The sequence below is a fragment of the Amphiura filiformis genome, chromosome 18 (genome assembly GCF_039555335.1).
Source record: "Amphiura filiformis chromosome 18, Afil_fr2py, whole genome shotgun sequence".
Lineage (NCBI taxonomy): Eukaryota > Metazoa > Echinodermata > Ophiuroidea > Amphilepidida > Amphiuridae > Amphiura > Amphiura filiformis.
The window spans coordinates 39,100,968-39,173,056 of NC_092645.1; the positions used below are offsets into that span (position 1 = coordinate 39,100,968).

Genomic DNA, 72,089 nt, shown 5'->3' on the forward strand with positions numbered 1-72,089 from the left:
CTTGAGATTAAATCAAGCAAATTGAACAGAATAAACGGCATTTAAAAACTAACACGGCGCTCTTGATGTTGATGTAAGCATCATGTTACAACAGTATTTTCTAATTGCCAAAGAGGGCGCTTTTCACTTTTTTTTTTGATACAGGCTGTATTACGTGATGAAAACACGATATGCAGTTTTTGGGTTCGAATTAATATTTTCCTTTATTTGCAGCTCATCTGTGTGTAGTGCAGAGCCACCTTTGCGTTCTGGAAAAAAGACCGGATCCATCAGGAGGCGGTGCCTTGAGATGGTCTCTACCATTTGCAGAAATATGTTATTGTCAAGGCGTGGTTGCACCGGTATATGGCAAAACATGTCAAAGAAAGAATGTCCGGTATAAAGAAGGTGATCTGTGGTTTACTGATGACCCACGTCCACTCACCATGCGTCATAACTGGGAAAAATATATACTTGATGACCTCTTGTATCGCACTACATATTGTAGTAAGAAACTTCGTATACTATATAATTCAAAAATAAAATTTCAGTAAAGCGGCAAAAATAATAGATGAAAATAAGGTTTGATAAGCAAATATATACCCATTTTATTCCATCTTACTGTTATCATGTTTATTATCCACTGGCAAAATATAACGATTTTTAAATTTATCACAATAGCATCCGCATAGACTATCCTCATCATCGTCGTGATGAAGGATGATGATGATGTGGGCTAATCTATAGTCTAAGCTTCTTGAATGTATACATACATTTATTTCGTCGCGGTTGGTGGTTTTTTGTTGCTCTGCGGGGAAATCTAGTTGGATAACCCTATTTAGCGGTTAGTAGGTTTTTGTTGGCTATCCCTAGTAAGCAGTTAGTGCGGTATTTGGGTGTAGGGTATGTTATGTATGTTTGTAAAATCATCAGTCAGTTTTAATCCGAATATCGCCAAATTCGTATGTTAGATCATTTGGTTGGTCGGAGGTCAAATTGTAAACTTTGTTCGATTAGGCTTAGACTTGGTGAGTGGAATCCTTGCTATGGGGATGCTGAGGTCAAAGGTCGAATTTGAAACTTTGTCAGTTTTTATCCGAATATCGTCAAATCCAAACGGGAGATCAAGAAAAATACAAGGAATGTTATAAAATTCATTTGATTGGATTTGGAGTTCAAAGGTCAAATTTTAAATTTTGTCCGATTGGGCTTAACGCGGCTGTGTACTCAAGACGTTGTTTCTTTCGCAAAATTGAGCTTTTTGATATTTGTTACTTTGTTATGTTTTTATAAATACAAGGAAAGAAAATCCAGATTTATAAACTCCAACTGCGCTATTTTATGGATTTTATTTCACTATTTCATTCGTGTTTGCAAGTATAAAAGAGAGAAAATCTTTGTTGTATCAGCGGGGTGACACGCGCGCAACAACGCATCGCGCTGCGTATCGCGCAATTTGTTAACGCACAGATACGCTACGCATACGCGACGCTTATCTGCATGCGTGGCGCATCCTTTGGAAACACTAATTTCAAGTGGTCAAATGGCTCCGTTTTAGCTGATAAAATGTGGGTTTTTTCAAGTTCTTTTCCTCGATTTGAATATCAAGTTATGAATGGATTTCGCTCAAACTTTTCAACGGGCTGTGGATTTACCCGATGTTCACATAATATAAGGTAGAAAAACGAAAACTGCCGCATTCTCCTGTGAGATTCGATGAAAGGGCAAAATGTGACCACTTTAAACTTTAACGGCCATTATTTCAATGTTCATTTTCTCGGTAAAATGACGATTTAGGTACACGATAACTCAATAAATACAGCATCTATAGGTAAGCAATTATGATCATCGTAAAAAGCATGATCGACTCAAGAAACGGTTTTCTCATTTTTTATATTTTGGTCTATTTCCGATTTTAGGCATCATTTTGTGCAAATAGGCGTTTGTGAATTTTAAAAGTTCAATTTGATGCCTTATATGGTCAATATCTCAAAAACTAAGGCCAATATCAAAAAAATAAAAAAATAAAATTTTTGGAATGGAGCCTCAAGATTGAGCTAAAACAAAATAAAATATTTTGGAAAGAGTGTTTTTTGTTATGATGTACCTAACAAATATTGCCAAAAACTCACTTTTTTGTGATTTTCTTCATAATTGTTGTTTTTACCCCAAATCTGTATTTATATTAAGATTTATTGATGTCTTGCCTTTATAAAAATGTATACTTTTATATGTCTTGCGCGAATAATTACAAAGTTATTGCACTTTTACTACATGTATGTCTGAGAGTACACAGCCACCTTAAACTTGAGTGGAATCATTTGAGGTCAAAGGTCATACTGGGCAAAAGCAAAAAAAAAAAAAGCAAATATGAATTTAAATTAATACCAAATGTTCAATGAATGCGTGCTGTCATGCCTGCGGGCATAGTGCTAGTCATTATAATACGCATTACTGACAATGTTACCAAAATCGTATCACTATTACTATCATTATTTTGTTTTATATATAGCATAATGCATCACTTGTCATACACCAACAAGTGATAGTATTTTCCCAAAATAGACTTTTAATTAATGGTTCATTTCGAAAATGTTCTTACTTCATACAGAATGTAATGTGGGCACTGATAACTGTGACGCAAATGCTGTTTGCACCAATATCCCCATTGGTTCCTTCACATGTGTATGTTATGCCGGCTACAGTGGAGATGGAGTAACTTGCACAGGTTAGTCTATTATGTGCCATCTCATAACACTATTTATTTCAAAACATCATCATCATCATCATCAGTCGGCTGCGGAGCAGGCGACTACAAGCTTTCTCCAACTGTTGCGATCTTGGGCAAGCGAAACAATTTTGTTTGGCTGCAGCATCCCTTCAGTATCTCCCAGGAGGTGCTGTACATACTGTAAGTACAGTGTCCGCGGCCGTTCCGGTTTCCTCTTCCCATGTGGAATATGTTTGCTAATCACAGGCTCGTCATCTTCAAGACGCAGTATATGGCCGAGAAATTTGAGTTGATGAATCTTGACTCTGGCAACCAGCGGAGTGGTGTTGGTCAGATTGTAGATGGTTTCATTTGGGATCCGATCCACACGCTTGATGTTTAACATGACTCTGTAGCAAGATGTTGCGAAGGCATTGATCTTGTTGTCCATGTCCTTGGTGATTACCCATGACTCGCACCTGTACAGAAGGATAGTGACACAAGTTGTCTCAAACAGCTTGATTTGTGTTCCGATTGGCAGGGATGGGCTTCTCCAAAGGCGTTCCAGTTTCCAGAAAGCGGCACAGGCTAGTGCTTTTCTTCTTTTTAGGTCTCCAACACTAGAGTCCATCTTGGAACCCAAGTACTTGAAGTATGTGACATGGTTAATGGTACTACCATAGACTTCAAGTGCTGGCTGGGCATTACAGTTTGCAGTCATATATTCTGTCTTAGGTGCGCTGATGACAAGGCCTAGATCTGCTGCTGCTGTTGCAGTCCTAGTAAGCTGTGACTGGGCCCGGGCTATAGAAGATTCCAACAGGGCAATATCATCAGCAAAATCCAGGTCATTCAGCATCTTAGCAGGATGCCTGCTTGACCGACGTGGGTAGGTAACAATTCCAGCGTCAATTCCTTCCAGAAGTTGATTTGTTTAGGAGGTAGTCTACCAGGATAATGAACAGGAATGGTGCCAAGACATCACCCTGAAGCACTCCAGTTGTTACTTAGAAAGGCTTTGAGATACTTCCATCTACCATAACGGCACTATCGGAGCCCTTGTAGAGCACCTGGATGGCATTGACCACAACCTTTGGTATTCTATATTGCCGCAGCACTGAGAACATGACGGACATGTTGATGGAGTCAAAGCCTTTTTTGAAGTCCACAAAAGTGACTGTCAAGGGAAGTTGGTACCCCTTGAAGCCTTCCATGATCCTCCTCAAAATGTGTATTATTTTGCTGAGCACAGCTTCAACCTGATCTAAAGCCAGCCTGGTTGCTTCTCAGTAAAGGATCAATGTGAGGTCGGATTCTGTTCAGAAGGATCTTGTTGTACACTTTTGCGGCAATGGACATAAGTGAAATACCACGGTAGTTTGTCATGAGAGAGAGGTCGCCTTTCTTTGGTAGAGGAATGATGACATTTCGTCGTCCGTATTCCATAGTGGCGTATAGTGGGGCGCCGCGAATAAACAACTTTTCGAGAAAATCGGGTTTGAAGAAATGCCAATTTAAAATCGAGTTGTGTAAATCAGACATTCATTATATTTTGTAAATGATGTGAAATTTCTGTAGTAAACTAAATATATTTTATTGTTATATATTTTAAGAAATAAATACATACTATTGCTGGCAAACTGACAATAAAACTATACGTCACTATGGAAAACGAACAAAACGCAATACCCTAACCTTACGTTAACCGTACGCCACCTCGGTCGCCGTGTAATCCCTATGGCGTTACTTTTCGTCGTTCGTATTCCATAGTGGCGTATAGGTCCGATACGCGTACGCCACTATGACATACGATGTTTTTCATTTTTGCCGATATTTCATAATATTATAAAATGTGTTTAAAAAGTGGCGTATGGTCGATACGCCACTATGGAATACAAAAAATGTCACTTTGTAACTATACGCCACATTTAATTAATTAATTACTAATTAATTAGCTAATTATGACTGATGAGACTTAGAAAAAATGAAAGAGAACATTATTAAAAACATGTGTGCCAATTTTCAAAAAAATGACCAAAAATCACTATACGCCACTATGGAATACAGCCGACGATTTGTGACCCACTGACGTGGCGGTGTCAGCGTTGAGAATACTTCCATACAGAATTTGAGAATCATATCAATCATGCTATCCCTCCTCCCTGAAGTACTTCAGCAGTTATAGCACAGTCCAATGCTGCTGCCTTGTTGGTCTTCATGGCTGCTATTGCTTCAACTACTTCTTCATGGGTTGGGGGCTCAATGATAATTATGAAGATCTTCAACAGCTGGTGCAGGAAGTTCTGAAGCTGCTGTGCCACTGTCATTGTTAAGGAGTGAGCTGAAATATTCCTTCCATTCCTCAAGCAGTTCATGGTCACTGGTTGGGGCTGATCCATCTCTCTTTTTGACTTTTACCCCTTTCCTTGAGTTCTTCCCAGAAAGCAAGTGTATGATTTTCCAGGTGGTGGTGTAATTCCCCATTGTATCGGCCAGCTTCAGGTCTTCCATCTGATTATTGAGTGTAGCAAGCTCATCAGATTTATAGGAGTTGTTAAGGCTGGTGTTCAAGTTCCTCCATATTTCTCTAGATTGACAAGACTTTGAAATGGAGTACCGTTTTTGGCTTCATCCCTTTCAAGTTTAAGTCCGATGGTTGCATCTGATACCCAACTTGGCAGTCCGCATGGCTTTTGCTTTTCAACAACTTCCTCAGCAACTTCACGAACTGCTGTCTCAAAGGTCTCATACCTATCAGAGATGCGTGTGGCATCATCCATGCTCAAGACCTGGAATATGTTTGTTAGTTCCAGCTGAAATCCCTCTTTTGTACCAGGATCTTGCAACTTCTTCCAATTGAATTTTGGTCTCTTGCAAGGTTTTCCTTTGCTTGTTCGCAAACTGGCAGCTAGACGGACGCTCACAATACGATGATCGGAGTCCACTTCTACTGAATTGTATGCTCGACAGTTGCGGAGAGAATTTACCCAATTGCTGTTTATTAGAATGTGGTCTAACTGTGATGGGTTGATCCAGCCAAGTCCAGAGACGATTCCTGGGTTGGGGGAATCTCATTTGGGCCGGTCTGAGGTTGTACTCCTGGGAAATGTTGACCAGACGCTCACCATCGTCATTGGTTGAATCATGGTAGCAGTATGGATCAATCACCCAAGGATGGGAAAGATGACTACCTGTTCCAATTCTGGCATTAAAATCACCAAGGATGAGATGGATGTCGTGCCTTTTTATACCATCCAAGTGGTCAGATAGAGATGAATAGAAATCCTCCTTGTCAGAAGATGTTGAGCACTCAGTGGGTGCATATACAACAGTGATGCTAAGCTGAGGGTTACCATGGAATGGTACAAATAGTATCCTCTCGGAAACAGCTTCACCACTCTTAAGACATCTATGAACATGCTTGGACAAGACCAGACCCTCCATGCCTTTGCTTGGTAGCAGAACTGTATACTATAACCCAGTTCCTATCGTCTGACCAAAGTTCATCAGTTGGGCTTGATGTAATGAGACGATGTTCTTGAATTCCGGCAATGTCAATACCTGCATCAGCACAGCCCATGAATAGCTGATGGATTTTCACTTGTTGATTAATAGTACGGACATTACAAGCCCGGTGGGTTCAGTTTGTATTTAAAGGTAGGACGTATGACCGTTCCAGGATTTGAAAATGACCCCTATTTCACGGGGAATCGAGGACATTTGCAGCAATTTTACCCCCTATTTTGCGCAAAATCAAGGAAAATTTGCCGCCAAATACCTCCCCTATTTTTATCATTTGTAGGACGCATTTTCATTTCACCCCCTTATCACGAGGAATCAAGGACATTTTTTCGAAATAAATACCCCTATTTTTACCATTTAAGGACGCTTTTGAATTGTTACCCCTATTTCACGGGCAAATGAGGACAATAACGAAAACTGTAGCGGTAAAACACGGACGAAAGTCCTAGAAATATACCCTATTTTTCATTTCAAGGACAATTTTGCTCCAAAACACCCCTAAATTGGACAATCGCGAACAATTTTGTCCTCGAAAATTCCGCGGATATTTTTTGAAAAGTACCCCTAATTGGAACCATCATGCGTACACATTGTCAGTGAAGACTGAACCCACCGGGATTACAAGTAGATATTACAAGAGGTTTGAAGGTAGACAGGCGACAATAATCAGGGCCAACAGTTCGTGATGGTGTGCCGAGTTCCTGCTGGTCCGTCATGGAGTCAACAGTAGACTGCCGCTCATCTACCCTCGGTATTTTTGGATATTTGCTTGTAGTTTTCGTAATCATTGAGTTGCAGGGAATTATTTTAGTCCAGTCCCAGCAGCTTTACGATTTACAATTTCAAAAGATTGTTACCTATACGCAAGTCAATTTACTTTTTTTAAATGGTGCATTCCTATCGATATGATCAACTATGGTTGCTTTAAGTACTCAAAACGAATTAGTTCCAGTACTGATAGTTGTGATGTTACAAATCAAACATGATAAATTATGTTGAGAAGCAAAGTCAATTTATTCAAGCATTATTGAGTTTTAAGTGTGTCATGTGTCAAATTACAAGAAACATTTTTACTTTTCTTTTGATCATTACTCAAAATATGTGTTTTACCTAATACATTTTGACTTTTGTACAGATCATAATGAATGTACTTCGAGTACTGATAATTGTAACGCAAATACTGTTTGTGCCAATACCGTTGGTTCTTTCACATGTACATGTAATGCCGGTTACAGTGGAGATGGAGTAACATGCGCAGGTTAGTCTATTTTGTACCATATCACCATTCTATTCATTTCAAATAATTTTCACTTATAAACGAGTCAAACTACTTTTTTTTGGAAATAGCGTATTTGTATCGAAATATTGCACTATGGTTGCCCTGACTTCATGGTTGCCATGACTTCATAAATTCATTTCAGAACCAAAATATGTGATGTGATCAATCAAACTTGATACATTATGTTGACAAGGAAAGCCAATTTAAATGTATTCAAGTATTATTGAGTTTTAATTGCATCATGTTGCATGATCACATCTTGAAATCTGTGTCTTACCTAATAATTTTTGACTTATTTCATACATTTTTTGTACAGATGTTGATGAATGTGCTTTAAGTCCTGATAACTGTGCCGCAAATGCTGTTTGCACCAATACGGTTGGTTCATTCACATGTGCATGTTATGATGGTTACAATGGAGATGGAGTAACATGCACAGGTAAGTCCATTTTGTGTCATATCACCATGATTCTATTTATTTCAAATAATAGTGTCTCCTTTATGCGAACCAAACTACGTTTAGGAAATGGTGCATTCTAGTCGCTAATATCCACTTTTTTAACCTAATACATTGTGGTTTATCTAATAAATTTTTATTCAGATCATAATGAATGTACTTCGAGTACTGATAACTGTGACACAAATGCTGCTTGCACTAATACCGCTGGCTCCTTCACATGTGCATGTAATGCCGGTTACAGTGGAGATGGAGTAACATGCACAGGTAAGTCTATTTTGTGTAATATCACCATTCTATTCATTTTAAATAATTGTCAACTTTTTTTTGGAAATAGCGCATTTCTGTCGAAATATTTCACTATGGTTGCCCTAACTTTTCAAAATAAATTCATTTCAGTACAAGTTTATGTGATGTGATGAATCAAACTTTGTAATTTTGATTTCTTGAAACAAATGTGACAAACTAATTAGCTGATTGAGTAAGAATGTTGTGTAAGATTTGACAACTATTATATGAACACCCAATAAAGGTAGTACCACGACGTAAGGAATACAGTCAATATGACTCGGTCCTTGTCCAATTACAAACATATTTGAATGTGTTAACCAAGGCCAGGGCAACATGTGCGTTTTCCTCCTATTTGAAGTTGCCAATTATTTTATGAAGTTAACTTGAAATCGTATTACAATTATGTGATCACAATATGTCTCCACTGTATGCTCCTAATGAAAATCATCTTTTATATATAGCGAAACCTATTCTAGATTATATTGATAACTCACTACTCAGGTTGTATTTAATCCATATTCGGCAAGTTGTCCTGGACTTTTTTTTATGTAATTTTGATTAGTTAAATCCGTCTGCACTTGACTAATATAACCATGTTATCTTTCTTCTCTTCAGCAATATGTATCCAAGATTGCCGTAATGATGGGGCCTGTACTGCACCTGATACCTGTACATGCTCACCATGTTACACAGGTGCAACATGTGAATCAGGTATGAATACGGCAATACTAAAAGTAATTGAATACACAATATAAAGGAAAGAAGAGATTTACGCTGGATTTGTAGTAGAAGATATGTTAATATAAAGGCAGAAAAATTATTTTACTGAACAGATGGATCAAAATTACTGTCTTCATTCAAGTACCCTCATGGAATAGCAAATACAACTTATAACATCAGTAGCATAGAGTACAGTGCTACCGCAGCACATAGATAAGGCCGCATCCACAAGAGAGTCTTCCGAAAAAGCCCACAAAGGTCCACTTCTGAGTAACAAACAGGGTAAAAATATTCAATAATGTACACTTTTTGCACACAACGTTGCTTTTAAGGGGAGCTTGGAAGGTACGCATAATCATTCTTCTATCCGTTTCTGGCTCTGTTTTTCCAATATAGGTTTCCAATTTCAGATTGCTTATTTGTGATGCAATCAAGCAAAATCAGTCGGAACTCGGAAATAATAAATTTTCAGTTTCTTATAGGATAGTAAAAAGCATTTACAAAGCAGCATCTTGCACAAAACCCCATTGAAATTGAACAACCAGTTCCAAAGATATGAGCAACTAAAGAGTTTCCAAAACAAAAGGAAACTAAAAGAAATATCTCCTTTGTTTGGCTATATCTCTAAATCAATATCTCCGAGTTCCGACTGATGTTGCTTGATCGCATTACATTTGATGACATGGCAACTGATAAAGGTGCCATTAGCCGTACGCCCCGTGGAGCAATTCATCAAAACACACAGTTGTCCCTTACAAATTATTCAACCTTCAAGAAAGCTGAAACCCAGAGCGAACAAATTGAATACATGAATACAAAAGCCACCCAAGTCCATGGGAAGTGATTTTGAGAGAAAAACCTGTGTATCATTTTAATTCCTTCAGTTAGATTTACCTGGTCAATATGGTAAGTTTTACGTGCAAATGAGTGGATTAACCTGTATTAGGTATGACGATTAGCATTTCAGGGACTTCGTGGGGTTCATTTTTAATTTTGGACTTGGGTGGTTTTTTGAATCATATACAAAGACAACAATGTTAGAATGAGATTACCACTAGTAAGATAATGCAAAATAAAGCACACAGGTATGTATAAGGTTGATAAGCATTCTGCCATGTAATATAAACCACACACTTTCCTTTATTAAACCCATTTTGTTTTCAAAAGTCACTCTCTAGCAAGGAATGTGTTATAAGTGGACTTCAAAACATACTGGATTTCAATCAATGTGTTACAAGACTCAAATCATGGAATTGGGTTATTCTTTCATACATGCTATTTTTCACATGCTCAATAGACACAGAGGATGAATTTGAGTTGTTCTTTCATATATATGACAGGCCTATGTATAGCAACAATTTCCAATGCTTAACTCAGTTTGGCCAAAGTATGGACTTGGGTGGCTTTTGTATTCATATATTCAATTGCTTCTTTGATGTATGACGATTTCGTGTGCCCTCCCTATGGTACAACTGCGTAGTCGCCATCAACACAAAGTTTTTTGTTAATGTTAGCTTGCTTAGGCCTACATTTTTCACATAATAATCTTATAACATATCAATGCAATTTTAACAGTTCTCTCTGGAATTCATGGACCACTTGGCCTAGAGGATGGTTCTGTTACTGACAATCAATTCACTGCATCTAGCACCTATGGAGATTTGTCACCTTACAAGGGAAGACTTAACAATGTTGATTTCTGGGCTGCCTCATCGGCCTTACTGCCTTGCTGGCTACAAGTTGACCTCCTATCCCCTGTTGTCATTACTGGCATTAAGACTCAAGGTGCTACCAGAGTTGCTCAATGGATAAAAACATTTCAGGTCAAATTTGGGATAGATGTCAATGCCTTGGAATATTACACATTGTCAAATATTGTTGCGGTAAGAACATTTTTAATTTTCGATTAAATGCCAATTTTAGGCCTGGGCGCTGCTTAAAAATACGACGAGTATCTACTTGTTTGTGTGCTATCTGAAAATGCTGCTTTATATCACTGAATTTGACCAAGTTATAAAGCAAACAAAGTACATTTTGGGGTTTGATGCCGGGAAATAATATATTTTCTGTCATTATAATCATGACATATTTCATGAAATAAAGGGTGGCCGAAAAATCTTGATTCCATTTTGAATCGTCATATCTTTCACAAGTATTAGGCGAGGGGAAATCAAAAATACATATTTGGAAAGAGTAAATTCATGCAATTATTTATATACCAAATATTACGTTTTTCTTCCCTATTACAACATACACGACAAATCAAGGGTACACCTCTAATGTAACATATCATTATTAGAAAGACAACATTGTATGGTTCTCATTGATTATTGTGAAATTGAATTTTCCAACTTCTCTCTTCACCTTTTTTCCTTGTGAAATGTCGACAAAAATATTATCTTAAACTGTTATGTTATAGTTGATGATGATAGATCGAAATAATTTCTAAATAGAATACCCAATCTAACAATGGGAGCATATGCAAATAGCGCTTTTACCCTGGCCCGGTTATACTAATGACGAAGCACCAACTGAAGATCAAGTTTTAATTTCAATGTATGCTTAGACTTTGGAACATTTATAATGGAAACAACCGATTGTTTTCCTTGGACTTGCAGTTACAATACGAAAAAAGACACTCGTTTTCAATGTAAGCCTCCCAGTCTTTCCAATTGGAATTATTGAGAATTATGTCCAGTTGAAGGAGTCTTGTGACAGATAAATGAAGGATGGAATATCACACAATTTAAGAAGATAGCTGATTTACCGGCGTGTTTCCTGCACTATATCAAAGCACAAGTGCACATTTATTGGTGTTGTATGTCATCTTGATAATCTTATTGTAACAGTAATATAACTTTTTAAAATTGCAATTTAATTGAATGGAAAGATATTGGTATAGATGTTGAGAGAAGGTAGTGGATACTTGGGATCCAGAAATGTGTTGTAAACATATTGCATTGCTTTTGATGTATTATGCCCAAATGTTCAACCGTAGTTTATTTATTATATCTGTATGTTTGTAATGTAAAATTTGGTGCCAAAGTAACTTTTCTGTTCAAAGATAACTTTATGCTTGCTGTCGGTTGCAGAATACTAGTACTAGAGTTATAAACGTTCTGTATGCATTGAGACTTTTATGACACCCTGTATAACAACATTTCATCAGCACGGCATCGATTCTTAAGCGCTCTACCTTATTGTAACTTTCAGCTTCGAGAGCGCTCTGCCATTTTAAGGTATTTGCGGTTCAGTGCGTTAAAACAAGAAAAAGTTACATGTCAGTTTATCATTTGGCATCTAAATCATACAGGGTGTCTCAAAAAAATAGGCCCTGTGGATTGAATGACGTAACTTAATATGTCGGCAGTAAAATCAAAACTTTTTTAAAGATTCAAAAAACATGACATTTCTTCTATAAATGGTGCACAAAACATCAAAATCCATTCACGCATCTCAGAGATAATTGGGATTTCACAAATAGACCCATTTTTGGACCGTTCCAATGGGGCAATACACATTAAACACTAATGTGCTGCATTGTAGTTTATAATGGACAAAAAGAAATGAAGTTGCTGGATAAGAATGTTTTCGCACCTATCTGTTTGGATTAACAATATTGTTTAATCATTGCTCAAGCAACAATAAAGGGCCAAGCGGTCACTTAAATTTTATAGCATACACATAGGCCCCTACATAACCAGAAATTCACGAAAAAGGGTTCTTTCCTATAAACATGATAAATGAATCTCACGAATAGCGTTAAGTGGCCCAAAAAAACGCTAGTTGACCGCGCGACTAAAAATATAGGCTAAACAGGATTTACCCTTTTGAGCAAAAACATCTCTATACAGGGATTCGGCGCATTATAACATCAAATAAGTATGATTTGTTTTATCTGAAAGGTAGCATATATCAAAGCATTATATATTATGATTTACAGCAGCTGGGATTGACATGTTTATATTTATTTGCAGACTTTCAATGCCAACACGGATCGGACAACGGTGGTAGAAAATGTCATAAATCAAGCCATCGCCCGATATTTCCGAGTCATGATTCTTACATTCGAGTGGCACCCGGCTATGCGTATGGAAGTTATCGGATACAGATGCATCTAAGTTGATGACAAATAATGACACTTTTTACCAGCTATATATATTAACCAAAGAAAGAGTGAATAAAGGAGTAATATGTAATAATATGCATGTATTGTCAAGTACGGTATTACTACTGGTGTTTGATTTGAATGGTGTTTTGCTGATGTACATAGTGTTACAATGGTCACTACTTTTACTATAGTCTGTCTCGTCTTGAAAAGATTGGACAGTGTATTCAAATAACAAATTCAGACACGATAGATAGGCACACACCGAGAGAGGGTAGGAGTAGTGAAATGAGTAGGGGAAAGTGAGAGGCAGCGGTCCTGCAGCGGTCTTATAATGTATTAAGGTCTCAAATCAACAATAGAGAGCTTGCGAAATGGAGTTACTTTAACTTTAACTTTAACGTCTAGAGGATTATAGAGGATTATGTATTCAAAACCACTCTGCCATTAAAGCCGCTTGAAGTTAAAGTTAACGCCAGAATATATAGTGTGCCGTAAATTATGATGAATATACGTCATAATTAAAACAATGGTTTGCATATTTCCTCATAGACGACATAATTACCACTTATGTATTGTCTAGTTAATAGACCAATTGTTGGAAATCTAATTTGGTTTGGGTAAAAAACATGCCACATGATGCTAAAAATTACTGATCAAAATAAATTTTGTTCCAAACGTCACACTTGATATATACATTTGTGTGTGCTCATGACGTACACCAAATCAGCTTGCGGAACCAAGTTTTTGGCTTGACTTCAACGCCAAGGGATTAAGTTCCAGTAAAATGGACTGCTTTTACGGGACCCAGCAGTGTAGTGAACTTTTGCGAATTGCAGCTACTGTGAACATTTTTTTACAACGTTGCGTGTCTTGTAATTAGACCTCTATATAACCAAATATGTTTGTACTGTTCAGGTAATTTATTTAATTATTATTTTATTCATTTAGGCCTACATTATGTACCCCCAATTCAGCAGAAAGCTGGTCTAACATGTGCCACGCTATTATACGCATATTATAGGCCTATGGGCATTGTATGTCAACCAAAGTATTCATTATTAAAAGAGGAGGCCTATTTGTTACAAAAAATAAGAATGTCAGAAAAGGAGCATCCAGAAATATGTTGGTTGAAATTCAAAATTCTGGGAGTTTTTGAAGAACAAAATGAGGATCATTCGGGGAGATATATTTAATTCGATCAGAATGCAAAGAGGAGTCCTTGCCCTCCTAAAAGAAAACTCCTGGCAACGCCACCGGGGAGTGGAAAGTGAGGATAGATGAATAGATGGAGGGAGGGGATGATATGGAGAGGTGGTGATGGTGGTGGTGGTGGTGGGGGGACTAGGGAGAGCAAACAGATAAAATGGGCTTGTGTCCTGATGGAAATATAAAATTGACAAAGCTGACGTTTACTGGAATAATAATTGAGCTTTTATTATAATAATCCGGGACGATAATATAGGCATATCACAAGAATATTTAATTGAAACAGGTTTAGAAGTATAATTATTAGCGTATAGCTCATAACATTGGCCTAATTCCCATTGCATTGGTCATCGCCAAGAGATGTAATCCATGTTTATTCAAACTAAGCGCCTATTGTACTAAGTGTTACCAACAAACCACTTCAGCAAACAAAAGGGAGAAATTTGATGCAGTCGCTTTTACATACCCTTCTTTTGATCACCCATTGATACACTTCCCCTAGTATAATTTATTTAAACAACAAGACGCTGTTGGTACAGAAACCAATCTGACGTTCGCGTTGAAGTGAAGTTGAGCAAGAAATCGAATCGATATTTTTGAAGTTGCCGTTAAAGTTCCAGTAACTTCATTCCGCAAGCTCTCTAATAACATCTCAATAACTTCATACATGTGTTTTCTGAATATGTGCAAATCTGCCAACTTAACTTGTAAGATGAATTCTCATTGGTCAGAATTTCTCCACGCCAAAATTAATTATAGCGAGCCAAAATTAATTTTGGCGAGTGAAAATCAGAATTTCAGCTTGGCAAAATTAATTTTTAAACTTTGAGCGTGCCTTTCTATTGGTCACAGTGTGCAATCCACTATTTTGATTGGCTGGGAATTTCAGCGCGGCGGAATTCATTTTGGCGTGCAGAAATTAATTTCAGCGCATTGAAATTAATTTCGGTGTGGTTGAGCTAGTTATGACTCCAATGGCCAGGTCAATTTTACCGCGGTGATATTCAGAATTTCGGAGCGGCAAAATTCATAATTTCAGCGTGCCAAAATTAATTTCAGCGCGGCGAAATTCACGATTTCAGCTCGGCAAAATTTATTTTCGAAGTTTGAGTATGCTTTTGTATTGGTTACAACATAAAATGTACTTTTTTGATTGGTTGAAAATTTCTCCAATTTATTAATTTTGGCGAAGTGAAATTAATTTCGGCGAGCCAAAAATTAATTTTGGCGAAGTGAAATTGAGCTAGTTAAGACTCTTATGGCCAATAGTTGTTGTGGGTATGAGATCATAGATCTGTTTTGGATAGACATCGCCTCTTTTATTTTGACAAAAGGCATTTGACATATTTCTTTCTGTTGAGATTTAGATATTCTAATTTTCAATCATTTGCCAAATTTGTATACTGTTAGTAGGTATGGTGTTTTGAATTGATGTATGACTAGAATTATAATATATAATACAACAATAATAATAATAAGAAAATATGTGTACAGTATTAGGAACATATTCGTATAACCCGGTAATATACTAGTAGTCTTGGATGCCAGTAGACCTTTAATGCCAACTAACAGCATAACAGCTATCGTTAAACTACGACTAGGTAGAGACGGTAATATTACTTGCAACTGATACTAGTAGATGCCATTAGACCACTTAAGCCAAAATAAAAGCTCCTGGGAACACTCTGCAGGGTAAAAAGATGAATGTGATATTTTCTTACCACCGCGGATTGGTTTTATATGAATACGTTTGTTCATAGAAATTGGTGTCTTACATAAAACCTACATCCACTTATATGTTGGACCTATATTACCTACTGTTACATTTATTTTGTGCGTGTTTCCAAGAATCAATTCATGCATGTATCATTCATTTAGCTATGTACTAGATTTTATAATTATCAGCTCTAGTTTAAGGGAAGTGTAATGGGCATGAACCTGGATTGGATTCCAGAGGGAGTGTGCCTGTAACAGACACAATCACCAGAAAAGGACCAGCTCAGATCGCGCGCCAAATAAGTTTGCAGTTCAGAAATTGCATTTTTTCTCAGCCTTGAAAAAATAGGCAGAGCTGGGGTCGACCAGGACCTCCCTTTAAAAAAAAAACTCAGTGCGTTACCACTAAGCCAACGGACTATTAGCTGTGAGAAGTTTATTCGTAATCCTTGATATTGCTGAATAGAATAAATACTGATAGGCTTATTTATCTAATGTACGATGCTATTCAAAATTAATAGACGTTCCATAGGGCTTATAAACTAGGAATATAATGTGAAATGATTATCAATCAAGTTTTCAAGTTATCAACAATCAATAATAAACCGATGAATCATGGAATATTACTAATTACTTACTAATCTACCAAATAAATAAATAAATAAATAAATAAATGAATAAATAAATAAATAAATAAATAAATAAATAAATAAATAAATAAATAAATAAATAAATAAATAGGCCTAGGCCTAAATAAATAGATACATACATAATGCAGAATGCAGTTAGTATTTTAGTTAGAAAATTCCAAACATCCTATTATATAAAGGTCTTCAATAAATAAATTGAATGTTTCAATGTAAAATCTTAATGTTAATAGAAAATTAACAGCCGATGACAATATTGCTACAATTGCTATAGATAGATGCTTGGAAGTCTTATTACACTTTTGTAAATAATATGAACATAATTATATAAATTTTAGAAACAAGTTTATTTGAAATACTGTGCAGAAATTGAAAGTCACCCACAAAAGATTTCCTTTTCATAATATAAAACTCCCATCTGCATGGAATTTGCTTCTGAAAATCATAAAAGAAAAAGCAATACAATAATTTTATTATTATTATTTACCATATAAAATCGCAATCTCTCTAGTGAGGCAAACATGCTATATTTATTACTGAACTATATACTACTTTTTTAACGATCGATATTAAGGTTGGTCAGATTTAGTTCATTTTGTACCTCACCAAGTGGCTTGATATATCATAATGTAATATGATGCCAAGTTTTGATGTGTGATTTGCTACACTGCGACGCCCTCGATTTTTCCAGAATTTCTACTTTTTGCATGATTGTAATGCACAGTGGTGTACTAAACTACCACGTGACAGTCTAAGCCTGAAGTGATTTTATTACAGTAACATTGATTTTTTTTATATTAAAGCCGGAGATATCCGGTTTTATTCAGATTTCACCGATCGAGTGCTTACTTACACGTCTCCTGATATCAAGAGAATTTCTTGAGATTATTAAGAACAGAAAAACCATAATAAATGTGATTTTCTATGCGAGAGTTCCATGGCCCCACAAAATAATATAGATTTTCAGTAAAAACCCTAGAAATTACGCCATCAATTTGACCGTAAATGTTACTGTTAAGCGTTTTAATGTGTCTTAATATGAAGCTAGTGCCGTATATTAGTCCACATCAGCGCAGTCAGCGGCAGACGTGGTTTCCAGGTCTGCTCTGTTTTCTCTAACTGTCTGCTGAAGATAACATAGATAAAATTATCCGAGATCGGTTTTCTTCAATTCCATGAATTATGGGACTTTTGGGGTAAGCGAGCGGGGGTGGGTGGGTGTGATGTGGGTGTTGGTGTGGGTATGTGTCAACATAGGCGTAGATAACGGGTATGGGGGGGGTAACTTGTTTCTGTCGCCAAAAGGTGCTGGATTCACAATAAATTTTGCCGCCACCTTTTTTGAATGGAGGCAAAGGGGGCACGACGCAGAAGGGTGTGTCTGAGGGGATGTGCCCCTAATAATATATTAGAATTGGAAACTTGGTCAAAATAAAGGATACTAATTGAAAGCATTTCGGGGACCGTTTTTGTTGTAATCATTGCTTTAAAATGTTCGAGGTATTTCTTATCATTTATGACAGCTTACTACTACTATGCCATATATGGGTTTATAATAGTCCAATAGCATATATTAGTTCCGGTGCTGATTCTGCTTATGTGCTTCACGCATGCGTAAGCGTTGTAATTGTTAAAAAAGCGTCATTTTAGTAGTGCTTATTAACAGAATAGACGAACACTTCACATTATTTGAAACCTGTTATATGTCTGAATTTTGGAGGAAGGATTCCAACCGATTTACACGGAATAGCTTAAAATAATTTGTAAGTACGTTAGTCATTATGCACGTAGTGCTCATTGTAGAACCAACATAAAAGTTACAGTACTTTTATCAGTATGGACACGATGTCTACATGTATTCGTAATTGAATATATGCATCATAGGGCTTCACATTTCGCCGTACTGTGGTTTTCATATTTTGTGTCATTTTTTTATAATGAAATAACTACATAATGGAGATGTTTATGGACCTATCCTTCTCCTTTAAACTTTTTTCTAAAAATGCCAAATATTTCTACATGCGGTGATTAATGATACCGGGGGGGGGGGGGACATCAAACATTTTTGGTGGGTATGCTCCCCCGGAATTTTCAGGAGGTTGGTCTTTGGAGGCTGACGTCGTACCGGCAAAAGGGGGTCTTTTGGAGCTGCGAACCGGGCTGTGAACAAGTAAAATCAAGGGTCTTTCTTGGATTTTTGGTTGAAAATCGCATAACATACTGCAGTTACTGTCCGTTTTCCTATACACAATACACATAGCTCTCACAATTGACGCGTGACCTCCACAAGTAGTGTACGTTAGAAGTATAGGCAATTGCCTAGTTAACGTCACTGTGTGAAAAATAACCGGCCAGTATTTAAAGTATTCTCTGAAATTCTAGAAAATATAGTTTTGTAACATGTCCTAAATTTTTAGCTAATTTAGGTGTTTGGGAATATTCGCACTTTTGTGTTATGTAAACGACAGATAACACCAAAAAATATGAAGAAATTATTTCCAAACCTTGTTAAGTCTGCAAACCACTATGCTTCTCATTTTCAAGAACGCTGGTTAACAATAAGCAGACCATTGTCTCATTTCGTAAACAAAAGCCCACACAGAATTGTAACCTAGCGTTCGCTTTATAATCGTTCACCCAACTGAAACTATAATACCAGCTCATTGCTCATTGCACAGGTAAATCAATTTAACAAGAGAAGATCTGATTTAATCAGTTGAGCTGTTTTCAATGAGTGTTATCTTGGTTTAATAGCTTTTAATAAGTCCTGCAAAGGTCGTTGTGAATTCTACTGTAGACATGACTGCATCATGAGCAATTTTGTGGGTCTTTCGGAGCTCTATTTTGGTCAAATATAGGGGGTCTTTCGGAGCTGTGAAACCTAAAAAGGGGGGTCTTTCTGGGGAGCATACCCGTATGGTCATTTGTGTTGAGTGCCCCAACCCGGTAATGATAGTGCCTCTTAATTCATATTTTAACACACCCCATGCCTCCTTTCTATGCCAACATATACGTAGAGTTCTTGGGTATCGGTGGAAAGCACATTTACCCTATGAAATAAATATTAGACATGTTAGAGCTGAAAAATGTTTCGTTTGGATTCTGTATCCAAAGTGGTAAACATGTTTGATCTTGGAACAAAATGCATTGGGTTCTCTGGTAAAAAGCTCCACAATGTGAGTAGTTGGGATGAATCCTATAGGTCCTATACCTGACTTGCCATACTTACAATTGGTGTCCCTTAAATGTAATTGATATTACCAATTGTGTTCCATTTCATTGTAAGTGAATTACATTTTTTTTTATTTCAGCCTAAATCATGTGGGTGACTCACGTGGTAAACCGGTTTAACTTGGTATTGATGCTACAGCTTCTGTGTGTTCTGCCAGGTAAGTAGATTATACACCCTATAAACACCCCTCGAAATCATCCACCATCGGAAACAAACGCGACTGGTTAACCCTGATGGTTAAATGCCACCAATAAGGCCTGGGCTATGCATGGACATATGACGTTGAACTGTTTGTTTGGCATCTGAAAAGACTGCTTTAAAATCACTGAAGTTTTGTCTGTTTCTTTAAAGACCCCATGTGTATTTGGATAACTCAGTCTCTTTCTCGTATTTCTCATTTCTGAGAGATTTTGTATGATTATTGTATCTTGTCTTGAAAGGGCCGCTTGCTTGGCCTACGTATGCTACAGACAATCCTCCTAAATTTACTGTCGCCTTGTATACAACATCATCGACCACGCACTTTCCACGCAATTGGCATATGCCCTTCTGCCTACAATTATTGCACGTTTTTGCCTGGGGTTCTGGTTTGGATTTTTTTTTCATAACACCAGCATTGTGAGATTTTATTTTTTGCTTTTCAGTTATCCTAATAACTGTCGTGCATCTACAGAAATGCCGAGTAAAATAATAATGTAGAAAATTGTTTCAAACTGCGGTCAAATGCTTTACCAACAATGTAATTCACATTGTGTAAACTTTCAGCTAGATTCCAGTCATTGGCAAAACGCGAACCACGATGTGACCAAATCGTTGAGTCTTATAACAAGCGATCCAATACTATTGTTTCATGAATACATTAATCGCTTGTCATTCACCACTTAAGGAATAGATTTAGCTTTAAAACATACCTAAACTGTGGGGTTGATGTGCAAATATTTAGCTCGTTGTTAGGGCCCTTTCTCAAAATAATATACGCTAATAGGTAGTTGGCATAACAACCACTCTAAGAACAATTAATTGCAATTCACCATTGAAAGCAATAAAACCGCGTCTTGGACTGGTAAAGCAAAACAATTAACGTGTAGGCATATGTATATGTTTTTGCCATCATTTATATTTTATTCATAAATGTCACTCGCAAACCTAAAATCAATATAATACTGCTCTTAAGCTTGCGTTACCGAGGCAACTCTGTTCAGAACTATCTAAATAGTTACAAGTACAATCGTACGTATTTTCAAAATTTGTAAACATGTGCTAAATATGAAATGATTTTATTAAAACAAAATTGGATTATCCATAGGCTTTTGGCTGTCATTCCTTTTGAAACATTATGGTGAAAGTACAGGCCTGTAAAAAGTGTCCATTTATGAAGAACTATGAGTACACATCGTATCAAGGCTTATCTCCCTGGTTTGTGCAAGTATAGGCATATTGAAAAAAATGTATGAATAAAATTAATAAATATGAGTAAACATCAAGGCCTAATCTGCATGGTATAATTTAATATGATATATTCGATTAGAAACCTTATTTTGTTTGAAAGCTAGTTAAGTTACAAACGACAAGTTTTCCTTTTGCATACTGTATGCTTTTAGAATGTCTCGCTGGCAACTTATAAGCGTCATCATGGTCATTAAATGAAATCATGATTATGATATACAGCCTGTCTCAAAAAAAGTTGTGCAAGTGAAAAGCGCCCTCTTTGGCAATTAGAAGATACTGTTGTGACAAGATGCTTACATCAACGTCAAGGGCGAAGTCTTAGCTCTCAAATACCGTTTGTTCTGTTCAATTTGCTTGTTTTAATCTCGAGATCTGCTTAGTTAACGACGAAAGGGTAAAATCACAATTGCGCCACTTTTACTAGGGAAGAGGGCTTTGCATGTAAATCAGCGATAGCATCAAGTTTATCAAGAGTTCCTTCGTGAAATCAAAAGAATACATCAATTACACAATACAATTTTTTTACTGATTTTACTATTTTATCATGATGCAGGAATAATGATTCTCTTTTTCCACAGAAAAGATAAATAACTATTTCATATTCTGCTGTAAAATTAAATACATGTGCACGTCAATGATTTTATCATGGTAAATACTGTTCTTTTAGTCACTCAAGACATGTTAAAAGACAAACAAATATTGCACACTAAGGTCCGTATGTACAAAAGAGTTAGAGAGGGTCTAAAGTTAGACCTGGTCTAACTGGAATTAAGTTCCACCAGGAATGGTCCTTTACTTTTATTTCCTTCCTAGAGTAGCTAACAAATTCTAAAGATTTTTAATGCAACGTTCAAAAATAATACAAAATAACTTAAGCAAATGTAAAGGAAAATATCCTTTCTCATGGCACTAAATTCCACTAAGACCAGGTGTAACTTTAGACCCGGTCTAATTATTTTGTTGCATGCGGACCTTATAAGTTTATATTACTTGTTGGCAGAGAAATTAGACAAAATAATGCACGCGCGCTGATGTTGATGCGAATGATGCGTCTAATGCACGAGCCCCGGAGGGAGAGTGCATTAGACGCATCAACATCAGCTATATCATTGATTTTACATGTACACCTCTCTTCCCTAGTAAAAGTGGCACAATTGTGATTTTACCCTTTCGTTGTTAAATAAACATATCTCGAGATTGAAACAAGCAAAATGAACAGAACAAACGGCATTTGATGGTTAAGATCACGCCCATGACGTTGATGTAAGCATAATGTCACAACAGTATTTTCTAATTGCCAAAGAGGGCGCTTTTCACTTGCACAATTTTTTTTGAGACAGGCTGTACATATAGGCTTTACGATGTGCCAATCTCGACCTTTAGGGATCCCTGCACACCATGAATTAAGTTCAATAAAAGGCTACAAAAATGCAAAATGAGGTTTTTTATATTTTTATTTTATTTTATTTATTATTTTCAAGAGTCAGGAAGTTGGTGTCATTATGCCTCAAGTCACTTATTCATTTATTGCACAGTAGGCTAGATATATGAAAGTGGAACAATTTACTATCATACACCTGATCCGCCATTTTCATTGAAAAGGAGTCGCAACTAAAAGGGGAAAACTCATAAATGTTTGATTATACTAACATTAGGGGTGTCATAAAATTGTTAACATTAAAATGTCATCATGTCTTGTCAATTATTATAACATCGCGTCCGGAACGCGCCTTTCATTTTGCTGCTCCGGCTCTTTGGAATTAGCATCCAAACAGCCTCAGTAACACACATTCGCTTACCCAGTTCAGGCTTTTCTGGATTCACAGATGTAACTTGTTTGTTTTCTTGTTTGTGTGCCTTGAGTTCTTTTGAAGATTGTGCGTCTACTATAACCCTCCATTATTTATTTATTTATTTATTATTATTATTATTATTATTATTATTACTATTATTATTATTATTATTATTATTATTATACTTCTTTTTTAAATTCAACTCAAATGGGAAAAAAAAATGCAACGTCTTCAAAACAGTTATATCTTGTATTTTGTTGATGTGCAAATATAATCATGAGATATTTCAAATTCAGATAAAAGGGTTACAAAACATGAAATCGCAGTCACTAATGTCATGTTCACAAACCAGGCATGTGAAATAAATAAATGAGCTAATCATTGTTAGAGCTTTAATTATTGACAGAAAGAAATTTTAAGCTAGCTATATTGCATACAGATGTATTGAATTTGTAAAAAAGCATAGTGGTTACTGGTTTCTAAACATAATTATCATGTTCAAGAGTAGGGACTAAGTTTCAGTTGGCAGCCAGCGTTGGCGATAAATGGTTGTCTGAATAAAGCCAATGTATTTTCCCTATATGCAGTGATATGTTTAACCTCATCTTCTTCTAAGCGGGTCCACGTCACAAGATTAAATAGTTTTCAGCCAGTGTTGCACATATTTTTCGGCATTCGATATCCCGTTTGCTGAGTTTGATTTTACATCTTCTTACACCAGACCTTAACCTATTACTGAGGTATTTTCATTCAACCCAACTTGTGTCTGTACCAAGTGGTAGTTCTTCTCCTACAGGAATATTCAAAGTTGGTGGGTGATTGGTATATATCTCCTCCCATATTGCCATTCAAGTCAAGTCAAGTGGAGTTACACTATTGATGAAGATATCTAAGACTGCGTGATGCGTGATGCTTCTGGCGAAATATCACCACATAATTCTTAAAATAAAATATTTTGATATTAATCTGCGATGTTATAAGGTTCGCCGATTACGAGCTGATCAAATTATAGTCCTGCCATGTGTGGAAAAATTACATAAAGGCATACAAACGTGAGTTTGAGATACAAGTAATTATTTTTTAGCCTCAATAACCACAGGGTTGATCGGCTACAATAGCTATTCAAGACACAGTGATACACTGTGGATATGATATATGGGTTAAAGTAGAGTAATGGTTCACTCTGTTAACAAAAATAATTTCAGGTCGCATACATCTGACACAGGGAAGTTTCTTACCGAAAGGCCGCAAAATCACGAAAACGGGAATTATCCGGGGTTAAGGCGCCTTATCTGGGGTTTAGGTGCTTTTCTGGGGATAAGGATCGCAAAGCGGAGTTTAGGTAGCGCTATCCTGAGTCTATTCTTGTAACCAACTGTTAACTTAGAGTGTCCACACAATCTCAAATTTGCAAAGAATGAGGAGGAGACCGATACGCTACGGTGACTGCTTAGTGCTAGAAGCAAGTAATTTCTTTGCGTGCCGAGGATATGGCGATATTTAGCAACGTGAATTTCAGGGAGAAAGGGTATTTCAGCGGTACCGGCTTTGACTTATGACATATATGATCTAAGGTTGCGGCTTAGACCCTCGGCAATGCTATTTTACTTCACCTCTTTTGTCTTTCACTACATAGGGTAATAAATTTGTACCAGTATAATGGCCAGGAAGGGTAAAACAGACTCGGTGTGTCGGAAGAGTGATGAACCCAAAATCAAGGTTTAATGATGAGTCAGATTGCCTGTGAGTGTTGCTCACAAAGTGGTGTGTTAAGGGGGTACTACACCCCTCGATAAATTTGTGTCTATTTTTGCATTTTTCTCAAAAACTAATAACACAGTGGTAACAAAAGTTATGTATATAATAGGGGCAAGGAATCCAATTACCACACTGGAATTTCAGTAACCCAAGACAAGCGGTTCGTTATTTATGATAAGAAATAAGGTACCGCTACGATGTACCTCATTTCCTATCATATATACTGAACCGCTTGTCTTGAGTCACTGAAATTTCAGTGTAGTAATTGGATTCCTTGCCCCAATAATATACATAACTTTTGTTACCAGTGTGTTATTATTTTTGAGAAAAATGCAAAAATAGTCATCTAAATTTACCACAGGGGTATAGTACCCCCTTAAGCCTTTGTTACATCATTTTGGAAATTTACTAACTCCCCGTAAACATAATAATATCACATCTTCTAATCCTACGACAGTTTTGCATTCTCATTGTTTGTCTTATTTCAGAAAGTATGATACGAGTCCGAGCCCAAAACGTTTGTGAAGTTGGCCAAGAGAAGGAAGGCACACGTTGGCGATGGGTTCTGCCATACAGAGACCCATGCCTGTGCACCAAAGTCAGGTTTGGAGGTTCGAATATAAACACACCTACACGGCCATTTAATCCGGTCTACGTTGACAAACCTTTGGTTGGTGACGATGTCAGAAAGATTAGGGAGCATTATAGTTTGAATTGCACTGGTAAGTTTTAGTTCATATATAAATGGGGTGACCGAAATGTTTGTAAATGAACGGTTTGGAAATGGTATGTTGAGGTAACCGCGTGTAGCCACCCAGGGGACCGTCGAGCACTCCCCACCAACACCCCACACTAAAGGATAATTAGAGGAGAAATGAGAGAAAAGAGACAGAACATGGAGACAAAAAAAAATATAAAAATGTGGAAAAAAATTGAAGTTTATCAAGAGGTCCAAATGTGTAAAGATACCTAGTTTATTATCTTGTACTACAAATGCCTTACTACAAAACCTGAAATATTGAAATTGTGTCTAGTCTTAGTTGCAATCTTTTTGACCTGGGTTTTCTACTCTGTCCAATTATAGTTGACACAATTTTTTTTAACTAAATAGTTTTGACGGTGTTGTTTCTCATATGCATTGCAAATTCAGTGCACGTAGTAGGTCTACCCAGTAAACACAAAATGTTTAACATATTAATTGTCGGGCTATAAACTTATTAAACGCTTTTAACACTTGCTGAAAAGCATTCTAAGTTGCAACAATGTTGCCAAAATAATATACACTAACATCATCACAACATGCTATTAATTTTGTTATAGTTATATGGAACGTTTTAGAAACGTTTACCTAACATTTATATGCCTTTAATAACGGTTACCCGATTAAAACGAATTAATCAATTCGTTATCTGAAAACACACTTGCAAGATTTGGTTTGTATTATAAATATAGATATAATACAAATGTTAAAGCAATTTTTTCAAAAAATTGCTTTTTTTTTTTACATTTGAAAGTCCTCGAAGTAAACTTTATAAATCTAATGACTTATTATGTAGTATATAAGAGGAAAAGCCGACCATCATATGACATTTTGAGCTTTCGCTAATATTCAAATATGATTAATTTAAGTTTTCAAAACAAATTCATTTCAGTACCAACATTATTTTGTGTGGTCATCAGTTAATTTTACATTTATTCAAATAAGTTGTACCATGTTTCAGAGTAAACGAATAATTTGTACCTTTTCTTTCGGTTAAGCCTCATAATCCACTTTTTTTAAAAACCTACTAGTAATTTATTGTGGTTTATTTAATATATATTTTATACAGATCATGATGAATGTACATCGAGCACTGATAACTGTGACACAAATGCTGCTTGCACCAATACCGCTGGTTCCTTCGTATGTGCATGTAATGTCGGTTACCGTGGAGATGGAGTAACATGCACAGGTACGTATATTTTGTGTAATATCATCATTCTATTCATTTAAAATAATTGTCACTTATAAACGAGTTAAGGTGGTACTACTCCCCTGGCCAACTGTGTGCCTATTTTTGCATTTTTCTCACAAATTATAGCGCATTGGTGACAAGTAAGATATGTATATTATAGGGGCAAGGACTGCAGTTCATCAGTGTTGTATAGTTCATGATATGCAAAGAGTCAATTAAAAGCATTTTGGAACAAATGTGTTTTCAAATTTGTTTTGAAACTACACAAGCTCTTGGCAGAGCGAACCGAAAATGGGAGATTGTTCCAAATGTTTGCAGTTGAAACATGAAATGATCTGCTGCCCCACTGGTTTCTGGCAACTGTTTCTTGAAGAAGTCCTTTTGTAGTAGAACGGAGGCTACGAGCTGGTGAATACATTTCTACAAGTTCATTTAAATATCCTGGAGCTGATATATACAAGATCTTGTAGACAAACAAGACTATTTTAAATGTGATTCTTTGTTCTGGTAGCCAATGCAAGTCATGTAAAACGGGTGCACTGCGCTCATGTGGTTTTTTGTATGTTATAAGTCTGGCAGCAATGTTGTGAATCAGTACCGTATCCAGCAGGGGGGCAGGGGCAGAACCCCCTGACAAAAAAAATGAAAAAAAAAGTGCCCTCTGACAAAAAAATGAAAGAGAAATCAGGAGGGCAAAGGAAAAGAAAAAGGGCACGGAGCCCCTTTTCTAGCAAAATTCAGGGCCAAAATAGTATAAAAAACATTATTTTATAAAAAAAAATATTTTCCGCGCTACTCGCGCATATTGTAACAATAAAGCCCCTTTTAGCCGGATAATGCGCGAAAATAGTGTAAAATATCTTTTTTTTCGCGCTACTCGCGCACATCATCCAATTAAGGCCTTTTTCGGGAAGCTCGTATACATACAGTCTCTATGTATTATATGATGCAACTGCAATTTTTGTTCTGTGCCCCCGAAATTGTATTTTGCCCCCCCCCCCCGACCCAGAAAGCTGGCTACGCCCCTGTTTTGAATTCTCTGTAGTCTGTGCATGTTATGACGGCATGTACCATCATTTCGGCAGTCTCCCTGTTTACATGTCTACGAATACGACCTATGTTTCTAATGGACGCATATGCTGCTCTACACACTGTTGTAATATGGTATTCCATAGAAAGGGATGAGTCAAAAATAACACCCAGGTTTCGAACCTCTGATGATGGGATAGCTTTAGCATTTCCTACCCTGATATGTGCAACATGGACTTTTGCAGTTTGATATTTTGATCAAATAACCATGAACTCTGTTTTGTCATCATTTAGTTTCAAGTAGTTATGTGACATCCACAATTTTACCTCATCAATACATGTTTGCAAGCGATTGATAGCAGCATCAACGCTACATTGGTCAGGGTCTACAGAAACATTATCTGGGTGTCGTCCGCATAGCAATGGTAATAAAGGCCATGGCATTGTATAATGTCACCAAGTGGTAATGTGTATATTGAGAAAGCGCTGGGTCCGATGGCAGAGCCTTGGGGAACGCCATAGTCAAGACGGACTTTTTCGAACCTTTCATTATTAATGCACACAAGCTGATATCTGTCATGCAGATATGATTTAAACCATTTTAACGCTACGTCATCAATTCCAATTTGACATTTCATTCGATGGATAAGTAATTCGTGGTCCACAGTATCAAACGCTGCAGATAAATCTAAGATCACTAGCAGTGTGATTTCCCATTATCCATTGCTTGAAGCAGGTCATTTTGTACTTTAAGCAAAGCAGACTCGGTACTATGGTGAGCACGTTATGCTGACTGGTGATCATCACATAATCCATGTTCTTGGAGGAAAGAGTTTAATCTCGCGTGAACTACACGTTCAAGAGTCTTGCTGAGGAAGCTTAGGTTTGAAACAGGCCTGTAATTTTTAAGTGTATTATGATCCAAATTCTGTGGCACAACACCCGTTTTCAAAGAGTGGTTAACAATGTCTGTTATCAGCGGAACAGTAGCACTGGTACATTTTTTAGCAGAGAAGTAGGAACTGTGTCTAATTTACACGATTTTGTTGGTGATTTGAATAAAATGTCTTGGATTTCCTCTTCTGAAGCAGATGCAAAGTTGGTGAGATGATGAAATGGTACTACAGGTTCATTGCATGAGAAGTCATCAGCAATCTGAAAACCATCTCTGATTTTCTTAATCTTTTCAGTGAAGAAGTTACAGAACTTGTTGGCAAGGTTTTTATCCAAGTCACAGTCTGGGAGAGGGGACTCCTGCTTATGATGAAACAACTTATTTATAATGCTAATAATAATGTTAATAATATAACATTGTGCTCTTTCTTTCAGCAATATGTACTCAAGACTGTCAGAATGATGGGATCTGCAAAGCTCCTGATATCTGTACATGCTCACCATGTTACACAGGTGCAATATGTGAATCAGGTATGAATTCAACAATACTTGTTCAACAAAACCTAAAAAAAGACAATGAGGGAAAAAATTACATTGAGAAAGAAAAAAAACTCCATCGAGAAAAAAAATCACATCGAGAAACAAAAAACTCCACCGAGAAAAAAGAGCACACTTAGAAAGAAAAAACTCCATCGAGGGAAAAACAAGACATTGAAAAAGAAAAAAAAACTCCACCGAGGAAAAAACAGCGCACTGAGAAAAAAAGAAAAAACACTCTTCAAGAATAAAAAAAAAATATCATCATAAAATAAAAATTTGGCGTCCAATAGTGGACAAAAACCTAAAAAAACTCTGAGAAAAAAAAAACGACATCGAGGAAAAAAATAACCTAACCGAGAGTTAAAAAAAACCTCACTGAGAATTAAAAAAAAGGGTTTTTTCGGCTGCGGAGGAGACTATTACTCGATTTATTTATGTATTTTTATTCATTTATTTAGTTAGTAAGAGGATGTGTAAAAATTATTATGATATGCTGAGGAGACTAATTAATTAATTAATTAATTTATTTATTTATTTATTTATTTATTTATTTATTTATTTATTTTTTTTTTTTTTTTTTTTTTTTTTAATTCATATATGCCCTCTGTTTATTTATTTATTTTAAAAAAATTATTTATGTAGGGGCTGTGCAAAAATTATAAGCCATGGGGAGGGGAAATGTGATGGAGGTGGAAGAAATTGATGGTCGGGCAAATGTGATCCCGGACTCATAATTATTGCACAGCTCCCCTGCACAAACATATTTTTTTTAAATTTGTTTTAATATTTATTTATTTATTTATTTATTTAGTTAGTTAGTTAGTTAGTTAGTTAGTTAGTTAGTTAGTTAGTTAGTTAGTTAGTTAGTTAGTTAGTTAGTTAGTTAGTTAGTTAGTTAGTTAGTTAGTTATACACCCCTAGCCCCCCCCCCCCCTTGTAAAACTAATTAAAATTATCTACATAAACCAATTTTTATTTATTTATTAGGTTATTTACTTACTTATATTATTTGTTCCCACTTTACGCTCATAATGAATTAATAAATTTGCACAGTCTCCCCTTCCGTGTAAAATTAAACTTTATAAGCCGTTTGAACCGAATTCATCAAAATTGTCGTATACACTTACAATACATAATGCCACGATAATAATGTGTATGACGATGTAACTTGAAACACTGGCCGAATAACCCATGCAGCACATGCGTCAAATTGCCATATAACGCGTTAACGTGATACATCTTCCCACAGCATCTTCCAGCCGGGATGACAAGATCACGTACAGTCATCCACGTGCTTAATACTCTAAGTTGTACGTCAAAGTGTGTACAGATTACTGATTTAGCATGCGGAAACACGAAAAGGTGCTTTTTGTCCATTCTGTTACTTATTTGAATATGAGCGAGCGAGCGAGTGAGTAGGTTAGGGGGTCGGGGACAGCTAGCCAATTAGTCCGAGGGTCATTATTTCAAAAAAGGGTTAAAGTTATGGTTTGGTCAATTTACGTTAAAATTGAGTTGAAATTAGTTTCAGTTATTTTCAGTGGCGACACTACGATGGGGGGGTATTTTCTTGACCCCAGTTCCTCCCCATACACACACACCCACCCCCCCCACACACACACACACCCCTACACTTTAAGGCAAAACCTACCAATTACAACATTTCCAATTTTGACGGCAATTGTGTGCAAAATGTGTTTATTTTGCCCCCAGCCCATTACTTTCACACATGCCCCCCCAAAAAAAAAAAAACCAACAACTTACGTTTACGACTTTGGCTTAGGGCTTAGGTTATAGATTAGGGTTAGGTTGTAGCTTATGGTTATGGTTAGGACTAGGCTAAGTATTATGGTTTGTTACTATTAGTTATTGAATTGTTGGACTAACGGAACTGCCGGACTATGGGAGGAAAATAAATTAATTAAGAAAATAAATAAATAAATAAATAAAAATAAATAAATAAATAAATAAATAAATAAATAAATAAATAAATAAATAAATAAATAAATAAATAAATAAATAAAAATAAGTTATGTTTGTGCAAGGGGGAGTTGTGCAATAATTATGAGTCCGGGGGTAATATTGGCATATTATGCATATCATAATTATTGCACAGCCTCTAACTAAATAAATAAATTAATAAATATAAATTAATTAATTAGTCTCCTCCGCGGCCAGGTTTTTTTTCGGCAGTGGAGGAGACTATTTCTCGATGCTTTTTTTTTAATTTTTAGGTTTTGTCCACTATGGCACGCTAAAGAGGATAATGAGTTTTTTTTTTATTTTGCGATGACATTTTTTTTATCTTGAAGAGTGTTTTTCTTTCTTTCCCAGTGCGCTTTTTTCTCAGTGGAGTTTTTTTCTTTCTCACTCTGGCGTGCAATAGAAAAGCACACAAATCCCGCCCACGTATCGACCGACATGTGGCATGCTAAGTTGCGACCTGTGTTATTGACTTCAGCGTGCGGGGTCGATACACACACATTTACAAGTTACTGTTTTACCATCTTAACCCACTAGTTTGATTCTGTTCTAATGATTCTTATCAAATCGCATTACTATTTGCATCCACTTAAATTGTTAACTAGCTAATAATAATCATATAACATATCAATACCAATTTAAACAGTTTTCTCTGGAACTCCTGGACCACTTGGCCTAGAAGATGGTTCTGTTACTGAAAATCAATTCACTGCATCTAGCACCTGGCCCGCTGGAGACATCGCACCATACAAGGGAAGACTCAACAATGCTGGATTCTGGGCTGCCTCATCGCGCTCGCTACCTTGTTGGCTACAAGTTGACTTCCTATCACCTGTTGTAATTACTGGCATTAAGACTCAAGGTGCTACCAGAGTTGGCCAATGGATAAAAACATTTCAGGTTAAATTTGGGACAGATGTCAATGGCTTGAATGATTACACATTGTCAAATGTTACTGTGGTTAGAATATTTTACCTTTTCGATTAAATACCAATTTTAGGCCTGGGCGGTGCTTGAAAATACGACGAGTAACTATTTGTTTGTGTGACATCTGAAAATGCTGCTTTAAAATCACTAAAATTGACCAAGTTATAAAGCAAACAAATTACATTTTGGGGTTTGATGCCTCGAAATTGTGTAGTTTCTGTCATTATATGACATATTTGATGAAACACAGGGTGTCCCAAAAATCTCGACACCATTTTGAACCGTCATATCTTTCACAAGTATTGGCCGAGGGGAAATCAAAAATACATATTTGGAAAGAGTAAATTCATGCAATTATTAAGATACCAAATATAATATATACGTTTTTCTTCCCTATTACAACATACATCTACAAGACCAATCAAAGGTACACCTCTAATGCAACATATCATCGTTAGAAAAACAACACTGTGTGGTTCTCATTGATTATTTTCAACTTTTTTCTTCACCTTCTTTACTTGTGAAATGTCCACAAAAAGCATTTTCTTAAACTGTTATGTTATAGGTGATGATGATAGATTGAAATACTATCTCAATAGAATATCCAATCTAACAATAGGAATTATGCAAATAGCGCTTTTACCTCTGGCCTGGTCATACTGATGATGATGCACCAACTGAAGATCAGATTGAATTTTAATCTTTAGCACATATATGCCTAGACTGTTTATAAAATTTATAATGGAAACAACCGATTGTTTTCCTTGGACTTGCAGTTACAATACGAAGGATTACACTCATTTTCAATGTAGGCCTCCCAGTCTGTGTTGTAAAATTATTGTATTGGTTTTGATGTAATATGCGTTATAAAAACGTTCAATGCGTATCGAGACTTTTGGGACATCCTGTATTACCAAAATTCTTCCGCACGGCATCGATTATTAAGCACTCTACCTAATTGTAACTTTCTGCTTCGAGAGCTCACTGCCATTTTAAGGTATTTACGGTTTAGTGCTTTAAAACAAGAATAGTTCTCATGTCAGTTTTTATCATTTGGCATCTATAGTTACATGTAGTATTGTTCGCGTTTGACTGTCAGAGTTCTGATTATGCGGAAATTCCAAACGAATTATCCATTTGTCCAGTGAAAACCGTGTAATAGATTAGTGGTATTGAACTTTTTGTTGCTTTATCGGTGTTTTGAATAAGGTGATTAGATTTGTCCTATATAGATCCTTGCCCAAGGGTTCATATTGTTCAAAAAGAGGCTGAGACGTATGGTTATGTTTAAAACAAACTAGCTGGATATACCGCGTAGATAAAGTCTTTGACGAACACAGTCACCAACACACCCTAATTACAGTAAGATGATGCCAATCTACTTTTTATATGAATTATTTTTTATATGAATAACACGTTCAAACCATATCAGAGCATTAATATCTAACAGCAGCCGGGATTGACATGTTTATATTTTATTTGCAGACTTTCACTGCCAACACTGATCGGACAACGGTGGTAGACAATTACATAAATCAAGCCATCGCCAGATATTTCCGAGTCGTGATTCTAACATTCGAGTGGCACCCTGATATGCGTATGGAGGTTATCGGATACCGATGCATCTAAGTTAGAAGACAATGCGTACAGAACCAGCTTGCCTGGAAGTATGGAATTTTCAAAATAATGAAACTTTTTAACAAATATAATAACCAAAGAAAGAGTGAACAAAGGAATAGTATGCAATAATATGCATGTATTGTAAATTATGGTATGTCTATCAGTGTTTGATACCAATGGTGTTTTGCTGATGTGCATAGTGTTACTACAATCATGACAATGGTCACAACTTTTACTATAGTATGTCTCGTCTTGTCTCCTAATTCCGCAATTCGAATCTGCCACTGTAAACTCTCAACTGAAGATCATCTAATCTAAACATGCACTATGGTGGCAGATGGGTGGGGGGGGGGAGGGGGGGCAAAAGAGGCGGCCCCGGAAATACGAACGAGCAACAGCACATTTCCCCCTCAATCGTGAACTTACCCCGGTTGCCCATCTCTTTAATAAATTTTGACGCCATGGATGAGGGCGTCCCCCATCACATTCTTGGGCTTTGTTTGCGAGACAATGTTGTGAGTCGGTAAATTACCGGTTACCGTCATTTTAATTTGCCGTGGTAAAAAAGGGTAAAGTAAGTTGAATAAGTAAATATGAAATAAAGAGATTTTTTTCAAATAAAAACTTCGAATCATAAATTTCCATTCCATTTCCATTATAGGACCCGTCAAACCTTGCATTTACACGTTTCGTAGTTGCAACGTTCACGAGACCCTACAGAACAAGCATTTATACGGCCCATAGATCCTTGCATTTATCATGTTTACATGTAGTTGCAGCATATGCTTTGTTCAGAAGTAGCACCAGATTCAATGTTTTAGTTTGTGATCATTAAAAATAAAAAATGCAGTATCTTCTACGTTATTGATTTATAGATGCTTCCTTTGTACTTTTCATCCTATACACTTTAAAAGAGGGCTTGCGGCTGTCCTGTATGTAGAGCCCTCAAGAGAACATGATTCTTGAAAATTGAACGAACCGCAAGATGGTCTGAACTTTCCAGAACACTTTTCAGGTCTAAAATGGTTCTTTGTAACCTTTCCAGAAACCGTTTCTGTTCTTTGTATAAACTTTGGAGGTCCCACTTACAAGAGAGCTCAAGAGCCATGATAGGGTTTATTTGGAATTGGTATTTTCTACTCTTATAAGAGCAGACTGATATACGTGTAGAGTGAGCAGCAAGCCTTGAAGTCCAAAGACATTATTTATCAGCATACTTTTCCGTATGGATCCAATCATTTCTTGGTTGGTTCTATATTACTCCATGAGAGCGATAAGCAGCTTACGGAAGTCTCCGCTAACTTCACTCTTGACAGCGTCTACCAATTACACAGCCGTGACGTTAGTCACGGCTGTGTCTTTTTTCTTACAGGTTCTTTACAAGATGGCGCAGGCTGCGCCATCTTGTCCTGTCTTGCTTGGGATCTTCTTCTTCTTTCTTCTTTCTTTCTGTCAACCACGTTCGTGCCTCTAGCTCCGCAAGGCATTGGCAGATTTCAACCATACTTGACCCAAATGACCACTGGGCTTGCGCAAAACTTCCATTTGACTTTGACCTGGCTGTGACCTGTGACCTAGCTACAATGGTCAAAAACGTTTTTTCTTAGCAAAACGTGACATTTTGCGTGATTTGCCACGTTTCGCCCTAGCTCTGCTATGCTTTGACCGATTTTGACCATACTTGGTCACAAACACCACTAACCATGTCCCCACATGTTACATGACATTGAACTCCATTTGACCTTTGACCTGCTCACAATGGCTAAACAATGTCTTCCACAAATAACATGTGATGGTGACATGCTTAGGTCATGTGACTTGACTTTGGTCGGTGTCTATAGGGTGTTCACAGATAAGGGGTCAAAGGTCATTAAGGGGTCATTTCCGGTCTGAAAGCTAAAAATATTCAAAAATCACTGTTTTTACAAATTACATAGCAGAGTGTTGCCATTAGCACACATGCATTGCTACCAACCAGGGTCTTTGGGGTGTCTACAGTTTTGTGGTCAAAGGTCATTAAGGGGTCGCTTCCGGTCAAAAACCAAAAATCATCAAATATTTTTATTTTTTTATCTCAAAACGTAGAGTGACATAAACTTCATATATGCATTAGCGTTACCCGATGTATGCACGGTATTTTTACGAATTTTTATCTCCATAACTAAGCATAGTAGATTTTTTAAATTTAAACTGTAACAATGCATTTTCTCGGTGTAGATGATGTTTTTTTATATTGGGGTCAAAGGTCATTAAGGAGGTCAAAACGTCAAACTTGCAAAAAAATGTTTAAAATTGGCTCAATCGAGCTCAAATTCAACAGGAACGATTCTTACGACATTCTAAACATGTTAAAATTATTTATTACCCCAAAGGTCAATGTTTACTTTGGGGCCAAAAGGTTAAAATATGGTTGGCAGATAGGCCTAGCTATTCGCTGTGTACCCAGATTCTATTGACTCTAGTTACAAGAAACTTTACGGATTAAGCCCCTATATGCTACAGTGATGCACCATTAATGGTGGGGGAAGTCTATAATAGCCTCGGCCCAAATGGTCAAAGTTTAAGGTCAAAGTTCAAAAAGTTTCGGGCCATCTTGTGTGCCATGTCGCGGCATGGCTGGTGGTCTAGTTCTTTCTGTCAACCATTACATTTGCTCTAGCACTCACATGCTTACATCGATTTTGACCTAACTTAATCACAATGATCATTGACTATGCCCCTACATGTCACATGAAACTCGTGGGGTCAAAGGTCACGCAGGTTACATAGGGGTCAAAAACGTGATTTCAACTTAAAATGCATCTTCTCCTACAAATTACGTAGGACAGTGACGACACATGCATTGTAATTACCCAGTGTCTATAATGTGTACACAGATTTGGGGTCAAAGGTCATTAAGGGGTCATTTCCGGTATAAAACGGAATACCTTCAATTTTTTTTTATTAGCTAAGGAAAACATAGGACAGTAACGGTATGTTCACATATGAGTTGCAGTTACCCAATGTATATGTGGTATTTTTTTTATTTGGGGTCAAATGTCATTAAGGGGTCACTTCCGGTATAAAACAAAATACCTTTAAAATGCATCTTCTCCCACAAATTACGTAGGACAGTGACACCACTTGCACACATGCATTGTTATCACCCAGTGTCAATGTGGTGTACACAGATTTGGGGTCAAAGGTCATTAAGGGGTCACTTCCGGTATAAATCGAAATATCTTCAAAAAACTTTATTAGCTAAGAAAAACATAGTAGAGTGATGGTATGTTCACACATGAATTGTGTTTACCTAATATATATATGATATTTTTTTATTTGGGGTCAAAGGTCATTAAGGGGTCATTTCCGGTATAAAACGAAATACCTTTAAAATGCATCTTCTCCTCAAATTACGTAGGACAGTGATGCCACTTGCACACCTGCATTGTTATTACCCAGTGTCTATGGGGTGTACACAGATTTGGGGTCAAAAGTCATTAAGGGGTCACTTCCGGTATAAAACGAAATAACTTCAAAAAACTTTACCAGCCAAGAAAAATATAGCACAGAGACAGTACATTCACACATGAATTGATGTTACTCAGTGTATACGTGGTATTTTTTTTATTTGGGGTAAATGATCATTAAGGGGTCACTTCCGGTCTGAGACAAAAAAAACCCTTCAAAATGCCCCTTCTGCCACATATAACGTGGCAAAGTGATGCCACGTGCACACATACATTGACATTAGCCAATGTCTATGGGGGTTTCATATATTCTGGGGTCAAATGTCATTAAGGGGTCACAACACGGCTGTGTTCGTGGTCTTAGACCACAACTAATTTTATCTTGTATTTGTGCATGCAGGCAGATTTGATCAGTTCCATATCCCACTGTAATGCAATAAAAGAGATTACGTAAACACAATGTTATACATGTTTGTTTTTTCTTTGAGAGAGTACCATGGTCTGAGAACCCCTAGAATGGGCACCATTAATTTCACAGGAGATTTTACTCTTTTAAGAGTAACATCTTAAAAGCGCAGTACCATCTGCTTTGTTTCTCGTGCTGTCTACTGAATATAACAAAGATACACATTAGCAGAGATCGGTTTCTTCAATTCCATGAATTAGAGTCATATTAGTTTTTGGGTAAGGGGGTGGGTGTGAGTGAGGTGGGATGTTGTGTATATGCGAAATATATAACGCTCATGTACCCATTTTGGGGTCCGTGAATATATACTGAGCCAGTTCTAACTTTACAAATGTTTGGCTATTGTGTACAAGAAATACCAACAACTTTGTCAATCATACTGCAGTTACTGTTCACTCATTTTCCTATACACAATACACAGTTTTCTCACCATTGACGTGTGACCTCTACAAACAGTGCATGTTATAGGTATAGGGCATTGCCTAGTTAACGTCATTGTGTGAAAAATAACCGGCCAGTATGTTTGTACTCTCTGAAAGTCTATAAAATATAGTTTTGTAACATGTCCTAAATTTTTAGCTAATTTAGATGTTTGGAAATATTCGCACTTTGGCGTTTTTGTAAGGAAGGGCACGGCATGGCCTGCAAAATTCCCTGTGTAAATCGAATCCAAATTTTATTGACTATCACTCACTTGTGGACCGCTCTCTTCCGAAGGGCATTGAAGCTAAACCACTCGACGTATATTTTTTTGTACTTGCTGTCAATCAAGACTAATGTATACATTACGTATAGGCTAAAACTGACTGAGTAGGTGCTGCATCTGCAAATGTTCTTACCTCCCTGATATGTAAATGACAGATAACAGCAAAATCAACTCCCATATCTGTCCATAACTTTGGTCAGTGGAGCGAGTCAGGGGATTTAAAGTGGATGATCATTGATTGGCAAGTGCCATATTTGGGCATAAGTGCAGTCCACCATTCAACGTATAGGATGTGCTAGACTTTATCGATTGATTTTGCTGGAGTAATTTCCTGTTAACCAGGTTTAAGTACTGCAAAGTTCGAATCATGTTTGCTGTGCAGCATAACTGCACTATGTTTAAATTGCGAAGAATTCAATTGACCACGGGATGGGAATGCACACCACACTGAGTTACGACAAAATAATATGACAGTGAGAGGTAATCAATATGAGCGTGATGAAGTAGTCAGATGTCAGATATAATAGATATCGTTAAGCGATAGTTTAGTTAGTTTGACAAAGTCACCATCAGAGAATCAATTGCAACATTAATTAAAAACAGACCAGCAATTCAATTTACACTCGACGCGCCTGCCTGAATATTGATGTATTGAGTTTCGACAACTCTTCCTATACATTTGTACAGGAGCCAACCGTTGTTAATCCGTGATGAACACACACTTTTGCAATAAGCGTATAGCGTATACGCGAACGCCAGTGCACATCCGCGTTACGCGTGAGCGCGTAAAATTCTTCTTGTCTGGAATCTGCGTGCGTATCACGCTTATAAGTTGAATTCAGTATTTTGGAAATATATTGGGTAAAGATTGCCGTTTTATTCAGTTTTATTGCTGATACCAAGTGAAATCACCGATCCTTTTGTAAGGCTGACTGTCAATGATTAACTGACATTCCTCATGAAATAATCATGTGAATTATACGATCTTTAGCTTGTTTTCGTTGTTGAAAGGGATACAATGATGTTTCACCGTTGTTCATCACCGATTAACAACTCGCGTCTGGCGCGTCTGCTTGATTTACTTCGCTCGGGCAGCTAAAGCTCTGCCCTCGCGAAGTAAACCACGCAGACGACGCGACCGCATCGTTGTTAATCGGTGATGAACAACGGTGAAACATGATTGAATCCCTAAATGACAAAACCTTGCATTCGCCCTCTTTTGACGAGAGGAAGGTATTTTTATTATTTATGACAGCTCCCATTTACTCAATTTATACCAATAGTTTATAATAGTCCAATAACAATTACGCATGCGTAAGCGTTGCTAACAACGAATCAGCTTGTCAAAAGCATCATTTTAGTTGTGTTTAGTAACACACTAGACGAACACTTCACAATTGGAAACCTCTTATGCGTCTGCAATTTTGGAAAAAGGATTTCAACCGATTAACGTGGATCAGCTTTAAAAGAAATCGTAAGTATATGTAGTGTTCATTGTATTTACGTTATTATCCAAAAAAAATTACAGTAGATATTAATGTATAGTTTCGGAAATATTTTATTTTAACATATTATTAGATTAAAAAAAATGTTGAAAAGACACGAGCGTTAAAATTAATTCATTATCAGTGATTCGGTAAACATGGTAAATCAGAAAACACGTTAACGTCATCAAAATAAGTTGCTTGCAATTTTGTATAAAGTATAGTTGTACAACTAACAAGGGTAAAACGTAAAAATCTGTGGAGGAATTTATTCGTACTGATCACTGAATAGATTCATCAGTTTTGTTGAAGATAAACAGTTGAATAAATTTCATTTCTGCAAAACCAGAAACTTAACTCACGATTGACGGTTTCGTCTATCATGGTCGATAGACATGTTCGGGATGATGATGGTAGATCCTCACCACTTCCGGTCTGAAATTCATTTAACCAATTGAATACATATAGGGCTTCATATTTCGCAGTACTGAGGTTTCCTGATTTTCTTGTGATTACGAGATCCTAACTTAAAGTCAGGAACTCGGGATCACAAGATCCTGAGCTTGACTTTATGATACAATACTGACACCTTGAAAATATAACATATATCATGAGTTCCTGAGATCCTATGCTGTCTTAATTAAATCTTTTTTTAATAATTATTTTTACTCTTTCTTTATTTCAAATTAGCTAAGTCAGGAACACAATAAGTCAGGACTCGTGATCACAAAATCCTGACTTCCTGAGTTAGAAAAAGAACCACATGGGCTTCCGTTACTTCTGCAGTATTTGATATTTGTCCTAATTACTGTTGCTGCCCACGTCATTGTTGCATAGGCTACTTTTGCTACTGCTGTTGTGTTGCTGCTACAAATTAATTATTGTTGTAGCTATTAGGCTACTGGCGTGGTTTGTTTGCGGCTAGGTTTGTGCTGAAAAGATAGCATCATCGACACAGCGTGACTTCCCTGTTGCAAGAGCTTGAATAGGAGTCCCTCGAGAAACGCCGCCAAGCAGCTAGCATCATCATGATGTATAAAATCCACACCAATGCCATAGCCATCAATCCTGCTCAGTATATAACACCTATGCTAGCAACCAATACCAGACAGTACCACCCTAGCAGGAATCAGATAATACCAGCCCGCATCCAACTCTACCAGAATGCTTTCTTTCCACGCACCATAATCTGGTGGAATGCGCTCCCCGCATTACTGTTGACCTCTCCTTCGGTGGAGGCATTCCGGGGAGCTGTCACATCCTTCATCTAAGCGGGTCCGGTTTTTTACTTGCACGATGCCTGTCATCACCATGTATATAAGCACCGCTGCACAATGGACTTTGCACCGCACCTGAGCATACTTCACAATTCCTTGGCCGTACGTCCAAATGGATCCTGCCAAGTATCAACGTAGACGTAGACGTGTTGTTGTTGACGACCTTGTTCGTAGTCAATACCATTGTTGTTATGATTCATGTCCCTTCAATGTAATTGATATTGCAAATTGGGTTCCGTTTCATTATCGAGTTAATTACATTTTATATTTCAGCCCTAAATCATGTGGGTGTCACACGTGGTGAGCCAGTATATTTTGTTATTGATGCTACAGCTTCTCTGTGTTCTGCCAAGTAAGTAGATCTACACTATAAACACCCCTCATAACCAAAACATCCGGGCATAATCACACACCCATGCGAAGAAAAATAACACCCAAAAACATAAACACCCACACAAATGACCAAAACGTTTTGATATTAGCCTTACTCAAGAACCGCAAGACCTGAAAACATATATTTCTTATAGTGCACTACGTTTTTAGTTAAATTGCTAAATCTTGAAAAAAATTGACTCCTGTCTTCCGGAAAAACTTAGTCATTTATATTTTGTTTACCACAGTTTTGTTGGGTTGGAAAAATAAAAACATACAAAATGCATACAATTTATGGGCGCCCCGTCAATGCTGATAACATAGGTTTAAGAGCATTGGCTACTATGCTACATATTGCACGAACATTCTGCTAAAATATGAGTGATCATTTGTCTATTTTAACCAAGCTCAGAGTCCATGTACCTGAAGTTTCAAGTACCGACGAAAATGGTGGTAATAGGTCTGTCACACTACACCGAATAGGTCTTCCGTACAAGAAGCGGATAGCATTTTAGTAAATCCGTTGTTGTTCGTCAATGATCGTTTTATGTTCTTTTTATGTCCTGCTATCATCCGCCAAATGCGTTTCGTGTTAGGTGATGTTCGTTAAGTCCGTCGGCAAGTTTGTGCATGCACAAAACTTGAAACGGAGTGTACCGAATACACATGTTCGGTATTTATCCGATGTGTGTTCGTATGGTGCTGCATATTGCCGGAGTTTGTTCGCCCTCCTTTCGTTCATGTTCGTTCTTTGTTCGTTGCACTCGGCCCGTGTTCGTTGCATTTACGTTCCTGTGAGGCCTTCACCACCGGATAGCATTTTTTGCATTCGGTGATGTACGTTGACCCAGACCGTGTTAGTGTCACACTACACCGGATCGGTCTTCCGTATAAGAAACGGATGGTATTTTAGCAAATCCGTTAGTGTTCGTCAATGTTCGTTTTATGTTCTTCATATGTCCTGTTATTATCCGCCAAATGCGTTTCGTGTTAGGTGATGTTTGTTTAGTCCGTCGACAATACGTTTCAAGTTTTGTGCATGCACAAAACTTGAAACGGAGTGTACCGAATACACATGTTCGGAAGTTGTCCGATTTGTGTTCGTACTGTTCTGTATATATACCCTGGGTTTGTTCGTTATTCTTTCGTTTATATACCGCTGGTGTTTGCAAGGTTTCGCAGGCGCTTGTGCCGGATGTAGGCCTATGGCGAACATGTGCATCGATCATGGGGGGGGGGACTTTCTGAAGGGTGTGTATACCATATTTCCCCCAGTACTTTAGTGACTGACAAGTAGAAAAAAGGGGAAAGGAGAGAAAAAAGAAAAGAAAGTGAGAAAAATTGAAGAGAGAAGAGAAGAGAAAAGTTGCATGTAAGTAGTATTGAGGAAGGGGCACTTTCTGAAGGGTAGAGGACGCAATATCAAATTCCTACCAGTTTTAGTGATTGACAAGAAAGAAAAAAGAAGAGACATGGAAAAGGTTAAATTGTATACGTTATTGAGTAGGCCCAGGATAGTAGTACTAGTAAGCCTAAGTATAGGCCTGTGATTATTATAGACAGTGCTTAAATGTGGTTCCTTGGCCCAAAAGCCTGTGAAAATTACTGCCGGCCAGTCCTTATGCAGGGCCCGTGATATTTTGTCACCAAAGTCAGTATTTAAGACGGGATTATAGGTCTATTCCCATGCAAATGGCTTCAATTGGACCTTCATTTTCAAAAATGGACAAGTCTTCCTTTTTGCTTCTGCTATGGACATCCACGTGTTATTTTTAAAACAATTGTTTATATTATACAATAATGGTGAAAACTTTTCAATGGCTTCAATTAGGCTTTCGTTTCACCAATTTGCGGCTGTTTCAAACTAAAATAGTACCCAATAATAGTGCTAAAATTGATCCAAAAAATGACAAATGGCTTCAATTGGGCCTTCATTGTCCAAAGGTTTCTCACCTCTATTTCCCCCGTACGCTGGTTGCCCTGATATATCAGATTTGTAGCCCTTTTGTACTTATTAGCCAATATTTGACCATTTTCGTTAAAATTTACCCCCTTAAAAATTGTCTTTCCCCACTTTGTTCACCCTCTGAAAAAGTGCTTGCTACGTCACTGCCTCTAAGGGGTCAAAAACCCTCTCAAACACCCCCTCCTCATCCACTTTTCTGATAGGGTGGACGTCCCATGTTGGTGCCACATGCGACGGATTCGCAGGTCATTTGTCGGACGTTGAACGATTGAATATAAAACGCCTGCAGGATTATTAGCGGCCACAACGCATAGAGAGACGAACGGGAATCGGACCCCCAAATCCGGACATTTGTCGGACGTTGACCCCAAATCCGGTCATTTGTCGGACGTTGAACGATCGAATATAAGACGCCTGCAGGATTATTAGCGGCCACAACGCATAGAGAAACGAACGGGAATCGGACCCCCTAATCCGGTCATTTGTCGGACGTTGAACGATCGGATATAAGACGCCTGCAGGATTATTAGCGGCCACAACGCATAGAGAGACGAACGGGAATCGGACCCAAAATCCCACCGAATCTTCTGCCGGACTGGTGATTTTTCCACCGAATAAAATATTTTTGTATTCGGTGATGTACGTTGATCCAGTCCGTCGTAGTGTGACAGACCTATAAAGGAGGCGCTCTCATCTGGCCCGCTATCTTAGAGTGCCCACCTTTAAATAAATATGACCCCAGCTAATTAACATAGATTGCAAAGGTTAAAAAAAAATCGTGTTTAGGTCAAATGGGCTTTGAATGTAGAAAATCCACTTTGCTTACTCATAATGTTTTTAAGCAATTGTAGTTCATTTCTTACAGAAAATGCTGAGATATGCTCAATAAGGAACGGACCATGGCTCGTCCGTTATTCAAGATGATCTACAAATATTTAATTAGATCCGTTTATGCACCATTGTACCTTACAATTTCATGTTTTTGATATTAAATATTCAAATCATTCAAATTCTCGTTTGATATTAGTAATATTTGGCACAAATGCCACCACACCAAAATGGTACTATCACTTTGACTTTACTTCTGATGTAGCAGGCCTTGCCTCATTTAGCAATAAACGCGGGATTTCAACTGTCAAATGAAGTGTTTCCAGAAAATAAACAAATTTAGTATATTTTTTTATAGACAACAGTGTCAAGTTGAACCAGTGATGTTATTATCAGGTATAGGTAATTTATTGTGTGATTTTGTTTAGTATTGACACATATTCTCATATGAATTTGGGTATTCAGTTCTAAACAACGTCTATTACGTACTATTATAGTAACCAGAGTGCGCATATACTCGTATGTTACCATAAAAAGACACACTTCTGCATTGAAAACAAAACAAATGATTAGAATTTTTTATCACAAATTGTCACAGACAACATTATTTCAAACCCTATTTCAAGGGTTCAATTTGCTATCAATTTAAAGCTGCTTTCCTCGTTTCTTACAATATTTTAGGCATAACTATTTTATAATATCATGCCAGCGGCGCTATCCATACTTCAAGATTATGGGTCTTTTGCTGACAGATTACTTATAAGTTGATGCTGTTGTATTCATTGAATTCCGGCCTTAAAGCTATTTTCTATTCCTAGAATATAAAGTGACACAAAGTAGAGTTTGGTGCAGTCCCTGCTATTATACCAGTGCTTTTAACTCTCAGATTCTATTTTAGCATAGCGGTTAAATTAAAAGATCTATTTTCAAGACACTATTCCTAATGGACGAAATGAAGTATAACATACGAGAAACGTAACTCGTATTCTTAATTACCTACAGTTTTTAGTAAATTAAATCGCATCGTTCCGTGTCTTAAAACCATAGCAACCACCAAAATTATGAAAATTGCTCGTCAATAGGGAAGGTTACGTATTTATTTATAACTTGTCTTTAGGGTGTTTTCAATTTCCAAATGTCAGACTCCTCGCGTGTTGTCTGCAACGGTAAAACACCACACGATGTCGTCGTCGCCACGACGGTTGTCAGACTCTTTGCGTGTTATAGAATCGGGACGACGACGCATTACAAATTCGACGATGACAACGTTTGGTGTTTTACCGTCGCAGAACCATCCCTCGTGGAAATCAGAAACTCCCTAATAAGACAAGTACTGCAACATCATACTTAAAATAACATATAATATCGGGAGCCGTATTTCCGGCGCAAATTCTTTAACAATTTTTGACTCGACTACCGACGCATGTCTGTATACCGTGGGCTATGGACATTCGAGAAATAGCATAACGTTAGATTCTGCTTCAGATTGTTGACGCTGTGTGAAAATTGAAAAATAAAATTGAATGATATAATGGATTTAAACGTTTATATTATTCTAATAATCATCAATGTTAGATCTTATTAAAAAAACTATTTCTTCATTCAGTTAGAATTGAGTTGTAGTGTTATCTTTAAATTTGATCTTCATCGTCACAGGTACCTTTTAATACGTTTTTTTTTTAAATATCATTGCTCTCATAATAAACATTGTATTCTCAAAATCAAAATTGCGTTTCTGACGGACGGACATAGGATGTATAATATAGTACATCGTTACATAAAGACTGCACAAAAAGTAACGCAGATGTTATGTTATAAATACGCCTATAACTTGGCATAAATAATTGTTTTCACAATATTTTAACATAGAAAGAAGGACGATTTATTTACGCGCATTTTGCTATCGCTGTTTTGTCTACACTCGTGATGACAGAACAATCCTCAACAATTCCACGCTGGCTACGTAGGATAAAGTCTATTTGGTTCTTTGTAATTCCGTTTGGACTTTCCAAGGTCCAATACCTATTTTTATGTTTCTTGAAGTATGTGTTAGCAATGATAACTCCAAACTTTCCCATGATGGCTTCTTCTCCAGGTTGACATTCTCCTATTTTGGCGTTGAAGTAACCCATTACTATGGTGTACTCAGCTTTGCTGTCTTCTATCGCCTTATTTACCTCCTCGTAGAGTTCTTCAACTTTTTCATCATCATAGTCCGATATTGGTGCATGCACTTGAATTACGCAAAGCTGTTTGTTTCCTGTCAACTGTACTATGAGATAGATCACTCTATCTGAGTAATAGTTCATGTCCTTTACATACTCTTTGGATTTTGGGTGGATAAGAAATCCAATTCCCTTGGCATTTTTGTTTGCCTCTGTTTTTCCTTGGTTGTAGCGCCAAGCACCCCCTTGAGTTCTCGTTTTGTTTCACATAGACCAAGTATGTCCCATTTGAAGTCTTTCAGTTCGTCTAGCAATGATTCAAAAATGGAAAGAGGCGAAGATCATTCTACTTCATAAAAAAGGGGGATAAAGCAGACATCAATAATTACCGGCCAATAAGTTTGCTTTCTCATGCATATAAGATATTTACCAGCATAGTCCAAAACAGGATCCAAAGAATACTAGATGAAAACCAGCCGAGGGAACAAGCAGGATTCCGGACGGGTCTCTCAACAACAGACCATCTACACGCATTAGCATTGAACCAACTGATCGAAAAGGCGAATGAATACCAGCTTAAGCTTTGTGTAGGATACATAGACTATGAAAAGGCATTTGATTCGGTTGAACATTCAGATCTTTTAGCAGCCCTAAGAAGAAAGGAGTCAATGAAACCTACGTGCTCATCAAAGAGGATATCTACACAGATGCAGTAGCCACGATCCATTTGGACAATGATGTGTCAAATCATATCCACATAAAGAGGGGAGTGAGGCAAGGGGATACAATATCACCAAAAATCTTCACAGCTGCCATGGAAGAGATTTTCAAGAAGTTAGACTTGGAGAAACAAGGAATAAATATAGATGGAGAATGGTTGACAGACCTGAGATTTGCAGATGATGTTGCTTTAACAACAACATCAGTTAAGGACATGGAGACTCAACTAAATGGTTTGAACAGTGAAAGCAAGAAGATCGGTTTAAAATACACAAAGGGAAAACAAAAATGCAGATGGCGGGACGACATCACATCTTACATTGGCACAACCTGGGCTAGGATAGCACAAGACAGAGGGCAATGGAAACTTCATGAGGAGGGCTACATCCGACATGGGCTGACGTAGCCAGCAAGGCAAGGCAAGGCAGCATGCTAGTTAGCCTATAAAACTCGCATTTATACGACATGTTATACCTTGCATCATTTAGTTACAGCTTCTGCCTGAGACTCTATAGAACGCGCATTTATATGACATGTCAAACTTTGCATTACATGTAGCCTATAGAACGCGCATTCAAATCTTGCATCATGTTGTTACAGTATCTATTTTTGACCCTAAAGAACGCGCATTTGTATGACATGTCGAACCTTGCATTTGCATGTACTTCCAGTATCTGTTTGAGACCCTATAGAACGCGCAACTATACGACATGTCGAACCTTGCATTAGCGCAATCAGCTGCAGAAACCGGGGGGGGCACTCACTACTTGATTTGCTACGCACCCGTGTCCAAGAAAAACGTCTAAAAGGGTATGTTTTTCACCACACAGCGGCGTCGACGTCTTTTTGAAAAAAGGGTACTTTTTCAGAAGGCATCGCCATTTAGGGTCCTTTTTCAGCCAAATCCTTAGACGTTTAGGGTTAGTAATATTATTGTTTGAGTGAGTTTGCACTAATTTGATAAAAATCACCACTTTTTAATTGATTCTTGTTACTTTTGTGCATGTTTTCTTCAGTATCTATATGTCTGCAACATCAAAAAGAGCTAAAAAGACACCTTGGGTATCAAATTAGCTCATTAACCTGTTTACGCCACTTAGGGTATCAATATAGATATTTCCAAGTTGACGCCATTTAGGGTATGGTTTTTGCATACGTGCTACGCCATTTAGGGTAGGGTTTTGCATGTGTTTCGCCATTAGGGGTGCAATTTGGTTATGTGAAAATTCGCCATTAAGGGTGCATTTCAGAAGTGTTCGGACGCGGGTGGGAGGCACTTTTGTGTGAGAGTGACCCCCCCCCGGCTGCAGACGCGGTTTCCCGTCTGCTCAGTTGTCTCGTGCAGCATGCTGAAGATAATAGACTAGCCGAGACCGGGTTTCTTCAATTACACGAAATAGAATCATGGGTTTTTGGGGGTGGGGGAGAGGGATAGTTCGTGTTGGATGTTGGTGTGTATATGTACGAACGGTATAACATGATGTACCCCTTTTAGGGCAAGTGAGTATTATTACAGACCTAAATACCAAATAAGTATTATGCCGAGCGTTCCTTTCGAAACCGTTCCATATGAGTATCTCTCCTTGCAATATATAGGCCTATGTATTAGTAAAGTATACAATCAGGAGGGTGAAAGTTCATAGGAACAATGCCGGAAACTACGTCACGCTATTGTTCGACCTAGGCTACATATTTTTAACGCATGCGTGTTCGTCAATACAGCTTTATTCTCCTCCACCTTCGCAACACGGTACGTATAGGTTAAATACCACTAATAGGCCTGGGCGATACATTGAAATACGACGAGTAACTATCTGTTTTCATGGCATTCGAAAAGACTGCATTAAAGCGCTGAAATTGATCAATTTATATAGCCAAAAAGTACTTTTTAGAGTTTGATGCTTCAAAATGGTACATTTTCTCTCATTATATGACATTTTTGTTGTAATAGTACCAAAATTCATACGCACGGCTTCGGTTTTAGTAAATATTCGCCCTATCATATTGTAACTTTCAGCTTCGAGGGCGCACTGTCATTTTAAGGTGTTTACGGTTCAGTGCGTTAAAACAAGAAAAGTCTCAGGTCAACCTATGTTGAATTTTTGATCATTTAGCATCTAAATCATATAGTTTTACCTGATATTAGTGGCATTGAACTGTGAGAGTTCTGAATATGAGAAAATTCCACCCGAAATTAGGCATTTTCCCATTGAAACCCGTGTAATACATAATTAGTGGTATTTAACCTGGAGTGTCTGGAATCACACTGACGGCGGAGGAGAATACTAGCTGGTCAGGCAGTTTAATTTTATCAAGCATACTCAATTTAATCATAATCGATTTACTCATAATATATTGTATATTCAAAATATAATTTTAATATTGTAAACCTGTTAACTTATATATTTGTGTACTAAAGTATACGGACACGTGAATAAAATCATGTCGAAGACAAAATGGCTACAATATAATTATTGAATAACTATGTTTTTATTTTGTCTGATGTGAGTAACGTGTTGAGCTTTTGTAGAGGTCGTGGAAGCTAGGGTGTTATTGTATAGATACGCAGCCGCATGCGCGCTCCACGGGTTATTCTAGTCCATCATGATCAGAGCAAGTGAGCCAGTTCTAGCCTTCAACAAGTGTTTGGCTACTCTGCACAAGAAAATAATACGAAACCTTTAAATTAAAATCGTGAAGAATTCAATTGACCATGAAGTGGGAATGCACACTACACAGAGTTACGACATATTAGTTTGACAGGGGGAGGTGGTCAATTTAATGATTTTATCCACGGGTTTGTTAAGCAGTCGGATGTCAGACATGATAGGCATACATCGATAAGTCATAGAAAGTCTGACTTTAAAATCCTAATATTTGATACCTTCGGAGGAATTTTTTAACAACTTTGAAAACGTCACCATCAGAGAATGTTTGGCAACAATATTCAAGATAGACAGGCTAGCAACTCAAGATACACTCAACGCGATTTTGATGTATTTGAGTATGATAACTTCTTGCTCCATTCGTCCTCTTTGACGAGAGGGAGATATTTCATATCATTTGTGAAAGCCTACTACCATTTATGACATGTATACCGGGGTTTATAATACTCAAATGTGATGCGATCAAGCAAAATCAGTCGGAACTCGCAAATATTGATTTTGAGATATAGCCAAACAAAGGTAACATTTCCTTTTCTTTCCTATTGTTTGGGAAACTCTTTAATTGCTCATAACTTTGGAACAGGTTGTTCAAATTCAATGGGGTTTTCTGCAAAATGCAGCTTTGTAAATGCCTCTTACTATCTTGTAAGAAACTGAGAAATTAATATTTCCGAGTTCCGACTGATTTTGCTTGATCGCATCACAGATAATATTGCTTCTGGTGCTGGTTCTGGTTATGTGCTTTACGCATGCGTAAGCGTTGGTAGCAACGTATCATTTTGTTAAAAGCGTCATTTTAGTTGTGCTTACTAACACGCTAGGCGAACACTTCACAATTTCACAATTGCAAACCTCTTATATATCTGAACTTTGGAGGAAGGATTTCAACCAATTAAAGCGGAATAGCTTTAAAGAAATTGTAAGTATGTTAGCCCTAATATATACATATTATGTTCATTGTATTTACGTTATTAGCCACAGAAATGTTACAGCACTTTTTAATTTATACATTTCGAAATATTTTATTGAAACACATTGTTATATAGTTACTAAAATGTTGAAAAGACACGAACGTTGAAATTAAATTGAAACCCTTGATTCGATAAACAAGATAAATAAGCAAAAATCATCGAAATCATTTTTAGTCAAAGTCAGAGGAATAGTCCGTACGAACACTATATCTACATCTATACGCAATTTAATGCGTGTAGGGCTTCAAATTACGCTATACTGCGGATTTTTTATTTATTTTTTTTTGTCAACTACATACATTTAAATGAAATGTTTATGGACTTATCCTTCTCCTGAAAGCTTAAAAAATTCAAATATTGCTACACGCGGTGATCAATGATAGTGCTTCTGAATTTTAATTTTGTAAAAAAAATCCTTGTTTGGCTTTATCTTTACCATATTTTACGGGATATCGAGTTGGCGCAGCGGTAGTTCCCTCGCCGGCCTTGCACCACTGAGGTCCTGGGTTCAAGCCCTGGCCGTGTCAAATGACAGTGTGTGCATTTTGTTTATTCCAATTCCATGCCCGCTCTCGCAGGTTTTCTCCGGGATCTCCGGTGATTAAAAAAAAACAGTAATTAGTTGTATGGTTAATAAAAACTTCTTCCTTTTGGGGGAGCTGCTCAGATAATTTGGTGGATGTTACAATCTAAGTGCGGTCAGATTCGGCTGCAACTTGCCTAGTTGATACGATCTGATTGTGATGATCATGATCAATTCCATGTATTAGAGTCATTTGTTTTGGGTTTTTTTGGGTGAGGAAGATGGAGTGTGAGTGAGGTGGGTGGGGGTATGTGTATGTGTGAACGATGTAACGCCCATGTACCCATGTGAATATAAACTGAGCCAGTTTTACCCTTAAGGTTATTAATTATTTTAAACTGTTGTGAGCGTGTAGAAGAATTAAAATATCACAGATATACTTTTATAGGTGCTGCGGTTCTTGAGTTACGTTGTGAAGAGGGCTGAAACAACAGCACTTTTGTAAAACGTACATAACTAATTAACAACAATAAAGTTTGCAGAGTATACGATTTGTAGAATGAACTTTTGCAAAACATCAAGGTGTTTTCAATAATATATTGATCTAGATAATGAAAATCGATTTTTAGGTTGCTCCGACCAACAATACCTCGTCTACCCTTAATGTAATTGATATTACAAATTGTGTTCCATTTGATTATCAAGATAATACATTATATATTCCAGCCGTAAATCATGTGGTTGTCACACTTGGTAAACCAGTCCAACTTGGTACTAATTCTACAATTTCTATGTTTTCTGCCAGGTAAGTAAGATCCACATCCTATAAACGTTCGGTTTGATATAATAATTATATATTTCTTATATAATTGGCTTCCTTGGCTCGCAATTCTTACATAAATTAAGAAGAAAACATTTTCATTTAATTGCTAGGTGTTGAACATATGGCTCCCGTCATCCGACTCACCTTAAACAACACATATTTTGCAGAAATAAATAGCCATTTACATTTGGTTTAACACAGTTTTGCTGGGTTGGAAAAAGCAACAATACATGCAATACATACTATTTATGGTCGCCCCGTCAATGCTAAATTACAAGCCATAGGTTGTATAGCATTAGCTACTATGCTACATATTTCACGAATTTTCTGCCCAAATATGAGTGACGTCTATCAGAGTCCATGTATCTTAAATAAGTGCGTTATCCCCAGGCCCAGGATCTTTCAGTGCCGTCCGCAAATAAGTAAAAACAAGATTTCTTGAAATAATGGGTACTTAAGAGTGACAGCAATTAACATAATTATATAATTGATAAAGGAAATACGTTCACCGTTCCCATGGTAACGCCCTGTAATGAGTTTTCGTATTGGGTTGAAAATGCCGAGATTTGTCCAACAAAGGACTGACCATAGCTCCATTCGGGAAGATAGGAAATATGTTTGTAAAATTGACAATTTTGACCTATGCTTGAAGTGCATAAACATATTAGCCATGGCTCCCAGAACACTGTAATTGTTGTTGTTAACAAAGTAAACCATGTATATTTTATCGACATTTCTTACAGTTACAATTTCAGTATCTCATAGTTTAATGTTTTGGAACCTGATATTCAATATCACAATAATTAATAATAATTTTAAGGTATTTTAGCCAAATGAGTAATAATTGGCACAAAAGCCCCAAACCAAATGGTATTATCTTTTGGTCTATACTTCTGATGTAGCGGGCCATGCCTCATTCAACAATATAAAACTGGGAATTGCAACTGTCAAATGCAGCGTTGCCAGAAAATAACTTTCCTACATACTACAGTGTCGAGTTGATGCACTGACTTGTTTTCACATCTATATTACACTAAATTATCAGACAGAAGAAATAAATTCCAGTGTGAATTACCAGATATTCCAGATGTGAATTTGGGGATTCAGTTCTACACAAAGTTTATTATGTAATATATAGCAACAAGAGTGTTGTCATAAAACGACAAACTTTTGCATTGCAAACATTACACACAATTAGAATTTTCATTACAATTTGTTTCTGAATCATTTCTTCCAACAAGCGTTATCAACCATGCTAAACTAAATTTTTAATTAAAATTTTTAATTAAATCGCATCGTTCCGTGTCTTACAACCATAGTAACCACCAGAATTATGAAAATTGCTGGTCATTAAGGAAAGGTAATATATTTCTAGTTTTAAAAAGGTATTGTAACATCATACTTAAAATAATTAAAATATTTAAAAAATGGTATTTTTATATCTGATTTAGGGTTGGTGAATTGAGTATAGAATTGCGTTGTAGATTTGCCGACATAATGAAGTTTACATTTCTTGCATGTGAGAAGATAATAACCCAAGTAGATTTGCAGTTGATTTGACTCTCCTGTAGAAGAGCTACTGAATTTCTTAGACTCATTGATGAAAGGGAAAACCAGGGGCGTAATTTGGCTGTGATTGTAAGGTACCGAAAGTGCGAAAACGACGAAAAGCGAGAATTGGAAATATTTAAAACAAACAAACAAGTATGCATAATAGTAATGGCAGCAGAACAAAATTAGAGGAACACCCTCTTGTTCCGTTCCCCTTGCCAATGTAAAACATGAAAATTGCATGATAAAAGTGGAGTGTTAGATGCGTGCTGATAGACCATTATTATGAATGGCCAAGTGGACCAAAAAACGTGTAAGATTATACGTGTAACCTTACACGTGTAAGATGGCATCTTACACGTGTAAGATTGCATCTTTTACGTGTAAGATCGCATCTTATACGTGTAAGATCGCATCTTATACGTCTTAGAATCTAGCGGGTTGCTTAAATTAACGAATCATAATAAAGAACCCATATTTAAACCCCAAACAACCAATCATCTCACGCGTATTCATCTTTGACCAATGAAATCTCGACATAGCTTTTCTTACACGCGTAAGAATTGCCTATTAGGGATGGACGGTATTCAAGTTTGACTAGACTATGCCATAGTCTATTTTTGATCAATAAAAGCATGTTAATCGTGATGAAAGCATTCAGTTGAACTCGAAATTATACTGATATTTATTACATCAAAATATATACTAGTATAAACTTGTTATGAAAAAGTTTATATAATTATATTAGTGACAGTAAAAGTAAAGTGTACGTAGGCTTATATTATTGAATGCAACATAAATTATCATAATGTCATAATTGTATTGACACTTCACTGAACAATTCTGATTTTAAAATATGTAAGTTTATTAATCGCGAAATTCCGGGTTAAAAATATACTATGGGCTTCCAATTTTAAACGGGATTTTGAGTGGGCAAAGTCCCTGACACTCACACTGTCAATCATACTTGTTTATCAATCAAATTTAACCGCAAGCAAATACAATACGCGCTCATGCACTTAGTGACGCGTTCATGCAATTACACAACACAATGGCGGCAGACTTGTGTACCATGTAGTTATTAATGTTAATGATAGTTATCCGGATGATTTAAACCATAACGAGATCTGGGCGACCAATAACAAGCCAGATCCATTTAAAGATGCCTTACATCATGGCAAATTTTAGTAGGCCAGATTTCCGACAATCTCATCCATAGAAGCTCATAGACAGCCGTGTTAAGCATCTCTGACCGCAATCCAATGTCAGTTGTCCACTTGGGGAGCTAACAAACAGAGGGTGTAGGGTGACTAAAAAGATCAGATATGAAAATCAATCAATTGTGCACACATTAATTAAATCAGAGTTATAAGCTCAAATACAATACCCAGAGTATATGCATAATGGGCAAGTGGACTACGGGGTAGTCTAAAGTTTGACTAAAACATACGACGAGCGTCAAATAATCTCAGCCACGATATCGATATGTACCACGGTAGAACGTGATCATTTTACTTTGACCTCTTGAAATTAATTGATATTGAGTACAAATTGACTCCAGATAACTGAGAAAAAGTAACCAGAAAGTGAGATCAATTGGGCTGTGACCGTGACGGTCCAACAATCGGAACAATTCCTGACAGAGTTTCGGCATACAATACAGGACATTGTAGCATTCATACAAATTTAGAAAATGCCTTGTTTACAATGTTCGTGACGAGCTCTATACTTATCCTCGGTACGCCGCCAATAATATCTGATAATATCGCGTATCGTCCATCACTAAATTCAAAATCTTACACGTATAAGAAGTCGTGGGTGTTACAAATCTAAAAACGTCTTTACATATTATTGGTCGATGTTTGCAACGCGTAAGATGATTGGTTGTTTGTGATCTCTTACTCTGTGATTCGTCAACTTAAAAATCCCGCTTCATTCTTACACGTGTAAGATGCAACCTTACACGTATAAGATGCCTTCTTACCCGTATAAGATGCAATCTTACACGTGTAACCTTACACGTTATAAGCCTACTAGTATTTTATTTAAAATATGTTATTGATGAACCCGTTTCGTTGAACTCAAAATTATACTGATGTTTATTAAAAGTAAAGTATTCAATAGCAAAAATGGTCATAAAGAATTAAGAATATCAGATGATTAGTGACAATAAAAGTAATTGAATGCAACATTATCTTGCATAATTATAATGGCTCACTTGAATACTGAAAAATTTTGATTTTGGAATCTACCAGTTTATTGATAGCGAACCACGAAAATCCGACTATGGACTTTGAATTTTAAGCAGAACTTTGCCCCGGGACTTTGCTCTCTAAAAACACACTGTCAAGCATACTTGTTTATCAGTCCATTAACCACAAGTACTAAGCATGGTATAGTACAAGACGCGCTAGATGTTTGATGAGAGATTAACTTTCGCGTCAACACAAAAGCGCCGCAAATACCACAGATAGTTGTGTACGGTGTAGTTAATGGTAATGGCGCGGGCCCGGAAGATTTAAACCATAGCGAGATATGGGCGACCAATCACAAGGCAGATCCATTTAAAGATGCATTACATCATGTCCAATTTTAGTTAGGCCAGAAATTGGCCTAACTCTCCATAGAGTCCCGTGTTAAAAATCTTAACCGCAAGGCAAAGTCAGTAGTCCACTTGGTAAGCTAACAAACAGAGGGAGTGCGGTGACTGAAAAGATCAGATACAGATGTGAAAATCTATCAGTTGCACACATATCAATATAAATCAGAGTTTTATGCTTAAATGTAATAGCCAGAGTATGCAAAATGGGCAAGTGGACTACGGAAAAGTCTAGCCTACTAGGGGCTTACCCATATTTGGCGGATCTCGGCTGGACGCGATTACCTGGCTGATGGTGACTGTACCATCCATTACTAACAACTTTTACTCATTTGACCTCAGATGACCCCTGGTGACCCCTAAATGACCTCTAAATGGTGACTGTGCCCAACAAGTTACATGCTCATATGATAGTTTTTAGTAATTTGACCTCAGATGAACCCTGGGTGACCTCGGATGACCCAGAAATGATCGACCTTCCAAAACGTTGACTCTAAATGTTAACTGTAACCACAAAGTTTCATGCCCATGCGACAAGTTTCAGTAATTTGACCTCAGATGACCCAAAGTGACCCGGATGACCCCAAAACGACCTTTCAAAAAGTTGGCTCTAAACGTTGACTGTACCCACCAAGTATCATGCCCATACGACAGTGTTTACAAATTTGACCTCAGCAAAAGCATCTAATTCCAGCAACGCTGAGGATTTCACCAATGCTCGGGCTCCACATCATATAGTTTGATGACAAACGAATGATCTACAGTATAGCTACGAGATCTGCCCCAGGTTATGCTTTTGGAGACGGAAGCTCTGAAACATCATTCCACGGAAGACATGCATCGGTTTCTATTGGGTATGTGTCCCATGTGGCTGGGAAGTACAGGTGTTTACCAGGGACTTTTAAACTCCAAATCCCCGGCCCACGACCCGGCCATCCCGGGTACCCAGGGGCCGCGGTTGTATTTGATATGTGCATTACACACCGACTTACACCTGATGGGATGTTCGTTGGCTTAAGCAACGGTCTTATTAGGACATTAAATCCCAATAGAACAACACAGTTAAACGGACAAGATGATAAGTGTTATTTTTTCATTTTACCTCATTATCAAAATTTTGTATTGGCAACAAAAACAACAATCTCTTACACTTCTCAGTGAGCGGTATTATTCAGTAGGCTACCGTGTCAAATTAGTGGACATAAAATGTCATGAATCCAAACACGGTACCCGTGCGCGAAAATACAGCTTATTTAGACAATGTGAACATGTATCATCGGTTTTAATACTAAAATGGAAAGAAATGATCAAATGTTCGTCATTTTAAAGAACAAAAACATCATGCATCACCTCTTCCACAGGTCAGTCTCCTTCCACCACACGCTGATTGCCCATTGTGTATCCTTGGAAAAAGTACCTCTTTCATCCATAATTGACCGTACAAAAGTTCATCGTGGTTATGATGCCTCTTTAATATTCACTTATTAACAGACGTTTTGCGTTGACCAAAAGACTGTCTTGCATGTGCTATCGTGGCAGCTGCTGCTCTGATAGGCAGTCTCCGACCGGTACTCATTTGTAATGGTGTCCATTTCATAATGATTTTAGCTTACATGGGTCTGGTGGACATGTTAGTGAACACAAAATATAAATGTGCCCAAAGGGTCCCCTGGTGGGTAATAGTATAAAATTGTAAAATGTTTATTTCCAAAATATCTTAAAATGTATCTCCTGATTTAAGGAGAACAAAAATCAATAATTCAATTAGTCTTAGATGTTTAATTTCGGAAATGTGTTCAAAACAAGCTACAATGTATGGTCATCGTGACCAGTCGTGTAGAGAAAGTAATAGTACACTGATTTAAAGTGGTACTACACCCCTGTCAAATTATGTGCCTATTTTTGCATTTTTTCTCAAAAATTTTAGCGCATTGGTGACAATAAGATATTGTAACGGGATTTCCCCTCTATAAATAGCGTGTTTTCCCATTATTTTGCAAGCCAAATAATCACGTGTTTTGCGGCTACATCAAGGTATTTCTGTTGTGTACAACCCCTGCTCGTGTACGGTACTTATGTTATTTTTAGAAGTTTTGCATTGTATTCAGCGCGTACTGGTAACGTTAATCAGGAAGCGGCTTCGCCTTTGTGAAGATTTAGCAATCGCGGACGCTGATTGGTTGAAAGTCAGCTGATCAAGATTTTAGCGTGGGTTCGACGTGCGGCATCTGAAAAGTTCTCAGACTGATTCCGGACGACCAACAGACCGAGAGACCGACCGACTGTGTGCAGACCGTGTTACGTGATGGATAGGCGAGTAGAAAGCGACGAGAGAAGACAATTTCGACAAATGGACAGATAATATTACTCTTGTATGTTTTTCTGGAGGAGTAGGACGAGAGTTTGTAAGAGATGGAGACAACATTTTCGTGTGTAAAAGACCGAGCAAAATTGAGAGCAGCGAATGGACGATACAAATTTACCAAGGTTGACGAGTTGTAATTGTGACGACAATTTTACTTCCTAGTATGCTGAGAAATGGAGAAAGATTCACATTTTCCCTTTATATTTGAGTGGATATTATCGCCTGGATTGGAGTTATATCTTCAACGGAGTTTTGGGCAGCTCATGACGTACGCAATGGACATGATATTTTAATGATAATTCAAGTGATTTAGCGAAGACGCCATTTTCTTCCATCGCATGTATTTCTGCAATGGACATTTCGCAATTAAAAAGCTGGCCAGCAAAATGTCGGATTTTAATTCAGTGCACTTCGCGAGAACGACAGACAAGCATGATCGACAGGCGACGACATGGGACATTGTGTGTATAATTTTAACCCCTTCGGACACGAAGAAAGATGGCTTGATCAAAAAATATTTTTATGCTTATTATAACTATTTTGGATAGTAATTTGTGAAAAACTAAAAAAAAAAAAAAAATTAGTGTGTGTGATTGGTGTGTGCGACAAAAATAGATCATTATAATGTGATAAATGATGCAGCCATTGTTGGAATATTGTACAAGTGTATGTTGTAATCTGTCAAGTTGAGCATTGGATAAAATTACATGGGATTTGTGTACCAACTCAGAAATGTGTGTTGATGGTGTGTTCAATTAAGCCCATGCAGACTCCTCGTGCACTTTGAAGTCTGTGTTGGCTCCCAGCATCAACTCCCGAAGGTTGTGCGCAACATAGATTTCCATGAGGACATTCGTATTTAAATGTGTGTTCAGTGTGTAGGCGTAATGTGGTTTCAAAAATAATGCTCGCAGTGTGCATTCATAATGTCATTTTTGTGAAATAATTGTAAAATGTAATATTAATGTTGGGCTTTGGCGCTTTTGTGATTTATGCATTAAGGAGAGAGAGAGTTTAGTGAGAGTTTAGAGACGCGAAGGTTTGAGGCGCTCAAATTGCGAGTTAACATTTGTGTACAATGATAGAGTCGTGTATTGCATGGGATTGTGGATTAAAACAGTTATCGCGGGTACGGATTTAATAATGAAAATGGTTTGATTCATGTGTTCGGCAAACTTTCGGGTCATGTGACCATTAAAATGATTCAATCTACGTGTTTTAATTAACTTTCAGGTGTGACATTAAACATGGTTCGACCCACGCATTTTTGCCAACTTTCGGGTGAGACCATTAAAATAGTTTAGGCCCAGGAGTTGCGGGTAAAAGTATGAAAGGAAAGGAGGTGTTGAAGTTTCGAAACAAGGGTTTCGGGCGAGAACATTGGGAAACGAGAAGTACAGTTGTAGTAGAGACATTAAGGTTCAGGAGTAAGGTAAAAATCAATGGTTGTGAGGTTTGGCATTTCAAATAGTTTGTGCATGAAGTTAACAGTGCAGTGACCTTTGTTTATGTATTTACTTGTGTCAGGTGCTTCGATGAACCCTATAAAAAGTATTCTTTGTAATGTAAATTGTGATACCTTATGTAAAATGATGTAATGTGTTAAAACAACATAAAGTATGGCAGGCCATTTGCGTCATAACACAGCAGATAAAAACACAATGTTGCTAATTGTTTAATTAAACAGCTGTGCATTTTAAAATCAAATAATTCCTTTCAGTCAGGTATGGTAAGCCATTTGTGACATAAACTGTTATTCATGTAGTAGAGTAAGATGCATTTTGTAGAGTAAAAACTTTAATAAAACTTGTAAACAAATAATAATTTTCATTGTTTGTTGTGTTTATATAAGCCTGACCGGGATTCCTTTGACGGATACCGCGGTGTGTTCTGCCACACCAACTTACCCTGATGGTGGCAGTATTTCTGTTCGCATAAATCTGCGCTTTTAGAAACCAGCCTTCGCTACTTTTATATTTTCCCCTAAAAGGAGGGGTGGCGCTGCTCCAAAAATTGTGGCAAATCCGCTCGGCCATCACACAAAATAGGGTCAGCCAGCGCCCACCCCGTTCCTTTCACAATATGTATATTATAGGGGCAAGGACTACAACTACGGCGCTGAAAATTTTATTTCAGCACAGACAACAATTGTGGAGTTACAGTCAAAAATGAGGAAAACACAATATTTGATCAATAAATTAATAACTACTTGTCTTGAGTCACTGAAATTCCAGTGTAGTAACTGGATTCCTTGCCCCTATAATATACATAACTTTTGTTACCAGTGTTTTATTAGTTTTTGAGAAAAAATGCAAAATAGTCACAAATTTATCAAGGGTGTAGTAACATCTTAAATGTTTAAATAGCTCTTTAGTGCAACTTTTGAAAATGCATCTATTTTGAGCTATCCAGAAAAATTAAGATATAACATTTTGCAGCACTTTGTTTGTTTGTTTTTTCTTTTAGTTTTTTAATTTGATGCATGGTGTTTGAGTTGTGGTCTCGAAAAAAGGGGGATGGTGGATAATTAGTTATTGTGACGTGTTTATGTAGGTTTCCTGAATTGTGATAAAATAACAAATGTCCATCAACCACTGTATAAAATAAACCTTTATCAAGCGTCATGAATTTGTAACTTTTCAATCGCTCCAAATTTAACATAATATTATTCAGTTATTATCTTCACTTCCAACATATCTCATCGCCGATCATTGCAGGGTGGTCAATATAAAAAAACGCCCTAAAGCAATAGTTTTTAGTGTAAATCCTACATATTTGTTTTCTGTTTAATGTGAAATTAGATATGTCTACCGGTTTAATTTATGCATTAGAATGTTATAAATTAGTACGGAATGGCCAAACACTGCTCTACTTGAATTCCATTTTGTTGTGTACGATTTTTACGATTTTCAAGCAACTAAAAGAAACCATCTTTGAATTTACGTAACTCCCCTTTTAACACGTAGTTTGCGGCGATTTGTATATATGGTCTGTACAAACATAATTTTATAATGTTGATAGTCGTAATGAAATGTACTTCAACTTTTTGCTTTGAATTTAAATATTTCCTTGATTCAAGCTCATCTGGGTGTAGTGCAGAGCCACCTTTGTGTTCTGGAAAAAAGACCTGATCCATCAAGAAGCGGTGCCTTGAGATGGTCTCTACCTTTTGCAGAAATATGTCTTTGTCAACGTGTGGTAGCACCTGTATTCTTGAATGCCCAAACTTGTCCAAGAAGGGAATATAAAGATGGTGATCTGTGGTTTGCTGATGACCCACATCCACTTGATCACCTCTTGAACCGCACTACATATTGTGGTAAGAAGCTTGGGTGTTAAATAACATTATGTTCAATTATTTGCAGCTCATCTGCCTGTGGTGCAGAGCCACCTTTGTGTTCTGGAAAAAAGACCGGATCCATCAAGTGGCGGTGCCTTGAGATGGTCTCTACCATTTGCAGAAATATGTCTTTGTCAAGGCGTGGTAGCACCTATACATGCCAAAACCTGTCAAAGAAATGATGTCCAGTATGGAGAAGGTGATCTGTGGTTCGTTGATGACCCACATCTACTCACCATTCGACATAATTGGAAAAATGATTGGATACTTGATGACCTCTTGGATCGCACTACATATTGTAGTAAGAGCTTTGTATACTAAAAAGTTTAAAAATAAAATCCCAAAAAGCAACAGAAATAATAAATAAAAAAATGACTATGAACGGTTTGATAAGTGACCACCCATTTATTCCATTTTACATTCACATAAAATTTTGAAACTTTAAAATATCAAGAATGCCACTGTGATAAGTCAACGTACTTAATATAAACGGTTGTATAACACACATTACTGAAAAGATGACCAAAGTCTTATCACCATTTGCATCATTTGTATAGTGTAATGCTTCATTTTCCATACGCCAAAAAGTATACTTTAGAAAAATTTGCTTTAAAAAGTTCGATTTTTTTTCTTATTTTATACAGTGTGTAATTTGGGTACTGATAACTGTGACGCCAATGCTGCTTGCACCAATACCGTCGGCTCCTTTACATGTGAATGTAATGCCGGTTACAGTGGAGATGGTGTAACATGCACAGGTTAGTTCATACTGTTGCATATCGCCATTTTATTCATTTCGAATAACTGTCACCTAAACGAGAGTCTTTTTAGTGGACTTGCGGTCTTCTTGCGCTCAGGTCTTCATGTATAGTCCAGAATAAATTAGGTTGTTGAACAGCAAGTATGACTGTAACTAACGAGTTTCTTTTTGGTGTAATTAGATATAGTCCTTTTACTCGTTATTTGCTTTAACTCCAGGTCCATTAGAATATTCATCAAAGTTCTATTTCAATATTTCAGTTTGCAACGATTATCTGGGAATGGAAAATGGTGACATACCAGATGAGAATATTAATGCATCATCAGCGTGGAGCTCTATCATCAGCGCAGCCACAATGGGGCAGCTGAATGGTTCAGGTTATTGGGAACCACATCTGTCTCAGACTGGACCAATTTGGATACAAGCTGATATAGGTAATCGCATTTCACCATGCAGAATTGGTAGCATTTCCTATCGAAATTAATTTTAAGCTGCATTTGCATAGACCTCTGAAAAGTAAATGAAACAAAAACGGCTAACCAGAACATGTATAAAGGATTCCAATCATCAGGTCTACTAATCAATTTTTCAGATACGATTTACTTATCCTTCTTCATGTTCTTGTAATAATAGCCTGTTAAGCATCAACTCCGTATTACGAGCGCAAGATGTCAGGGGTGTCAAGAGTAGCAACCGTAAAAATATCGCACAAGGAAATTTGAACACAAGCACACGTCCTTTGCTTTCATTGTTTTTCTGTATTACTTTTTTCTCTTATTTTTTCATAATTGCACAATAGAAACATTGAAAATTAAATACTGAACACTGAAAATAAATCAGTTTGACAGCTTTTGACTCTTGGTGGTAACAAAATACAAGAAGATGATCATTAGAGAAGAAAACAGTTTGGTGAATGTGTTTCTGCACGCTGCATCTCCTGTCATCAACATAGTGAAATTTATAACTATTTTTTGTATTTAGGCTTTGATTGGGTTTTGTGGAGTTGAAGTAGCTGCTGTGTTATACACTGTAAGAGTATTGTACATTTCTTACTGAACCTTTGAAATAACACTGAATAAGTTTTATTCTCCGTTGATCAGAATAAAATACTGTATCTGTCGTGCTACGGCTGGGCCTACTCAAATACCCCGCCTCGGCGCACCGGTCGTATATTAAGTGAACGTTTTGCATTGTATCACGTAAACGATGCGCGCTAAATACGCAAGTTGTGAACTTGACATTCAACTTAGATTAATTTCAGACATCTACATGTAATCTCTTTTGGAGACACAAACCAACCTTGCTCAGAACACATTATTCGTATTGCAACAATCAAACTACCCGTGTTAATACACGGACAATTAATTTGCAGAAATGCACATCTCTTTTCGTTAGGATACAGAGAATCACATTTTGACCTATGTACTGTTTTTGAGTTACAATTGAGAAAGAAACAAAAATGTCAGTAGCTTAACAAATACTTATTTTTTAACAGGTTACCAGACATATGTATCTGGTGTTATAACCAGTGGTGATGGAGGTGCTGATTTAATCCCTGACTGGGTGACATCATTCAAAGTGTCAACATTCCTGACTGCTGGTGCCAATGAGACGATTGTTGAAGATCAAAACGGAACCGCGATTGTAAGTACTGACTGTAGAAAGTGTGTAATATATGCTCATAGACACGCAGATCACCCAATCGTTATGATGTACTTTTTGTTACTAACTGAAATCACATTCTCTCTCCGGTAGATATTTTGGCCGGCCAACGTTGACGCCTCCGACGAGGTAACCACAACTTTTTCAGATCCAGTATATGCCCGAATTGTACGCATCATCTGTCTGACCGTATCTAGAGATTTTTACCAACTGAGATTCGAAATATTAGGATGTAAAAAATCCTAGATATATCATATGTGACTCAACGTGACGGAATGAGGCGGATGTCGGTAAATGTAAATGTGGCAGATGACAACATATTCGTGGAGAATCATGGATCTGTTTTGGCTGGGATAGAAATCGGGACATATCACTCTTTCATTTCATATATTTTTATTTGCAGAAAAATTGTGCTCCAGTTAAATTTGTAACGTCTATCACTTCAAAACCCCCGGTCAAAACCAGTTATACTAGTGATCACTAACATGCAATATTTAACCCTTTTTCTATTGAGATTTATGTATTTTAATTTTCAAATTTACAAAAAACTCTTTTACATGTGTTATCCAATTATCTCAAAAAGTATCATTCTGTTATACACACTTGCCAGAATCCACTGCCAAAAAAATATCCGTAAAAAGGAATGAAATACACTGACCAGGTTAAGGCACAATAACAGCTACCGTTGAAATAGACGGTAATATACTAGTAGACCACGTATTAGGCACCAAAAACAAATTTGTTCGATATTTGGATCGACCGTCGATCCAAATATAACATATTTCGGGAAGCACGCACAAGAAGGGTCACACGCTTGATCTGATAATTTCGCGTGACGCCGAAGCTCTTGTTGTTAATCCCTATGTGAACCACGGGACTAAATCAGATCACTCAGCTGTTAGATGTGAACTTGACATTTCACGACCAAAGTTAAGCAAGCAGTCTGTGACATATAGACCGCTCCGTCACATCAATTATCAAGATCTTCGCACAGACATTCTTTCCTCAGATCTTTCGAATATGACTGAGAATGATTGTAGTGACGTCACTTCTCTTGTCGAAAACTATAATAAAACCCTTCGCGAACTTTTGGACAAGCACGCCCCCGAGGTTGAGCGCACGATATCTCTGCGCCCTCATGCGCCATGGTACACTGATAGAGTGCGTGATAAATAGAGGGAAAAGCGCCAAGCAGAAAGAAAGTGGATGAAATCTGGTTTGCAGGTGGACAAGGATGCTTTTCGAGCAACATGCACAGAATATCAAATGTCTCTCGATAAAGCTAAGACTGAGCATTATCAAGAACAATTTGCTGCTGCTAATCAAAAGCAACTCTTTCGCATCGTAGATAAACTTTCTACGATTAAGACTTCTGATGCTCTCCCATCTCATGACTCTCTGGAGTCACTGAGCCACCAGTTCCATGACTTCTTTGACACAAAGATAGACAAGATCCGCCAAAAACTTGATGATGCTGAACCACCTCCTATGTCCATCGACCTACAAGACTCTTGTACTGCTAGCTTTCAAGAATTTGAACCAATCTCCAATGAGACAGTGCGTAAGATCATTATGGATTCTTCGAAATCGTCTTGTGCTCTTGATCCTATGCCAACTCGCGTGCTTGCTTCACCGGAACTTTTAGATGTCATTGTGCCTATCATCACGAAGATCATCAACGCATCTCTCTGTAATGGTGATATTCCATCTGTGCTGAAAGAAGCTCTCGTTAGACCTCTGCTGAAGAAGCCCAACCTCGATAGAGACGAACTCAATAACTATCGTCCCATTTCCAACTTACCGTTCTTATTCAAGACTCTTGAACGGGTTGCTGTCCAACAACTTCAACACTATGTTGCTGAAAATGGACTTCATGCTAAGCATCAGTCGGCCTACCGCAAACATCATAGTGTTGAAACTGCTCTTGTGCGTGTTACCAACGACATTCTGCGGGCCGTGGACTCACATAAACATGTCGTCGTTGCACTGTTAGATCTATCGGCGGCATTTGACACGCTGGACCATGCAGTTCTTCTATCTCGCTTCAAAGAACGATTTGGTATAAACGGAACTGCTTTCCGTTGGTTAACATCGTACTTCACCGGACGCAAACAGTGCATTGTTGTAAATGGAGTGCGTTCGATCCCACGGACAGTTATTCATGGAGCACCACAAGGCTCAGTAATAGGACCGATGAGTTTCTCGTTCTATTCGTCCCGCGTTGATGATATTATTGAAGCACATGATCTTCAGAGCATGATGTACGCTGATGATACGCAAGTGTACCTTACCTTCAGATCTGATGAGTCAAGCACCAGCATCGCCCGCATCGAACGTTGTATTAGTGACATCAAAAGTTGGATGATCACCAACAAGCTCATGCTTAATGACAACAAAACCGAGATCTTACACCTCACTTCTCGGTTTATTCATGATACCGACAGCGTCACAGTGTGTGTGGGTGATGCAAATGTACCTGCTTCTTCTACTGCACGGAATCTGGGCGTCATCATTGATGATCACATGACTCTGTCCCAGCATGTAAGCAGCATCTGCCGTAGTGCCTCCTTTGCTCTCTACAACATCGGCAAGTTAAGAAAATACCTCGATCAGGCGTCTGTTGAAACGCTTGTTCACTCATTTGTAACTTCGCGTTTAGATAGCTGCAACAGCTTGTTATACGGACTTCCTCAATTCGAACTTGATAGGTTACAGAGAATCCAAAACGCCGCAGCTCGGCTAGTCACCTGTGTTAGGGGTCGCGTCCACATGAGTCCCATTCTTCGCCAACTCCATTGGTTGCCGGTACGCAAACGGATCATGTTTAAAACTCTTCTTCTGACATTCAAGATCATCCACGGACTTGCACCTCTTTATCTTACTGATCTGGTTACCATCTACACACCGACGCGCTCACTACGTTCTTCAAGTCAACGTCTGCTAAAACCACCTCCACTTGCTTCCGTACGCACATATACATATGGCAATCGTGCCTTTTCGGTTTCAGCACCAAAATTATGGAATCAGCTGCCCACTTACATCCGTGCAATAGACTTGATATCTCAGTTCAAATCGGCTCTGAAGACATTTCTGTTCGACAATGATTTATTTTAATTTATCTTTTGTGCAATCTGCATCATTTGAACATTGACTTTGTGCATTGGAGCCTGCTTTGTATATATTCTGCTGCAGGTTTTTAACATATTATCTTGTGTACTTTTAATTAATGCCAGTATGTATTTTCATATATATTTTTGTGTAATCTGTACGATTAAGGTATTAAGGGGTTTTTAGTAATGTATTGGTTTTGTCTTACTTTTGTTCAGCGCCTTGAGGTGTATGCGTAAGGCGCTATAAAAATGCGGTTTTGTTGTTGTTGTTGTTGTTGTATGTGTCGATGCTTGTTATTAATTGTTTGACAACTAATTAATCAGAATTAATGCTAAATGTATAATGGTCAATATCAATGCAGGCAAAGATTCATATGTTATCACAATAGTCAATTAAATGTTTTCATAAATGATCGACCAAGCATCGATAGTCGAACGAAAGATCGAACTAATTTGTTTCTATTTACTAAGGCTACCGTTAGCAATCTACAAGGTAAAATGATGAAGCTGTTATTTTAGATGTCTCCCCGTCAGTCCGAAACACCGTCAGTCCGAAACACTACTAGTCCGGGTCAGGGTTATTTTTTTATACACCATCCTCTACGTGCCTAAGAAAAACCCTTTTACCCCCCCCCGTTCATACACTTAAAACTTGTTAACCCCCCCCCCCTATTCAGAACTTGTATGACCCCTACTAATTGTATGACCCCTACATATTTTCCAGCCCCACCCCCCACCTGAGTATTTCTGGCTTATGATGTATTTGTGATACAACAGTACTTGTTTTTTGATAGATGTACTATCTAATTCTGTACATTATGAAACCACATTGAATCCAATGTGACTTCAAGAAGCAAAGTTACAAGCGTTTGATTAGACGAAGGTACAGTTTTAAAAGTGTCAAACTGGCATATTCAAAACTCCACAGAATAGACATCTGGTTTGAGAGTGGTGAATGGCTAATTTATGCGTTTGGCTTTAATTTAAAACGAAAGCAACAAAAGAAAACTGAAACAACAAAAAATGACAAATAAAATGAAAGTTATGAAAAGTACAGAGATGTAAAAACTGAAATAAAAACTGCTTTAAATAAAGGCCGGTTCAGTGTGTATATTCGAAGGCGAATATTCGGCTTCGAATACTTTTTGGTTGTCAAAATATATGCGGCTTCGAATATAAAACTATGAACTAGAGAAAGATATAGTTCTACACTTCACAGCATTGGGAGAAGACTTTGCCCAGCAGTGGGATGATATGGGCTGCTACTGCTGCTGATGATGATGACTAGTAACGTTTTCACTATACCATTTTAAACTTTAAAAAGTTTCCGGGATTTCGGGTGATTTTAAAAGGGATGGTGACGACCGACTGAATACCTTTCAACAAGTTCATAAAAAACAAACAATAATTTTGTTGTTGATTAAATTAAGGTAGTCTTAAGTAATATTCATACTTACCTATTGTGAGGTATGCCGTCTCCTAGTTACCAGACATCTAGACTAATGTCATAGTCGAATGTTGATTAAAAAATATGTTATTATTAATCATGATGAACGCATTCCGTTGAACTCATTATACTGATGTTTATTAGAATTAAAGTGTTCAATAGTAAAATGGTCATAAAGAGTTTATGTAATTGGATGATTAGTAACAATAAAAGTTATATTGAATGTAACATATCTTGCATAATTATAATTGCTCACTTAATATTGAACAATTCTGATTTTGGAATCTACCAGTTTATTGATCGCGAAAGCTCGAGTGAAAAATCCGACTATGTACTTTGACTTTTAAGCAGACTTTACCCCGGGGACTTTGGTCTATAAAACACACTGTCAATCATACTTGTTTATCAATCCAATAACCGCAAGTACCAAGCATAGTAGTAAGACGCGCTAAATGTACGTCCATACACATCACTGAGAGTTTAACTTTCGCGCCGGATCAAACGTGCCGCATATTCTATAGATTGCTGTGTGCGATGTAGTTAATGGTAATTGCACGTGCCCGGAGGATTTAACCATAGCGAGATCTGGGCGACCAATCACAAGCCAGATCCATTTAAAGATGCATTACATCGTGGCCAATTGTAGTTAGGCCAGAAATTGGCCTAACTCTCCATAGAGTCCCGTGTTAAAAAATTTAACCGCAAATCAAAGTAAGTAGTCCACTTAGGAAGCTAACAAACAGAGGGAGTAGGGTGACTGAAAATATCAGGTGTGAAAATCTATCAATTGCACTCAAATTAATACAAATCAGCGTTTTATGCTTAAATGTAATAGCCAGAGTATGCAAAATGGGCAAGTGGACTACGGAGAAGTCTATCAGACATCTCGCTTTTGATTGCTTTCTCGATCGACTTCTGGATACCTGTAGAATGAAAATACCAATGCACAATCAGTACACCTCATAAAACGGGCAACAGACAATTTACCTTAGTGCAAATGTTGGGCATTATGTTTGTTAAAGAAAAAGCAGACTCCGGCTCAAACTTTTCGCAGTTTTAACAATTGGTGTGTTTACATTATGTTCAAACCTAGCAGTATATTTGGAAGATTGGACAGTATATTCACAAACTCTTCACATTTTGGTGAGTGGACTTTGGAAAAGTGAGTCGGTATGGTAGTGTATCGACAAGTCATGAGGTGGTCTTATATAATGTACTAAATCAACAGGAAAAACTTAAAATAACTTCAAATATTTGATTTCTGAATGGCATGTAAATCGGTCAAAATTCGTTAAAAACAACGTGCTGTGCTTAGCATTATATCTCAAAGCATGACTTAAAATGTTAAAGACATACTTTAGCGGGTTTTTTTTATGAACCGTGAGAATGTAGTGTATGAGAAAGGGCATAATCTCAATTTCTTGAGGTTCTTGAGAACAGAAAAAAAAACACTAGTAAGGGTGATTTTCTTTGCGAATGACAACGTTAATTTCTGCTTAATTTGACTAAAATATAATTTGTGGGCCTTCGTGTTTTATTTAAGTCAGCGACAAAACTGCAAATTTAAAACAACATTTAGTAGTACAATGGTTTATAACGTGTATATTGCTTGATAAGAAGGTAAGCCCCGGGAGGTTAGCGTAAGAGCTTTTAAGAACTTGTTTGGTCTTTTCTGTCTAAATAAGCTCGTTTTTCTAACAGCAACTGGCAACCTCGGGAACCAAGCACTGCAAGCGAAAACTGTGTTATCATAACAACCGCGGATTATTGGTCAAATTACGTGCGAGGTGCATGGAATGACTTACCTTGCAACATTGTTCATTGCTACATCTGTGAAAGTTACGGTGAGGAGTTATAACTTGCAACGCTGCAAATGATGTATATCATGTTGCTGAATGGGGTGAGGTGTGTCTGCACGGGTGGGGTGGACAGGGTGGGCGGGTGTGTAGGGTGTATGTGTAGTTTGTGTGGGGATGTTGGGTGTGTGTCGGGGTGTGTAGGGGCGTGTGTAGGGATGTGGTACGTGCGCGGGGTTGGAGTGGATATGACTGTGTAGGTGTACCTTTCCGCCATGGTTTGGTACACATTTGTACTATTTTTAATATGATTTATTTATATATTGGAACGTTTGAAACTATTAAGCAATGTTTCCTCATCAGTTTTGCAATATTTATCTACCTCCTTCATGCAGCGACTTGTGGGCGAACTATTTTCCTCGCCAGCTTAAAAAACATGACATCTCCCGTGTACCCATTGACATCACTTGGTTACCCAAACCCATACCCACCCGATCTTGATTGTCAGTGGGTAATATTCGCCGACAATGACGAATCATTAATCGTTGCTCGAGTGAAAATATTTGAATTGGAAAAGGGATTTGATTTCTTGACTATTGGTAACGGTCCAGTGACAAAAGTGGATGCAATAGCAGAACTAACTGGTGTGCTGAAAGTCAGAGTAATAACTTCGTCAATATCCAGTATGTGGGTTACGTTGAAGACCGATAGCACGGGTAATAACTTGGGGTATCGACTTGGTTTGGAACAGATACCAGTTTCTGATGCCGGAGGTAGGTAATCAACATTTTGATAACCGTAATCTTACACTTTAAAACTGCACATACATTGCGGTCATGATGTTATATATTAGATGTGAGATGGCAATTTATCAAGCCCAAATGAAGCGTTTTAAAGCGTTGATGATGTTATTGACTCATCCGCATGGAGCGGGAAAGGTTCCAAAAGAACAGAATCTCTTACTTATTAAGAGAAAATCATATCATATCCTGGGAGAGTTCATCAATCGTCGACAGAGAAGAAAATCTGTTCTTTTGGAAGCGAAGAGAGGATAACACCATGAACATAGACGAGGGCATGTTCTTTCTAAGTAATATCTTTGATCCTCTACACAAGACCAACGCTGGAGACAGGAGTACCACTTCTGGGAAAAACAAAACATTCGGTCAAGGGTCAAGCTCCAAGGAGATGAATAACATCGTCAACATTTTGTTTTTACTTACTG

The 72,089-nt window shown here is 37.4% G+C and overlaps 4 protein-coding genes across 4 annotated transcripts in view; 3 read left to right on the forward strand and 1 right to left on the reverse strand.

Moving 5' to 3' along the window:
- Positions 1-13,565, forward strand: part of LOC140139141 (uncharacterized) — a 29,198-nt gene extending 15,633 nt beyond the window's left edge. Inside the window, exons 2-9 of the mRNA XM_072160922.1 lie at positions 214-486; positions 2,591-2,707; positions 7,347-7,469; positions 7,807-7,929; positions 8,092-8,214; positions 8,854-8,949; positions 10,534-10,841; positions 12,936-13,565. Coding sequence (XP_072017023.1) covers positions 214-486; positions 2,591-2,707; positions 7,347-7,469; positions 7,807-7,929; positions 8,092-8,214; positions 8,854-8,949; positions 10,534-10,841; positions 12,936-13,079 — 1,307 coding nt within the window. The 3' untranslated portion in view covers positions 13,080-13,565. The remainder of the gene's footprint in view (positions 1-213; positions 487-2,590; positions 2,708-7,346; positions 7,470-7,806; positions 7,930-8,091; positions 8,215-8,853; positions 8,950-10,533; positions 10,842-12,935) is intronic.
- Positions 13,566-18,310: 4,745 nt separating this feature from the next.
- Positions 18,311-34,619, forward strand: LOC140139466 (EGF-like repeat and discoidin I-like domain-containing protein 3). The gene is made up of 7 exons (XM_072161211.1): positions 18,311-18,401; positions 19,950-20,027; positions 25,359-25,592; positions 26,700-26,822; positions 29,184-29,279; positions 31,918-32,231; positions 33,684-34,619. The coding sequence occupies exons 2-7, from the start codon at positions 19,958-19,960 to the stop codon at positions 33,825-33,827; spliced, it is 981 nt and encodes a 326-aa protein (XP_072017312.1). The 5' UTR covers positions 18,311-18,401; positions 19,950-19,957; the 3' UTR covers positions 33,828-34,619.
- Positions 34,620-46,252: 11,633 nt separating this feature from the next.
- On the reverse strand, positions 46,253-46,675 carry LOC140139142 (craniofacial development protein 2-like). Its single transcript, XM_072160923.1, has one exon. It carries the CDS (start codon positions 46,673-46,675, stop codon positions 46,253-46,255), a length of 423 nt encoding a protein of 140 aa, XP_072017024.1.
- A 670-nt stretch (positions 46,676-47,345) lies between these two features.
- On the forward strand, positions 47,346-47,657 carry LOC140139143 (uncharacterized). The gene has a single exon (XM_072160924.1). It carries the CDS (start codon positions 47,346-47,348, stop codon positions 47,655-47,657), a length of 312 nt encoding a protein of 103 aa, XP_072017025.1.
- The last annotated feature ends 24,432 nt before the right edge of the window (positions 47,658-72,089 follow it).

What these genes read in the sequence shown, in the direction of transcription:
- LOC140139466 (XM_072161211.1), top strand. Translation starts at nt 19,958, where the DNA reads ATGTGGGTGACTCACGTGGTAAACCGGTTTAACTTGGTATTGATGCTA. An exon ending in AGATGGAGTAACATGCACAG is followed by an intron (nt 26,823 to 29,183) that starts GTACGTATATTT and finishes TCTTTCTTTCAG; the next exon opens with CAATATGTACTCAAGACTGT. An exon ending in AGGTGCAATATGTGAATCAG is followed by an intron (nt 29,280 to 31,917) that starts GTATGAATTCAA and finishes CAATTTAAACAG; the next exon opens with TTTTCTCTGGAACTCCTGGA.
- LOC140139142 (XM_072160923.1), bottom strand. Translation starts at nt 46,675, where the DNA reads ATGAACTATTACTCAGATAGAGTGATCTATCTCATAGTACAGTTGACA.
- LOC140139143 (XM_072160924.1), top strand. Translation starts at nt 47,346, where the DNA reads ATGGAAGAGATTTTCAAGAAGTTAGACTTGGAGAAACAAGGAATAAAT.